This window comes from Nuphar pumila, chromosome 1, assembly GCF_984573655.1.
Source record: "Nuphar pumila chromosome 1, dmNupPumi1.hap1.1, whole genome shotgun sequence".
NCBI classification, from domain to species: domain Eukaryota; kingdom Viridiplantae; phylum Streptophyta; class Magnoliopsida; order Nymphaeales; family Nymphaeaceae; genus Nuphar; species Nuphar pumila.
Genome location: NC_143249.1, coordinates 10071045 through 10130606, shown reverse-complemented (window position 1 = coordinate 10130606; position 59562 = coordinate 10071045). Strand labels below are relative to the sequence as shown.

General features: G+C 37.8%; 2 protein-coding genes across 2 annotated transcripts; one reads left to right on the top strand and one right to left on the bottom strand.

The window, feature by feature from the left end:
• The first annotated feature begins 19362 nt into the window (after positions 1–19362).
• On the top strand, positions 19363–25030 carry LOC149847929 (protein DETOXIFICATION 33-like). Its single transcript, XM_090002773.1, has 9 exons — positions 19363–19524; positions 19634–19829; positions 22911–23253; positions 23337–23423; positions 23749–23805; positions 23945–24183; positions 24294–24412; positions 24703–24789; positions 24920–25030. Exons 2-9 carry the CDS (start codon positions 19640–19642, stop codon positions 25028–25030), a joined length of 1233 nt encoding a protein of 410 aa, XP_089858899.1. The 5' UTR covers positions 19363–19524; positions 19634–19639.
• A 1763-nt stretch (positions 25031–26793) lies between these two features.
• LOC149847928 (large ribosomal subunit protein uL3c-like) lies at positions 26794–59160 on the bottom strand. The gene is made up of 2 exons (XM_090009229.1): positions 58531–59160; positions 26794–27203 (listed from the first exon to the last, which is right to left on the bottom strand). Exons 1-2 carry the CDS (start codon positions 59087–59089, stop codon positions 26914–26916), a joined length of 849 nt encoding a protein of 282 aa, XP_089865355.1. The 5' UTR covers positions 59090–59160; the 3' UTR covers positions 26794–26913.
• Between the last annotated feature and the right edge of the window lie 402 nt (positions 59161–59562).

Genomic DNA, 59562 nt, shown 5'->3' with positions numbered 1-59562 from the left:
ATTTTAATTTTGGATTGAATTTTGTTATTTTGGATTCTGTTTTATTTGGATCTTATTTCAAGATCCATATTAGGGATTAAGGTTTTGCTTATATATAGAGTTGTTATAGGGTTTTATGAGATAGCTTGCTACATTGAGACCTTGCTTATTTTTTTAATTTAATCATACGAGTTGTCTCTCTTTTTTAGGTGCATTTTAGAAAATATGATGTTAATGGTAAAATGGTAATTCTATATCACATTTAACAGCAAACTTGACATAGTAAACTCTTGAGACTTTTTAGTTAACCACAATATTTTTAGGTGTGTTTTTCAAACCCTTTTTTATAAATACCCAAACTTTAAGTGCCTTTTGAATTTTTTTTTTTATTTTTTTTTATATTTATCAAAAGGAAACCCTCATTCAGGTAGTGGGGCCTATTAAAAATTGATGTTCTACCGAATAGCCCACCCCCAAGTGGTTCAAATATCTCGTTGTTGCCATACTAATCTTAATCCTGTTAACCATCTAACTTGAATAGTTTTATGCATGGAGGAGAGGAGGAGAGGTTCAATCTTATTTTCATGAGAAAAACATTGTTTCTTTTGTAAAAACCATGAGCTCCATTTTTTATATGTTTGTCACCATGTGAAAATGTCATTTTCTGTACATCTTGGGTGAAAGAAAGGGTGTTTATTTTAAGAGGTAAAGGCAATGCGCACCACCATAGCCATGGATGTTCCATATCCTTCACATTCATAATCACAAATCTCATTTTTAGGAAAAATATCAGCCAGAAAATTTTTTGAATATTTTTTAAAAAAAATGAGTTTTTTTGGTAAATTCTCAAAAAATAACAACAAAGCCTAAATAATAGAAGCCAAGGCTTGTGTGGATGAGATGTGGCAAAACCATGTCTATAAGGAACCTTGCTTTGCCTCAACACTAAGTTTTTTTTCTTCTTTACCAACGGGGGGGGGAGGGGCTCCACTTGTCTGAAAGGTGCACACGTCATCTTGTGTTGGGAAGTTGCAGTAGGAATCCCATGGTATGATTGTATAACTGGTAGGGGTCAGTGTAACCCTTTTTTTGTGAAAGAAAAAAAGTTTTTTTTTAAATCTGGGTTTTTAGATGTTTTGGTGACAAAAAATAAAACTGAATTTTAGGTTTTTTATTTGAAAAATAAAAAAATAAAGAAAAAATATAACAATCCATTTTCAGGCCACCCACTTGGGTGGGATGGCACTTGCCCATGCCAGATAGTGTCACCGGATAGAAAATGGGTACAAATAGCATTTTTATTTAAGAAAAAAGATAAAAGTTAATCTAACCATTTTTTAGTCACCCACCTAATAGAAATAGTCAGTCACCATCGTTCATCATCTTTTTTGGCAAGCTGGGGTTAGGCAGACTCCTACTGGTTACTGTTCAACATGCTACTGGGGTTTGAACCTGCAACGTCCCATCACAAGGAGACGAAGCCAAATCCCAACTACAAACTACATGGGTTCTGCTAGAAAATAATTTGTCACCATTGATATTTAAAAAAACAAGAAGAAAAATAGAGGCCTGAATCCAATATGAACAACCCGAGGATCGATGGTCAGGATGGCACCACCTGGCAAGTGGCGCACTAGTTCAACCATCTTCCAGTCAATCTGAAACCGAAAATTAGGGCTAATTAATGTGTGGGGCTCATATAGGAGGTGTTGAGATGATGGTGGTAGGGGTTGATAACACGTGCTTCCCCTCTATAAACTTGATTAAAAAAAGAGGGGGAGAGTACTTTTGGGAAACTGGGTTGACAATCCAGTTTTGCTCCACACGATATTTACCTAAAACCTAGTTTGATGATACCTAATGATCCAAGTAGGTCTAAAAGTAATCCAGATTAATGGAATCATCATCTGAGTCCATAAATAAAGCAAATTGACACACGCAACTTGAAAAGGTCATAATTTTGTCATCTGACATCAGAATTGAACGATTCTTGAGTCGTTGGAAAGCTTATTTTTAAGGATACATCTAGCAAACTATTATAGATTGTTTGCAACCATTTTCAGGTCCATCCCAACTGTTTTAGTGGGTTAAACTGGCCAGTCAAAGTTTTGCATACTATATAGCAAAGTTTCACCGGGGTTTATCTCCTTAGTCGAGAAGAGTTTAAGGGTAATTTAAAAAGAGAAGTAGATGTAGTCAACGAGTTCGGTAATTTGAATATGTAACTTACCTAATTGGATAAGAATTCTCCTTTATAATTAATAGCAGGATCTCAACCTAATTAGAAAAGAGAAGTATAACCTAATTGTTTTGGAAGTTTTGCATACTATATAGCAAAGATTTAAATGAAGTTGATATGTGCTCATTTGATGCACGATCATCATTGAACGGGTCGTTTTTGGTGGATGAGATTAAGCAAACCATATTTGGAGCTTCCGAATTACAAGGCACCGCGGGTGGACAGGTTCCCCCATTGAGTTTCTTCAAGGCAGCTTGGCCAGCCATGATGGCTGATTTTCATAAGTATGCGAACTTACCTGGCAGGTGGGGAGAGTCCTATTTGGTTCTTGTTCCTAAAGAACCGGGCGCGCAAGAGATCGAGAAATATATACCCATTTCGCTTGTAATCATGAGAGTGTTGGCCTCTTAATTGGGTGATTCACCAAGTTGTTGGACCATCGTAATGTGCCTTTGTTCCAAGGCACAAAATTCATGATGGGTGCCTCCTTGCACATGAGGCGGTGCATTTCGTGCATAGCTCGAAAAAGAGAATTTTTTGCTAAAAATTGGACCTATGTAAGGCATTTGATTCTTTGAGTTGGGACTACCTATTTCATGTCTTAGGAAGAATGAAAGTTGGGGCAAGGTGGACAAGGTGGATTAAAGCAATTCTAGAGTTCCCTTCCATTTCAGTCACCATAAATGGTGCACAAAGGTCCTTTTTTTAAGCCAAGGAAGGGACTTCTTCAGGGGGATCCAATATAACTATTACTTTTAATACTAGCTATGGAGGGGTTAAGCTATATGCTCAATCATGCTAGTAAATCTGGGATGTATACTGGTGTGAAAATGCCGGGATTGGATAACTCCACTTATATTCTCTTTGCAGAGCATCTTCGGTGAAGCAAGTTTGGAAAATATGAAGAACCTCAACATTATTCTCAAAAAAAAATTTGACAATCTATGGGTTGGCAATCAACAAGGGTAAGCGTGGTGTGCCCAAAGGAGTAGTAGTGAAGAAGAAAAAATGATGAGAGATTTCTTGTAAACGGCCTGCTTCTGGGGGGATTTTCTCGATGTAATCATCGAGTTCTCTCTACCTGCAGACGCAAGGGCTGTGATACTTATCCTCCCATGGGTAATCGTTATCCAACTATAATCATCTCATTGGATTCACAAACATTGTGAGAATCTAATGTGTAGTAGGGCCTACTACTATCATAATGGTTCATATCTCAATGGCCCACCACGCAAGTGGGATATTGGATTTCTAGTCCACTACTCTAGATCATTGGATCTAATTACCTAGATCCATGTTTTAAATCCATTACCTAGATCCAACTCTGGATTCAATATATGGGTTTCATGTGTGAGACTCATTGGCCACACTAGATCCGCACCAGGATCCAATATCTCCCACTTAGTCATATGGGGTGAACACCCACATTGTATCATAGCTGGTGCATTATGTATTGCACTCATAACTATATGACATCATGAGGTTTTACATATGCTAATTGAATTTCTCCTTCATGATATATCCCTATCATAAGGCTATTCACAAACTAGGTTATTTTTTCATCATGTCATAAATTTTATTATAACCTTTAATGTGTAACAGTTTATTTCAAGTATTCACCATTCATTGCATACTGAGTCATGCAGTCCATAGTTATGAAAAATAAGTGACTACTTCATAATGTGGGTCTCATATAGTCATGGGGTTCTTGTGGCTCTTCTATAACCATACCATAGTCATGCATATTAGTGGAATAATATAAAATTTATTAATTCATAAATCCATGATTTGCCAAACATATCAAATACTTTCATTTTTCAAACTTTCACCATAGTTTATACTCCCACTATCCATGTTCACGATCACATGTTGATCATCACCTGATCATTTTAGATCAGTATATCCAAATCCAAATAGTCATAAATGTGACTGACTAACACCATATTGCATTTTATGCACAAACTTTTAAAGCAAGAAAAATATTCTTTCATACATTCATACAAGCATACCATAGAAAGCATTATTTATAATGATTATTTATCATCATATACAAATAAATATCCATGTGTAAAATTATAATTTAGCTCCCATTATTTCAATGTATTGCATTTAAATAATATTGCATTAAACCATGACATCATGAGATTTTACATACACTACCTGGACTTTCTCTTCATGATATCACTATCATGAGGATATTCACAGACTAGATTATTTTTTCATCATGAAGTAAAGCATAAATCTTCATATTCAAATCTAATTTAGATATCCACCAGATCCATATCCAATGAAAGTTATCCTATTACCATTTGGATATGTCAAACATGATGAGTCAATCAAATCACAAGCTTGTGAACATATAAGTTCATATCCATTACCGAATCTACTCAAGATCTAAATCCAAATCTATTAGATTTGTATAAGACCATATCAAAATGCGTCTTGAAGATGTTCTCATCAAGTCCAACACGATCTATATTAGAATTCAAATGGATCTCATGCAAAATAAAACCACAGATCATAAAGGATTTGACCATAATCCAAATCCATATCTTTATGGATCCAGACCACATATTCAGTATTATACCTATCGGGATCTAACCGTGTCAAACCAGGATCCATACAAAATATGTCATTATTAAGTCCAAATATCTAGCCTAATATTATCCAGATCTAACATAAAACCTTGATTAAATCTAGATCAATATAATATATCTGACACTATATATATTTTAGATTTATTTTTTCATCAAATCTAGATCCATATCTCATATCCAGGCATTATACTATATGAACCCATCATTAGATTCGTTTAATAAGAGTATATCCATACATCAAATCATAACTGGGTACATATCATGTTATTAGATTTGAATCAATACCTATTCTAAACTAGATCTCAATAGTTGATTCATGTTGAGTTATTTGCTCAACGTCTAAATAACCTTAAAACATTCATAAAATGTCTCATTCAAGTATGCTTAATAATGTTTCTTGGATCTATAACTTATTAACTGGATATATTTAGATCCATTGAAGTTCAACAAGATCCAATAGCATTGTTTGGATCTAAACTCATTCAGTTGGATCTATACTCAATTAATTTGTTCTTATTCTTATCCAGATCCATACAAATTCAACCAGATCCAAAATATTAATTGGATCAAACCAAGGTTTGTGTCACCTTACTGAATTCAAACATCTGATCTAATATCGATAAGATCCAATCTTGACCCAAATATTAGATCTAATGGATCTTAATCCAATTACACTTGATCCATATGAAACTGGATAAAAAAAAAACATACTGGATCAAAATATAATATGATCCAAAATATAAACACAATATTAAAGCATATCAAAATAATATGCAAACATAATATTTCATGATCTAAAAAATTATATATGCATGCTAAAAATTCCTCTCCCATACCAGGGTAGGGATCCAAAATAAATCATAATTTTGTTTAAAAAGTTTTACTGAATCCAACAAAGTTTGTAAGAAACTACCTGAACCACTTAACCCAATTCAGATAAAAAAAACTATCTGGATAAAGCTCTAGGAGGTATTCCGCAAACCAGAAGCATTTTTCTGCAAAATCAGAAAAGTCTAAATAGTTCTAGGTAAAATCAACAAACCAGAACATTAAAAATGAATATTTAGAACTTTATGAGTTAAACAGAAAATTTGAGATGGTTTTCTGTAACTTAAAAATAAGTTTAAGAGCAATTCTGAGAAAAACCTCAAAGTGCACCCCTGTCTCTGATATTTTTAAAGAACATGTCTATTTCTGAAATTTTCATAAAACAACCTTTGTTCTAAAAATAATAGAGGTCTCATAATATAATATTATAAAAAAATAAGGTCTAAATGTGAAAAAATCAATAAAAAACAAAATAATAAAAAAGGATAAAGGCATTCTCGAGTTTTCAAGAAACCCTAACCCTTTTAGTTTTTACCCTTTTTTTGTAGGTTTCTTTCGCAATCGTCGTTGCGGTTATGGCACCACTGGCGGGCTCGACACAATGTCTCCTTTTCACATCGACATCACCGCCACCGCTTGTGTTGCGGGTTTTGGTACCCACCCGTCCAATGGGGGCAGGGATGCCCTTCCAGTGGAGTCGGCTCCACCACCTCGGAGTGACAGCGACCACCCGATAAAAAAAAAAACAGACACTGGTGGCGTCTCCAACACTACCAGTCGACAAAGGGGGTGTCTCCTTTGCCCCTTTGGCCGCCTCTGTGTCCCAACCTCATACAATCATCACAGGTGAGCCAAACAAAAAAAAACTTTGCTTGAATCCTTACATTGAGGAGGAGATCGAAGGATCTTAGGTGGACGACTTCCAAGGTGAGGTCACCGGTAGGGGCCCCTTCCAACCGACGATGCACAACACCGACAGGATCCCTTTCCATCCAATGATGAAGAAGCACCAATTGTGACTCTTTTTTAGTTGTCGACAGAGAGCACCACGGTGACTGTCACAACCGTCAAACCTGAACTAGTGGATGAATTCCCTTCCCCGATCGACGTCACTAGGAAATCACAGTGCCTGCCACCTATGTGCACCGAGAAGAGGAAGCACTATAGGGGGCTAGGGGAATCTGACAACATCCATGGGTAAAAAACCACAGCTGTGATTCATGACCTGACGAAGAATGGTGCACACGTCTGGTTTCAGCACCTATGGCACGACGGAGGCTGTCGAGCTTGCCTATGACCGGGCTGCCTACCAGATGTGGCTTCTTGCACTGTTGAATTTCCCACTGGAGGTTGGGTTGCTAGCAGAGCAGTCAAAGCCATTTTCGCTAGCGAAGAGATCGACTTCTTCATCGTCGACATTCTTATCATCCTCTTCATCTTCACTAAAGAGGTGCCAATAGCAAGACCAAGCTTCATCTGTGTCCAACACAGTTTCGACCATCATTTGAAGGCATGAATCATTTCTTCCTCTTTACCCTTTTTTCTTACCCACATTTTAGACCTTTCTTTATCCACCCGAGTGAACGCCTTCTCCTCTAAATCGAACGTGGAGAAAGTGCTCTCTCTCTCTCAATTTTTTTTTTATTTCACCGCCTCACATCAGATTTTCTTAGACAGCATTGTCGATCTTGCCTGTTAGTTCTTAGCTTTTCTAAAGAGGGTTGTACCTGCACCGATTGCCAATGAGTATTTGTGTACACCAAAACCATGGCTCTGATACCACTGAAAGATTTAGGATCATGGTGTGCCCAAAGGAGGAGAAGCAGCAAAGAAAGAAGGATGAGAGATTTCTTGTAAATGGCTTGCTTCAAGAAAAAAAATTTGATGTAATTATCGAGTTCTCTCTACCTGCAGAGGCAGGGGCAAGGATACTTATCCTCTCCTAGGTAGTCGTTACCTAGCCATAATCATCTCATTGGATTTCCAAACATGCTGAGAATCCAATATGAAGTGAGCCCCACCACTATTATAGTGGTTCATATCTCAATGGCCCACTACGCAAGTGGGTCATTGGATTCTTGGCCCACTACTCTGGATCATTGGATCTAATTACTTAAATCCATATTTCAGATCCATTACCTGAATCCAACTTTGAATCCAATATATGGGTTCCATGTGTGAGATCCATTGGCCACACTGGATCCGTACCAAGATCTAACAATTCCAACCTATCAATGATGAAAGGCATACCATGCTAAACACCGTGAAGATGGCATTCTAATGTGAGAAGAAAGATCTACCATTGAGATACTTGGGTATATATGATACATATCAAGATAGGCTCGTGAAAAAAAAGGTACTATCACAAGCCAGAAGAGTGATTTTGGTAAAACATGACTTTCCACAATAACGCAACATTTTATGAGTCTCTTTGTTATCCCTACAGCAGTTCTAAATAAAATAAATCAAGTCATCAAAAATTTTATAGGGGAGGCCAGTCAGAAAAGTCTATTAAATTGTTGATTAGTTGGGAGGTGGCCATATTGCCTCTCTCGATGGAAGATCTAGGCATCAAAGAGATGTGAAAGTTCAATAATGCCTTGTTGGCAAAATGGTGGTGGAGAATTGCTAGTGAGGAGGTGATAGTAACCAAAGTTCTTCACTGCAAATACGACCTCCAAGGTTGGCCTTTAAATTGGGTAGAAAACACAAAATGGAGGTTAAGGTCTGGATGGAAGGAATTGATCAAAATCTTTGAAGTCTTCTTGAAAAGCATTAAAGTTCAAGTGGAGAATGGAAGGGACACCAAGTTTTGCAGGGATTCATGGATCTTGGAATGCCCACTTAAATACATCTTTCTGAATCTATTCCAGATTTGCAGGGGCATTGGAGGTAAGGTTTGTGACTATTAGTTGGAAGATCATGGTTCATGCCTCAATATTTGGGGCAAATACACTCAAACAACAATCAAGCGGATGCAGAAACTAATGGGCTTGTTAGAGAGGGTTCAACTCAAGGATGAAGAAGACAGGATCAGATGAGTGCACGACAAGGGAGGAGATTTCTCAGTGGCTTCTTGCTATAGGATGTTTTGTATGCCATCAATGACATGGCTACCAGATAACAATTTATGAGGGTATGGTTTGCCACCACGCTCTTCACTATTTGGCTGGTTAGTGTTACATGGAAGAGTTAAAACATATAACATTTTTTAGTGAATGGGTATTCAACTTGCTAGCATGTGCAGTCTTTGTGAGGCAACATAGGAAAATGTGGAACACCTATTTGTCCAATGTAGATGGTTGCATGATCTGCATATATTGTTCTAGAAATAGCCCCCCACTGGGTCACTGAAAGGGAGGACATGATCTATTTCTTGCTCGTACATAGGGTGTTGTGGGCAGCAAAGGTAATTTCATATGGCAATGTTGGGTGCTATCCATATGGCGCCATTTGTTAATATTAAAAGATACGTGATGAAGGAAGACATGATGATAAGAGAGGAATTTGATTTAATTGATGATTCCAAGTAGGCGTGTTCTATATATAATACAATACTAAGCTAACTCCTATAAAGAAAGAAAAAAGTTACAAAAGTTACAATGAAGTTACAAGTTACAAAAGTAAAAGCTACAACAGTAAAGCAGACATGATAAGGTTATCCGATAATGAGAGGGTTATGGCAGTTGCTACAACACCAATGTAGCAACTGCCCAGCGTGCACAATAATAGGGATCAAACGATAACGGGTAGCACAAATATAGCAACCGCACAATAAAGCAAATCTCATCAACACGATAATGAGGATAGCTATCCATGATAATAGGGAATGAATCGCATGGTTGACCATCCACGATAAGCATAATATGTGGGATAATGTCCACGATAATAGAAATGTAACTCCAACAACAATTAACACTCCCCCTCAAGTTGGTGTGTGAGGATCAATCATGTCCAACTTGCCAAGTAAATAGCGAAGTTGATCTCGGCCAAATGCCTTGGTGAAGACATCGACATGTTGATCTTTGCTAGGGATGAACTGAGTAGTAAGGATGTGTTGCTGAAGTTTTTCTCTGATAAAATGATAATCAAGCTCAATGTGCTTGGTACACTCATGAAAAATTGGATTCGCTGCAATGTGTAAAGAATATTGATTATTGTAATATAGAGTGATAGGTGCATCAGAGGAAAAACCAAGATCGCGTAGTAAATATCTCAACCAAATGATTTCACTGGTGCCCATGAGTCTGTATTCGGCCTCAGCAGATGAATGGGACACAATGTTTTATTTCTTGGTTTTTCAAGATATAGGATTGTCACCCAAGAAAGTGCAATATCTGGTGGTGGAGCTTCTTGTAATAGGACAACCGGCCCAATCTGAATCTGTATAGCAAGAGAGGTGCATAGAGCTGTTAGCACACAATAAAATTCCTTTTTCGGAGTTTTCCTTCAAATATTTGAGCAGTTTCATGGCTGCATCCCAATGAGGTTGGCGAGGTTCCTGCATAAACTGGCTAAGAATATGCACATAATATGTGATGGCAGGCCGTGTAATAGTTAAATATATGAGCCTTCTCATAAGCCATTGGTATGAAGTTGGATCTTTAAGTATTTTGCCACTATGATCCAACTTCAAGTGTTGCTCCATCGGAATGTCACTGGGTTTGGATCCAAGATACCCAACATCTTTCAATAGATCCAAAACATATTTTCTTTGATTTAAGAAAATCCCTTGTCGGGAGCGAGCAACCTCAATGCCGAGGAAATGTTTTAATTTTCCTAGATCTTTAATGTGAAATTGCTCATAAAGTAGGGCCTTTACGTTGGATATGAGAAAATCATCATTCTCAGTAATGATGATGCCATCCATGTAAACAAGAAAAAATACCTTTTTGGTTTTCATGATCAAGGAAAATAAAAAATAGTCTGCCAAAGATTGCTTGAAATAGGCGTGCTTGAGGGCTTGAGATAATTTGGTGAACCATTGACGGGACGCATGTTTAAGTCCATAAAGAGACTTGTTGAGACGACAAACCAATTTTTCCCCCTTTATAGTATATTCGGGTGGTAGCTTCATGTATATTTCTTCCTCCAGGTCCCCATGTAAGAAGGTAGTGTTGACGTCTACTTGGTATAAGGGCCAATTTAAAATAATTGTGACTGATAACAAGCACCTCATTGTGACAAGTTTGGCAACTGTTGTGAAGATATCATGGTAGCCCAGACCTTCTTGTTGTGTGTACCCCTTACCACCAAACGTAACTTGTACCTTTCAGTGAAGCCATCAAAATTATACTTGATCTTGAAAACCCACTTATTTCCAATTGCCTTCTTTCCTGGGGGCAAGGTAGTAAGAGTCCAAGTATTATTGTCTTCCAATGCCTTGACCTCAGCTCTCGTAGCTTCACAGCATTTCTTATCTTTCATGGAAGCATGGTAATTCGTTGGTTCATCATGATAGGATATAGAAACCAAGAGTTCTTTAGAAAAATGAGAAAAAGACAAATAGTGTGAAAGTGGAAAAGAGGACTTCTTTACCTTATAGTCAAATGTGTGTGTGTAAAGTGCAACATGTGAACATTGGTAGTTATTGAGGTACATGGGTCTGCTTTTGGTTTTGGTAGATCTCCTGCATTGATTTGGTGGGTCCATAGGAACAGTGAGAGGGACGATTTTAGGCAGTTGTGTAGGATCAAGTGGATTGAACGAGATGGTTTTTGAATCTTGGTTTTGGTCATCTAAAATAGGAAGGGTTAAGACATGATCACTAAGGGTTTTCTCAATGTGTGAATGAAAGGAAAATACCTTCTCATGAAAGATGACATCACAACTCACAAAGATTTCTTGTTTATTAAGATAAAAAACTTTGTATCCCTTTTGCCAATGAGGATATCCAATGAAGATACACTTGTGCACACGAGCATCAAATTTGTGTTTATAATTGGTATTGTGTGCAAAACACAAACAACCAAAAACTTTTAAATGTTGATATTTTGGTCTAGATTTATATAATATCTCATACGGCGTTTTACAAAATTCTTTATCCAATCCCGAAGTGAGTAATTTGTTTATCAAATAAGCTGTCGTGAGAATGCATTCACCCCAAAATTTGATAGGTAAGTTTGCTTGAAATCTGAAGGCTCTTGCAACTTCTAGAAGGTGTCTATATTTATGTTCAACTACTCCATTTTGTTAGGGTGTTGACACACAAGAATGTTGTTGCAAAATGCCATTGGTGGAAAGAAAATTTTGTATATCATGAGAAAAAAATTCAGAACCATTATCGGACCTAATGCATTTAACTTGTAAATTAAATTGCACTTTAATCATACTGTTGAATGTCTGAAGTAATTCCTTAGTTTGAGATTTGAAACACATAAAAATAGCCAAGTGGCACATGAAAAATCATTCACAATAGTGAGAAAATAATGTGCACCAGTAATGGAATGAATGTGATATCCTCCCTAAATATCAATATGAATTAAATCAAACACAGAAGAAGAACGTGAGTCACTATCAGAGAAAGGTAAACAAGTCTATTTTGATAACAGGCATATAGTGCATTGGCAATTGTTAGAGGGAATCATCTCATTGTATTGAGATAAATGCTTCTGGCGCTGGGATGATGGATGACCTAATCAACAATGCCATAGGTTGAATGATTCTATTTGGTCGATAGAGGTTGTAGCAATATGATGTGGCTCCATCTCAAGGTAGTATAGTCTTGCACGCACTTTACCCATACAAATCATCATCTTTGATCGATGGTCTTGGATTTCACAATAAGTAGGAAAGAAATGAACCTCACAATTTAAAGACTCAGTAAGCTTCCTGACGGATATTAAATTGAATTTAAAAGATGGTATGTGGAGGACATAATCTAATGCAATGTCTAGAAAAATGATAGTTTTTCCAATATGGGTCACATAAGAAAGTGTGTCATTTGAAAGTCTAACAGGTTGTGAGCAATGGGGTTGGATTGAAGATAGTGTGTTTAGTGAGCAACACGTATGATTGCTAGCTCCAGAATCAAGAATAGTGAATCCACACACTAGAAAGGGAATGAGTAAAGTTGGAAAAGTGATTACCTGTCATGTTCACCATTGGTTCTTTACCTTCTGATATGAGAGATAAAAATTTGTTGTATTGGTCCATAGTGAGTTGAGGAGTAGGGCTATTGGTTGAATGTGTTGGTTCAGATTGGACTTGTGTTGCAACACATTGATTATTAAAGCTGACAGGTTTTGTTGGAAACCCGTGAATGTGATAGCAGCGATCCTTAGTGTGCCACAACTTTTCACAATGATCACATTTTGGTTATTCTCTTTGCCCTTTACTCTTGAAGCAAAGATTGTTTGGTGGGAATCGATTTTGCCGCCCACCATGATCAATAGCAGCAGCCACATTGTTTTCAACTATTGGCATTATTCTAAGTTTGTTTTGTCTTTCTTCTTGCAACAACAAATTGTAGGCTTTATTGACATTTGGTAGTGGATCCATGATTAAAATTTGACTCCTTATGGGAGCATAAGATTCATTGAGACCAATTAAAAAATCTATAAGTCTCTTTTGTTGAAGCAAATCCGAGAGAGATTTGGAAGCTCCACAAACACATGTAGGGATGGCCAGTTGTGTTGACAACTTGTCCCATAGAATTTTCATATTTGTGTAATAATTAGAGATAGATAGATTTTCTTGATGGAGGGTCATAATGGAGTGACGAATCTGAAAAATTTGTGGTCCATTGGTTTGAGAAAAACGTTCATGGAGCTCTTTCCATACCTCGGCTGCCGTTTCTCCATGGATCGCACTCTTTGTCAAATCCTTTGATAATGAATTTAATACCCATGAGAGAACCATGTTGTTGCATTTGGTCCATTGGGTAAATGTGGGTGAAGATATGTCTGGTTTCACAACTGAGCCATCAACGAAGCTCATTTTATTTTTTGCTGATAGAGTTACGGTTATGGCTCTACTCCATGGCGCATAGTTGTCACCTGTGAGAGGAGACCAATATTTAACTCGGGTTATCAGAATGATGTAAAAGATATGGGTTATCATTCGACTCATCGATGGTTGATTCTGGTTCATGCCTGCTAGATCCACCACTCTGAATTGATTGAGCGCCTCCATCTGCCATGATGGACAGGTTACTGGAAAAGTCGTTATCTCACTGGCTTTGATATCATATTAAAAGATACATGATAAAGGAAGACACAATGATAAGAGAGGAATTCGATTTAATTGATGATTTCAAGTAGGTGTGTTCTATATATAATACAATGCTAAGCTAACTCCTATAAATAAGGGAAAAAGTTACAAGTTACAAAAGTAAAATCTACAACAATAAAGCAGACGTGATAAGGTTATTCGATAATGAGAGGGTTATGGCATTGTAGCAACTGCCTAGCATGTATGATAATAGGGATCCAACGATAATGGCTAGCACAAATGTAGCAACTGCATGATAAAGCAAATCTCATCAACACGATAATGAGGATTAGGGATGGCAATGGACCGGGGCGGGGGCGGGGGACAAAGTCTCCACCCCCGCCCCGTCTCAAGATTAGAACCTCCATCCCTGCCTCCATCTCCGCGCGGGGATGGATTTTAATCTCCACCCCCGCCTTAATCTTCGTTTCATGTCCTCCATCCCTGGTTCAAATGGGGATGAGGCAGGGTGGGGGCCCATTTCCCTGTAGTCTATTGCCATCCTTTAGAAGGATTGGGGATGGGACTAGGCAGGGACGGAGCAGGGCGGGGAAAAGTGTAAGTCCGTCCCCGAACGGGGATGGATTTTAACCTTTGTCCCCGCCTCTATCCCCGTTTCATACCCTTCATTCCCGGTCCAAACGGGGCGAAGCGGGGTGGGCCCCCGCTTTCCCCCGGTCCACTGCCATCCCTAATGAGGATAGCTATCCACAATAATAGGGAATGAATCACATGGATGACCATCCACGATAAGCACAATACGTGGGATAACATCCACGATAATAGGAATGTAACTCCAGCAATGATTAACAGTTAAGGAGTCGAAATGAGATAATGGCTGCCCCAAACTTACTAAGAACCCGCTGCACAATACACAACGAAGTCATACAAACCATAAATATGAAAAACAGGGTGCTACAACAATTTCAACTAGGTCGTGTGGTTGCTGTAAAAGATGGACAAAACAGAATATGTTGTTTTGCTCTGTCATGAAAGCTGTAAATATATGATGTGTAATGGATATATTACATGAATACAAACTTGCCTTTTCTTTCAAAAAATCCATGCCGAGTGTTGAACTTCTGCAATACTATGACACGACCTTTTTTTGTCAAAATTTGTTATACATGTAAGACAAGCCTTCTAAGGAACCTTATGCAGGGGTTTGATGGGGCACTTGTACATATGCAAGGTTTACAGCCTTGAAAAACCTTAGTACCTCACAGCATATTAAAAACAAAAAAGGATAGATAGCGAGTTTGGTGGGGGGTCTGTCTAAGCACTTGCAGGTGGGCAAAGTGAAGGGACCTAAAACGTGCCCACTTTAAAGAATGCTCACATGCAAGTAGGGTAGGAACCATCTTTATATTCCAAAAAAATGAAAAAGCAGTACCATGGAGAGAAGGGGGGCCACGCTTGTCACCTAACATGCTTGTAATGAGAGAGAGAGAGAGAGAGCCGAAAGAATATCAACATTACCACTCATGAAGATCAACAAAATGTTGACCCATGAACCGAACAATATAGAAAACAAAACTAAAATATAGAGAAATAAAAAGCTAAAAAAAGAAACTACAGACAGAAGCTTGACCAGGATCCGCTGGATTATAAGAAACCACCGATGAGTGAACGTTGTTCAGAGGGAAGGAGAGGTCTCTAAGATGCACACGCAGAATCACATATACATCAACCAGGATTTTATAGACAAGACCGGAATTTGTAGCATCATTGTGGGCCATCCAAACAAACCACCAGAGAGAGAGAGAGAAAGAGAGAGAGAGAGAGGTGTTTTTTTTAAGGCAAGCTGGGGTTAGGCAGACCACTACCAGTTATACAACTATACCATTGGGTTTTGAACCTGCAACGTCCCAACACAAGGTGATGTGCACTAGTTGTTAACAACCAAGTTTGAGTGACCAACCAAATAATCTTACATCTGCCATATTCTCCTTTTATCCCGCTCGGAGTTCAATTAAAACTGCCGAACGCCAACTTAAAATCCTATGTTCAGAATCAAAAGTATATTATTTCATCTAACTATTTTGGTGGGAAGGCAAGACATGAGATTTCACAACCATTTCAGTGTTGATAATACAAAAAAAAAAAAGAGAGGAGATTTCTCATGAGCCTCAAAAAGTAAGATTCTATATGCATGAATGTAATATGGATAATGGTTTCATTCTCTATGGCTGTGGCGTATATTAAGTTATTAACTACTATAGCAATTTATTAAGGTATTGAGTTTGGACAATTATGAACCATAACGGTGGCTGGCATTTTGAATGTTTGACAGTCTAGGTTTTGATTTGGACGAGTAGGTACCACAGAACGAAAGTTTAGGTCCCAACTGGATATAATGCAGAGTTGCTGACCATGAAACCTGAGCAAGGTCCAGTTTAATATTTCTCAATTAAATTAAAAACACAATCTACAGCACTTTCTTTGGTCGCCTTGACTCCTTCAGTTTGTTATTCAACACTGCAATTGTTCCATAAGGTTCAAAACTTAAGTCATGTTTGGCAAACTTTTGTTTGAAGCATCCTCTATGGCATCTTGCGATTGCAATCAGGTTCTATTATTTGTTACAAACAAAAACCACCGACTTATTAGTTATTTACAAAAGCACTTAATTTTTTTGATAATTACATTTATATAATTTATGTTTCAATCTGTCGTAGGGACACGCCATTTTGTATGTATGTCCCTGGTGACGAGCCACCGACACGTACAACCATTATTAATTTCTATATTTTCAAATAATGTTTTCATACTCTTTAATATTGTTCAATAAAAATACATTTTTACTATTAAAACATCATAGTTTTTATTGATTAAAAAAATTTGTATCCTTCTGTCCTATATTTAAAAAAAAAATCAAACTTATGAGTCGAACTCGCGTCGTGTCCATCAATCTTTTTGACAGAGGTTTCAATGACAAGCTTAAACTTAACATCAATTTTGTTTTATACCCAAGGGGCCTATTTGAAATGCATTCAGATGAAAGAATTAAAAACGGAAACATTGGGCATCTTTTTTAAAATAGCTGACGAATTAAGTGGTTTTCTGTACATTATTGTTTTTTTTATTCTTGTGGGCTTTGGCATTGAATAGCCCCTGAATTTGGAGGCGTCCTCGCATCGTGAAACGGGAAGGTAAGCAAAACAGGAAGGAGGCAACTAAAAATTTAAGTCTATCTAATATCCATCGAGGACTCTACCTACGGGTCAACACTAGAGTTGTCAACCGGTTAGGTTGGGTTCAAACGCAGGTGGAACCAGACCCAAACCTAATTTCAGACGATAGTACCAGATTTGGACCCGGCTCTAATCAAACTCATCATATGAGAAACTACCGGATCCTATAAAGATTACATGAACTAGACCCAGACCATACAGGGTAAAATGATATTTTTTTATTATTTTTTACATTGAAAAATTATGGATCTTAATCGGAACTCAGGTCGGGCGTGGGTTTGGTATGAAATTTCACAAACCATACCTAGCTCCATATATTAATCAGACCCTTCAGGACCGGCCCAAATTTTAATCAAACCTTATTTATCACCAAACCCTGACCCTATAAGGTTTGGTACAGGTCCGATCGGAGTCAAACCCAACCCATTGACATCCCTAATCAACACCAACTTGGTTGGTACAGGCCAGACAAGCAAAGGCCCCAACGTTATCAAGTATAACTGAAGTACCACTACCCGGATAAAGTTTCAAGCCTTTCTAGTGATTCAGCTACCCTTCGTATTTGTAACTTGTCGCTTTGCCTTTTCGCCAGTCATTCTGACGTTCAGGTATTGACTAAATCTGAGCAACACCAACAGCTTTTGGCTTTACCTTTTCACCAGTCATTCTGACATCCAAGCATTGATTAAATTCTACTATTCCTTCAAAGCCGGAATTCATAGCTTCAAGCTTTATCTACTAAATCTGAGCGCACAGATGTGTTGGCATGATTCCTTTGATAAGGATCGAATCTTAGACCGAGATATTTTGATTCTTGAGTCATGAAATTTTAGTGCATTGTAGAGATTGATTTTTGAAGCCCGGTCTGCCAAAAAAAAATCTATAAATATGAAAAGAAGGCGATTTATATTCAATAGCTTTGTGGTTTTAATAGCACTAAATATTAACCTATATATATATATATATATATATATATATATATATATATATATTGGCTACTAATGAAGGCATGAAATTAATAGAAATCACTCTATTCTTAAAAGAAAGTCAATTTTTTTGTAGATCAAATGTTACGGATGTGTTCTACATGATTTGTTTTGAAGGAAACTTGTTTTGATTCATGTGAGTATGACATGTAATTAGGTTTTTAAAAGAGGCCAAAAATCAATAGCTCATAATGTATCAAAATTTCATAACTTAAAAAGATCATATTTTTACATAAAAAAAAACACAATCCAAGGCTTGATCCTTAGCAAACAAACCATGTTGAACACATCTATGCGGCTAGATTGAGTCGCACTTATGATTTCTAGCTCATTAGTTCCTTATCTTCATTAATAGCAAATATTTTTCATATATACCTGTGTGTTTATGTGTGTGCTTCTACGATGGTACCTTACCACCCTAACTTAGTGATACATACTTGATTTATATAGATTTAAGATTCAAATGCAAAATCTAGCCTTTAGATCATGTTTAACATGCCCTGTTTATTATTTTCATGTGTTAAAAGTTGACTCAAATATGATATTTTATATCATTTTTAGACTACCCTTACTTTTATGAATTGTGAGCCAATGATTTTTCACTATCTTAAAAATCAGATATTATAATGATAATAAAATGAACCATGCTAAACACATCTACCATTTGGTGGCTAGATCCATACAAACAAGAGTGTGTGTACCACTACCGAGGTGGCCGTATCCCATGTGGTAAGAGGGGTCCTGTGTCAAGATGAAGGCCCAGGATCGAATCCCTCTACCACATGAGGCGGCGGCTGTTCTTGTAGGTGCCCACCTAACCCCAGCTTGCCTTTAAAAAAAATTCTTGTGTACCACCGTATCGTTGTATTTTCGCCCTATGTATAAAAGAGAGAGGGGGGGAGGGTCGAATTATTCACAAATAATTAAATATAAGAGAGATGAGGGGAAGGGTCAAACTGTTAGCAAAATTTTGGGAAAGAAAAGGGTCTGTAACAAACCCAACTAAAATTTGGAGTGCAAAAGATGGTTGAAAGTTGCTGAAAGCTCGAACGTTAGGGGTGGGTGTAGGTGGGAAGATTATTGTTGGCTAGAGAAACTTAAATGTCTTTCTACAAAAGAAGAATATTTTGTCAGGGCAATGACCTTTTGGTAAATTAGTTGAATAGGTAGCTGCGCTTGCGCCCTCTTTATATATTGCACATTTATTTAAGCCATAGAGAGCTGAACTGAGGTGAGGTGGTAGCATCATCCAATCAGCAAGGATGGAGACTCCCCTCTTAGGTGACCCAGAAAGCTATGGTCTCGGCAGGAAAAGTTTGGTAGAGAGCAAGAAGCTATGGCACCTTGCAGGCCCAGCCATCTTCACCGCAATATGCAACTACTCACTTGGTGCACTCACACAGACCTTCTGTGGTCAGCTGGGGGAGCTCGATCTGGCTGCAGTGTCTATAGAGAACTCTGTGATTGCAGGATTGGGATTTGGCTTCCTGGTAAGATCATGACATGAATATAGTTTCTACTAAATCATCTTGTATGATATGTTCTATATTGACATAATTTTTTTTTTGTTGTTGATGGCGGTGATGGTGGTGGTGGCAGTTGGGGATGGGTAGTGCCTTGGAGACGCTATGTGGGCAAGCTTTTGGTGCAGGGAAGTTGAGGATGTTGGGAATTTACATGCAGAGATCCTGGGTTATCCTGTTCACCACAGCCTTGATCTTGACTCCTGTTTATATCTTCTCAAACTATATACTAAAGCTTGTTGGGGTCGTGGACGAAATGGCTGATCTAGCAGGTAAATTTTTTCTTATGCAGACATGATCATCACCATTCTTTTGGACTACCCATTACAGTAATCATTTTCATCATACAAACGTTTGTGCATATGGTGAAATCTTTTATGTGGATGTATAGTGAAGTGAGTACCCTGTTTTTTATGTGGGCCTTACCAATAGCCCAAACCAAGCCAAGAAGGACCGGAGCAGATCCAGTGACCGGGCTCAAGTACTTTACAAAGTACCCAGGCCATCCAAAAGACAGAAAATAGTTGTGTGGCGATTTTGTGTGTTTTGGGTAAGGGTGTCAACCGGTCGGGTTTGGTTCGGATCCAGGTAGAACTAGACTTGGACCAGATTTTCGGGTTTGGTATCAGGTCCAGACCCTGGTCTAATCAAGTCTACGTACTATAAGAGAAACCATACCTGGGCCTGATAAGAACCCCGACCATACCCAATAAAATAATAATTTTTTTATCATTTTTACATTGAAAATCTGTGGTTCTTAATTGGAACTCAGGTCAGGCCTGGGTCTTGTGGCAAGCTAAATGAACCAAATGGAGGGTGTTTAAGTTCTGCTCGTTCTTGTGGTAAGCTGAGTTGAGGTCGAGCTCATGGTCAGCTTGAGTTAAACAAGTTCGCCTTGAGCTGGCTCGTCTACAAAAAATTACATTTTTTAAATTAAAAAATAATAAATTTTGGATTATAAACCTACGCGGCCAAGCTCATACTAACTCATTTGCAAAACTACGTTTTAAAGTTGTAAGCTATTGGATTTGAACTCTAAACTTATTGCCTGAAAACCTAACACTTCAACCATCCCATGTTCGGTTCCGAACATGAGATTTGAATAGTGAACTGAGAATCGAAATCACTCCGCCCGTGAGATTTTGAATCTCGTGTTGGGGTGTGAATGATTTGAAATCACTTCTCACAGGCTCACTCTGCAAAAAGGTGAACGTTGGGGCGTTCTTCTTCTTCTTTGCCTCATACAAACCATGGGTTTGGGGCAAAGCAGCAGCCCACCACTCCACCTGCATCCGTTCAACCCAGAGGTGCGCCGGAGGCAACCTCATACAAACAAACGGCAGGGCTCCAGCATCCATTCAACATCATACAAACATGGATTGAAGCAGGTGGAGTGCACGCCCAAGGCAAGCTCCACTACCCTCCGTTCAACCCAGACAGGGGAGCATGCTGCATGCTGGATTCTTGATTCTGGATAGGTCGAGATTCAGGCAAGGAAGGTTGTGCCCTCCTTGTGACGGAAGAGGGGCTCATACCAGAGATCCCCTTATTTTAGTTTTTTTTTTTTTCTGTTTTGTTTCTTTATTTTTTGTTGTTTTGCAGCCATCCGGCTGAATGGCAGAATGGGTGGAGCTCACCGGAGTACTGTCTCCGGCGAGCCACCATACATCTTCAGTGACCGAAACAGGGCCTCAGGAGAGTAGTTTTTATTTTTTATTTTTTTTCTATTTTTTTATCACGTTTTTATGTTTTTTTGAGGTTTCATTCCTCACGTTAAACAAACATAACATTTTGAATCACATGAGATTCCAAATCACGTAATTCATTTTCACCGTACCCTTAAAGTTGTAGTGTACTTTTTTCTGTTCTTTTCACCGTACATAAATTTGGCAATAATTTGGGCAAACTTATTGCTAATTGTAACACATATATATGCACAAACACATACGTGCACATAATGGAGGGAGAAGGATGCTGGCATAGGGGGCTTTGTTATCTCTCAACACGCCTAGGCACACTTTGCTTAAATTAGTTTTTTACTCGCTTAAATTTACAATTGGTTCAAGCCGATAAAATAACATGTTAGTGCATGGAAACTTAAGTATGAAAAATGTATCGAAGTTAGAAAGGCTCGTATCTCATGAGAGTTCTATATTAGAAAAAAGTGTCACGAGCAGCTCATCTTGTTTCAGCCCTATTTCATGTAAACTTTCTATCAGTCAAGTGCTGCACCTAACTGACTTCAATAACACTGCACATTTCCCTGAAAAAGTATCTTAAGCGTCCAAATAAAATAAGGTCACAGAGATTTTTATGTAAAGCCAACAAAAGAGGTGGGGTTGTATGGGCTTTGACCGGTAGGTATATGCTTTGATTTGGAGCAGAGATCGGACAAGTGACACTAAAAATATACGTTGGAAGTACTGGTAGATTGACAGGACTGTTTTTTAAAGAGCCCTATCAGGTGAGACGCCTATGAAAATTTTTGTGATACCAACGGGGGCTCCACTTGTCTGGTAGGAGCAGCTAGTGCACGTCACCTTGTATTGGGATGTTGCAGGTTCAAAACCCAATGGTATAGCTGTATAACTGGTAGAGTCTGCCTAAGAAAATTTTTGTGAAACTCATCTGGTAAACTATCCAATCATGATGTTTGGGGATGAATGGCATCCAAGGCATCTTTGTTAATCCGTCAGAGATGCCTCCAACCTGAGGGTGTCTCCTTTTTTTAAAGAAATCAAAAAGGAAAATATCATTGTTTTAGTCGCCAACAAGTACTATCGTTTAACGAGCCACATATCATATATGTATGATTGCAAACAGTTCGGATTTCGAATCAGAAAATACACTGAAGAGTCAGTTGGGTTCGGATCCGGAACAGCCAAAATTTGCACACAAACACACTCATCGCGCTTGCACGTGCACACACACACACACAAGGTGTGTTTAAATAATGGAGGGGTAAGGGTGCTCACATAGGTGGCTTTGTTATCTCTCAACATGCCTAGGCATACCTTGTTTAAATTACTCTTTTTATCCCTTAAATTTACAATTGGTGCAAGCCGATAAAATGAGTTCTTAACGCGTGGAAACTTGAGTAAAGTATGAAAAATGTATCCAAGTTAGGAAGACTGCTACATGTTTACTATCACCATACATGTACTTGTTTTATTAAGTACCTCTTCTAGAGCTAAAATAAGGCGCATGACCCATATTATGTTCGACATTTACCTCATAACTCGAATTGTTTTAGAACACTAGCTGAATCAACTAAAGATTCAAGATTGATAATGCCAACATAATCTTTCTATTATACTAAGAATTGTTTGGTCATTTTGTCAATGTTGATGCAGGTGAATTCGCGATATGGATGCTTCCTCAGTTGTACGCCTACGCCGCTAATTTCCCGATCCAGAAGTTCCTCCAGTCTCAGAGGAAGGTCATGGCCATGGCTTGGGTTGCCGCCATCGTTCTCGTCATCCATGCATTCCTGAGCTGGCTAATGATTCTCAAGCTAGGCTGGGGCTTGGTTGGTGCGGCTATAACCCTCAACTTGTCTTGGTGGCTGGTTGTCCTCGGTGAGTTAGGCTACATATTGGTCTGCTGCCAAGATGCATGGACTGGGTTGTCATGGTTGGCTTTCAAGGACCTATGGGGATTTGTCAAACTCTCCCTGGCTTCAGCAGTCATGCTATGGTAAAGAAATAAGCCAAGAATGTTCTTAAACTCGTCTTTATTTACATGGAAAATGTATCACTAACATATTTCTTTGTTGGCAGCTTGGAGTTTTGGTATCTAATGGTGCTCATTGTGATTGTTAGTCACTTATCAAACCCAATTATTCCTGTTGATGCGGTCTCCATATGGTAATAAGAAACATCACCTTCTCATTTTACCTATCATGATCCATTGGGGAATTGCCTATTGAACCTAGCATAATTGAGCCTCTAAATGACCTTGTGTTATCCAAAAACTACTAATTGAGTGGCAACTATGGGCCAGCTGGTGCCTGCATATTGTAAGCGGTGACACTCAAGGTTGGGAAAGTTACAGAGGCATATGAAAGAACAAATAAGCAAAATTATACTGGATTGTTCATTCATTATTTGCTAACTGTTATTATATCCAAGATTTTCCAATCATGATTACAAGTGCAATATTTGTTTTGATGATTTTTTCCTCCTCTGGCAGCATGAATATCAATGGTTGGGATGCCATGATCGCACTCGGATTTAATGCAGCAATCAGGTGATGCTTATGTTCCCCTGCTTGAAAACATAATTTTTGCATTGATGCAAATAACTATAAACAGAAGGCACTCTAAAAGCTTTTAGCAACACCTTTTAGAGGAGAATCAATTATCATATTACCTGTTTTGAATGAACAGTGTGAGAGTGTCAAATGAACTGGGAGCAGGAAATGCAAAGGGAGCAAAATTTGCAGTGTGGGTGGTTTCTGTGACTTCAGTATCGATCGGGATTGTGGTCATGATCCTTGTTTTGAGCACCAGGGATTTCTTCCCTGCCTTATTCACCAGCAGCACTGCTGTTCAGAAGGAAGTAACAAAGCTTGCCAGCTTGCTTGGGATCACTGTGGCCCTAAACAGTCTACAACCAGTTTTATCGGGTATCCACCTAACTCTTTGCCCATGTTGTCCTTTCATTTGTTCACCAATAAATCTTTGGACAATACGCTATCCTGTCCTACTTGGTCGATGAATTTCTTGTACATTTCAGGGGTTGCTGTTGGAGCTGGATGGCAAGCTGTGATTGCTTATATAAACATTGGATGCTACTATATTGTTGGACTACCTGCAGGCATACTTCTAGGATTCAAGTTTAACTTTGGTGTGGCGGTAAGCTCTGTTGCACCATTAATGTGCTAATGGTTTTGCACGCTTGAGAGAGATAGAGAGAGACCAAACAACAGAAAAGGTTGGGTCATCATAATGCCCCCCTTAACAGACTGATCCAATATCCAACCTGTTTAAACTAACCATTGAACGAGTTAAGCAGCCGTTCTATGATAGGAACACACGAGCACACACACACATACACACATGCCAAGAAAGCACCACTGCCGGATGCATTACCAAAAGTAAGTATATCACACCCTCTTTCCTAACTCCTGAGTTTCGGATTGCAGGGTATATGGGGAGGGATGATTGGAGGCATAGCTCTGCAGACACTAATTTTGATTGGTCTCACTGCCTCCACTGATTGGAACAAAGAGGTAAGTCTATATATCCATTGGACAAATGCTTAGAACTTTTTACAGTTGCCATGATCAACTTACATTAAATAGCAAAATCTGCTAATTAACAGTCAACACATGTTTTAACTCCTTTAATGAACATATGCAGGCATCACAAGCCGAGGGCCGTGTTAAAAAGTGGGGAGGATCGATCGAGGAGGGAAATGGATCATTGGAAAGCAATGGATTATTGGGAAATAACCACATCACGCAAGCATGAGATCAAGCTAGACAGCTGACTTGCACTACAGGAGGTTAACTGGGATTCATCATCTGCATTAAGTTTTGGAACCTTCTCTTTGCTCTTATGAGGCCCAAGTTACCAAGTAGTAATGAGTTCTCTTCTCCATTTTCTCTATGTCCCTACAGGATAGATGTTAAAAAGCCAGCTCCAAACTGGCCAATTGTTTCCTAGATTAAGCCAGAATGCTTGAAAATCTTTTATAATACTCTGGTTTCTTTGACAGGAGCATAGAAATGAAAAGACACCACCCCTTCGTTCAGCTTTTTCAGATACAAAAGTACACAGCCTTTCCACGAACATGAATTATTCACAGATTAGGAGGTTTTCCTCGTAACAAATATCAAGTTGAAATCCAAACAGTACATATCAGAAAAACTATTACCAAAATCAAGGAAAATCCCCCAGATTGTACAATTTGCTAAATGACGATAAAAACCAGTTAAAGGAGTCATGTGAATCCACACGAGTTCACTGCAAAAAAATATGCTTGTAAAGATACATTATTAACTAAATCTCATTGCAATTTGATGAAACTAGAAAAAATCTCATAAAGATTCGCATGACATCCAAAGGAACAAATACCCGGTTCTTCAGGTTTTCCTTCTCTTCTTTCAAACCCATCTCTTTTCTAGCATGCAAAGACAATGTCATATCACTTCAAATAGTTGCACATCTTGGTCTCATTTGCACAAGCAAAGTATACACTATCAAGTTCATATTTTTTCAGCCGCACAAGAGCACTAACAAGTTTCAATAAACAAAATAACACCAACTTCTTAGATATGAATCTCCTTTCTATGCAAGTACACGGGTACACCAAGGGACTAATGAGCTAAAACTGGTTAGAGATACTGTTATTTAAAGATTATGACATGTAGACACTTGCCAGATGAACAACAACCTATTAAGTGGTTATATCACCAAAACCTAGCAATAACATTAAATTCATGTGATCGTGCTGCTTTAAATATACTCCCAGACGCAATCAGATGCCAAGTTCAGCTCAGAGTTGCAATACTCTTGCAATCATTCGTATCAAGCAATCATTTTTCCAGGAGATAAACCTAGGGGATAGCACTCCATGGGACTCAAAAATCAGACTCTTATCGTTAAGAGAATGCAATATAAATCCAGCAGTCAACACATTCTTTCCGTACCATGTCAAGCAACCATATATTTATGTGGTGTCCTTGATTATCAAGGACAGGAGCCAAGAAGATTTGAATGATGGATGCACTCATCTAAATCTCTTTCCTTTCACAAAACGGTCTAAGATAAATGGCACTAAAACACAGGTTATTGGAACAATTGTAAGGAGATAATGAAGAGTTATTGTACGTTCTACATTCTGCAACAAATTTTATCCTGTATATTCAAAATAAATTATCACAATAAACAGTAGGCAGTCAAAAGGTTAACTGCACGTGCAATATCAAGCATCAAAATTTCATAACCACCACCACATCAATTCTACCGCCTGCAGAATATTGTGGTGGAGAATAAATGGTAATTTTCTATATTTTATGGATTTTAAACTACAAACGCTTTACCTGAATTTCTCCAACCACCGAATTTAGGATAGTTCTCAAAGTTCATGAAACGGGAATTCCTAATGATTGCAGATCCCTACCACATGTATGCCTCAAAGAATATCAAGCTCATCTCTTTGTTGAACTTGAGATGCACATCATACTCAAACAATTTTCTCGTTTAAGAGAAAAATTGTTTCTCCAAATAAAAAAATCAACAATTTCACTTCCATAACTTGTAAAACAGATGAATTTAGTACAAGGATCATGTTAAAAAGATGGTCTTAGTATTGAATGAAGGTGGAAATGAAAGAGCTCTACATATGCCTGCTAATTTTTTGGTATGTTTTTACCAACAATCTTTGCAGGAGTTATGCGCAGGAGATTTCCTGACTTACCAGGAACAGCACCTTTAATCATCATTACTCGAAGCTCGTTATCTATTTTAACAACCTGCAATTTTCTGATTTTTGTCTTTGTCCCTCCCATCCTACCAGGCATCTTTTTCCCTTTATATACATGTCCAGGTGTTGTTCCCGCACCAATCGAACCCAAGGCTCTGTGGCTTTTTGAACCATGAGTCATTGGACCACGTCGAAAATTGTGTCTTTTAATCCCACCTGCATAAATCAAAGAAAACACATACAATTAAGCTCTACAAAAATGGAAAATATGTTTTTTCCCTGTCTGAATGTGAATTTAACACAATTGAAGTCTGACAACAGAAAAAATCCAATTGAAAATTCAACCTTTAAAAATTAAGCAATAACGATAGGTGTAAACAAGCTGAGACCAGCACAGTACTATGCTGCTCAGGCTCAAAAACATGGAGCTGTGGACTCAAGCTGGAGCCAAGCTCATGAAAGTGTTATCAAGCTTGGAACATCAGTAAAAATAATTTTTCTTAAGTTAATTTACTATAGTGGTGATTGGATTTCAATCATCATCAGACAAGAACCTGAGATGAAAGTGGTAACTGAATTTCAATTATCATCATACAAGAACCTGGCATGCAAACTGAAAGCTCTGGAAACTTTGCAATGAAAGAAAGAAAAACCAGATTTTGGAATGTGAAAGTTGTGCAGAAAGCATATGAAACATTTTCAAAGGAAAGAATGGATGAAATTGTTGACAGAAAGTATAAACGTCATATGCACCTTGCACAGACACATCTTCTGAGAGAAAAAAATAAAGATTAGGAAAAAGACAAGAAACTGTAGCAGAATTAACATAATTTCCTTCCAACACTCAGGGAAATGTGTGCAATCGACATCAGTCACAAGACTTCTCCTGATGTCAGCAATAAACAGAACAAGATCTGACCAGCTTTAGCTTTATGCCTAGGTATAAGTGAGAGCTACCATTTTGCAAACTCTGTTCAGAAAATAAACATAAGAACATAATCTTGAAACAAGTTATCAGTAAAGCACAAAGTGTGTCACTTGGAAAGTTGTAGAAAAAGGATCACTCTGAAAACCAGGTAAAACATTACTGTTGAAGAAAGCATCCTCTGCAGATTTTCCTGAGATTGGGAAGTACAAAGAATGGGCACTGCATCAAATGACTGCCCTACTTGGAAGTCAAGCTAAAACCAGATGATCAAGAATCTAGACGTGGCCTGCTTGACTAGTTGTTGAAGTATCAACCAACCAAGATGGACAGCTATTAACAAACCAATCTTAATATTCAGCTCAATTAGCACCACAAAGTATTGACTAGCAAAATTGGCTCATGGAGATATAATTGACTAGTATTTTTCGAAGTATTGATCAATCAACAAGATCAGATGCAGACAAGGCGAATTAACTGTAACTAGGCTTGATAAACAAATGGTTGTACTTATCTTGAGATATTGCAGAACAATGAAGAGGGAGTTGATAAAAGATAATGACTTGTAACACCACATTCATTGCTTAGGTAAACCAATATGATTGCTTATATAACCATTATATCCTATAGAATCTAAGAAACAATAAGCACTGCATATATCAGATCAAGACTTAATATTTTATACTAACTCTTGTCAAGTTATCTGTTGGAGCGTGGAACATGTTTCCTACCTGGATATAAATCCTTAATTTCCGTGCATCCAACTTCACGGTAAGTTGGTGGGGATTGCAGGGGGGTCAGCACCCCTTCCCGTAAGGTAGGGATTCGAGGGCATTGGCCCCGAGGCGAATGGTAGTTCCGTAATTTTACTCCAGACTCCTTGTTATGTTCAACAACACTAGTAGACTCATTGTAAAACTCGTACACTCCTTCTATTTAAAGGAGGCAATCCAGCTCTTGTACTGGATCTCAATCAATAAAGAAGAAGGCTCAGTGTGGTCGTGGACTTAGGCAGTTCTCGCTGAACCACATAAAAGCTTTGTTTTCGTGTGTGGATGTTTTTTCTCCTTTTGCTTTTTCATGCTTGTTTCTTCGATCCATCGGTAGGTCGAAGCATTGTTCCTTGACACTATCACGATTGCAAGCTAGGCATGCTAGCATGATCCTCATTAAATGATCATATCTCCAGTTCACATCTATGGTTTCTGTGCATCAACCTGAGTTTGACGAACTCAAAATTTTATGTCCCTTCAAATCATTAATGGCTAGAAACCTCAATGGCCAAGACTCTGACTCACTCGAAACCAATTCGGACATCTTCATGGTAATCCAAATAACTGTAAAACCTGCACCGAAGTGCAGTAAATTGTAAACGGTAAACAAAAAGAATAGATAAAAAAAGGGAAAAACCGCCCCCCCATAAGAGGAGTGGTTTCCTCACATGGTTGAGGATAGGATCGTGGGGAGTTGCTCCCCACGTATGTAGGGGGAACTCCCACGATCATCGAGAGAGACGGGGGGCTTTCTCTATTTAAGAGAAACCCCACTGCTCTCTTTTGTTCACCAAGTTTTCAGAGAGTAGGAGAGGTGAGAGAGAGAGAAGCCGGAGGGATGCCGACCAGAGGAGGAACCGCCTGAAGGTAAATTCCCTTCCCCCTGCGTTTGTTGTTTTTACGAAAAAAAAAACACAGAGAGAGAGAGAGGGTGGCGCCTCTGTCTCAGCCACCAACAGCCACCCGGTTGCCTGTGATGCCGCCGCTGAAGAGGATGGGATAGTGGGTGGGCATCCCTGTCCCAGCTGCTGGCAACCACCATGGTTGTAGATGCCCTCAACTCTGGGAGAAAGAGAGAGAATGGGCGCGAGACAGAGGTGTGCCTCTATCTCAACCGGCAACCATCAGGTGCCACCGTGGTGGAGGAGCAGGATAGGGGAGGGGGCATCCCTGTCTCAATTGCTGGTTGCCGATGTTGCTCAGCTAAGTGAGAGAGAGAGAGAGGCCATGGACAGAGGGCGTGGCCCTCTGTCTCGGTGGTTAGTAAGACCCCAGACCAACTCGGTCTGGGTTTGAACCAAACCAAGTTGGCCAGCCAAACCGGTTGGTATGAACCAGACCAACTCGATCTGGGGGCAACCCAGACCGAGTCGGGTCAATTGAAAAAAAAAAAAAAAAGAACGGTCGTATGCCAACCGACTCAGTCTGAGCTGAACCGAACCGATTCGGCCCGACCTGAGGACCAAATCGAACCAGGTACAGCCCAAACTGAGTCTGGTCAGGGACTAAAAAAAAAAGAGATAGGAATCGAGCCCTATCTCGGTTTTATATGCTGAACCGGACCCAAACCAAACTAGGACTGGGTTCAATTTTTGTGATCCTGTGAGACAGAAACTGGACCCTCTGTCTCAGGTCCAGACCCAGACTGAACTGAGTCTGGTCCAGTTTGTACCAACAAAGACTGGATCTCTGTTTTGGATCCAGTTGATACAAACCCAAGTTAAACTGGGTCTGGATCTCAGTTCAGTTTAGACCAAAACCAAATTGAGACCGGATCTGGTCCAGTTTGCATCAATTGGGTCTGGTCCAGTTGTACCAACTGGATCTGGATCCAGTTTGCTACCTTGAGAGAGAGGTCTCTGTCTCTAATCCAGTTTGAACACAAATCAGACCGAACTGGGTTTGATTCAGTTTATACCAAACTGGAATTGGGTCCAATTTGCTGAACTAAAGAGAGAGAGGCATAAACTGAACTTTTCAGGTTCAGTTTAGACTGAAACCAGATCGAGCTCAGTCCGGACTAAGACTGAGTCAGGTCAGACCCATAGGGCAGTAAAAATACCAAAATACCCTTATGACATGGGATTAGTAAAACGATCATAACTTCTCACCCCGAACTCATAATCGGGTGAGGTTTGGTTGGTTGAAACCAAAACACAAAGAGGAATCTACCCGTCCTAATCTCATGACCAAATACGCAGCACGAAAATCAAGGTCTGACATACTATGAGTGGGACTCTAAGAAAAGCACGAGAAAATGAACTTCAAGTTTCATATGAACCTTGGAGCAGGTATAGCTCTATTGAGACCGACTCTTGGCTAGCTACCAGTGAGTCCTTTTGCATTGCAGTGCCCCGTGATCCGTAGATCATACCTAAGAGTGGCTATGCTCATAGTAAGCTATTACTGGTATAGTCAATCTAATATAGTGGTTAGCATTGAGTGAATGCAAAGTTTTGAGTTTGAGAAAGTTAATGGGAGAATTTAAAAGGGACAAACTTGTGTGTTCTTTAATGAAAACTAAACTAAGACCAGGGCTTAGAGCCTATTACAGTTGTATGTCAGAATCTTAAATTGTTTATAATTGTTCCTCACTGAGTTGTAGACTCACCCCCTTAATAATTATAATTGTAGGTTCCAGGAGATCTACCAGAGGCAGGTCGACATAGCTGTTTATATCAACAGGTTTTCACAGACGACCATAGAGCCGAGTAGAGACTTTACTTTATTGTTTTTATTTATTTAACCTTATGTAAATTTGTGCTTTTGAGTTGAATGATGTAGGTGATATGACCTTGGATATGATATGCAAATGTTTTAATTTTGAAAAAAAAAATTGTCATGTTTTCTCTGCACCCACTTTGCTCATTTTTCTCACGGAAGTAATACCCACGAACCCGGACTCGAGAGGTCCTGGATCGGAGTGTTATAACAACCCACCAAAAAACCTTCAATCTTGGGAACTAGAACTGCTTAAAGCATTTTTTTCACTTCTAAAGTTTTTGTTACCTGCAGTGGCAACCATGCTCATGACAGTAAAACTTTGATCATTTTACCAAAAACCATCACCCCTGTATTAAACGATCCTCATCCACAACTGAAGCAGTTAGGAAAGATCACATCTAATCCTCATCCACAGCTGAAGCAATTAGCAAAGATCATGTTGATCTTCTACGTGATCGTCAAGAGCAGTTAGTGTCTCACCCTTATCCACCAAATACGCCAGTTAGCAAGATACCAGAAAATCCACAAAAGAAGGAAATTATTTCTGATAAGCATGAATGTAAAACTTCTGATAAACATGAATGTAAAACAGGATTCAATCCTGATCGTGACTCCAGAAGGAGCATAAAGTCTGTAATGAGGCCATTTTGATGTGATAAGGAAAAATAGACTTATACCACTCATGGACGTAGGCATTCTAGCCAAACCACGTATATCATCGTGTTCTATTTTTTTACATTCTTTTTTGGTTTCTTTTAAACAAGTCAAGAACTCGTTTATGGTATCAAAGCCTTGTCGTGCAATTTGTTTGGTTTCACATCCATGGCTTTTTGAGAGGGATAGTTTGATAATTTTACAAAATGTAAGAAATGTTGGTTTAGTAATTAAATGAGTCTTTGTGTAATGTCCAGACTCGACTACTACTATGAGAGACTTGACCGCAGGTTAGAGTTAAGCTCTTACGCTCGAGGTAAGAGATATTATAAGCATGTCTAGTTAATAATAAACAACGTTTTTATTGGCATATATGAGATAGTGGTATGAAATTATATGTACTTGAGAATATAGCTCTGACATTACATGTTATCGTAGTTGTATTCCTAGAAATTATGCATCCTTGAGATATAGAATGAATGCATATGAGTTAGCAAACATGTAGAAAATGATTTCATGTATTCCTGAGCTTTAATATGATATGCACGATTTGAAAAATGTAGTATTTTAGACAAAAATACATATATTGAGCTTGAGAACATAGAACTACACGCATGAGAATAGAACTGAGTATTTGAGTAATTTTCTTGAGTCACTTTTTTTTAGTTATGGTTATTGCAAGATTTGAGTTATGTTAGCATACTAGACTTAACCCCATAAATCCTGGATGAGGCGACTGATGAGAATAGTTACCTAATGGTCGTCAGAGTGAGAGTTTCCATAAGCGTGGGCCACCGACGATTTATTGATGTAGAGACACTACATATTCTGCATGCTTAGATATTTGTAAATATCAGAATCCTAGGAATATCCTCAGAAACTTACACTCTACCAAGTTCCCATACCCCACAACATTAAACGTTGCAAACTTTGTGTCTCTCAAGCTGACACACTCCAATTACCTCCTTTGACAAACTCAACTTTTGGGTTTGATTGAAAGTCAAGACCTTCAAAGGTTCATAACCAGCGACGTGAATGTTCTAAAGCAATATATGGTCGAAGCTAATAGAGTGCGATCGGAAAATCCAGATTTTACTACATGGAGGAAATCAGATCGGTTGTTGAGAGGGTGGATAACCGGTACTCTTTATGAAGTATTTGGTTTCATTGTCGGCCTTGACACTACAGCTCAAGTGTGGTCAATGTTGGAAGAGGTGTTTGCTCACGACTCACAAGAGTGTGAGTGTTATCTCCTTCAAAAGTTGCAAACTTTTTGGAAAGGTAATTTATCTTTATTGGAATATATCGCCACCTTCAAAAATACTTGTGACGAGCTTGCAGCCATTGACAAGCCTGTTGATGATAGGTCCAAAGTATTCTCTCTTTTGAATGGCCTCAGACAAGGCTATAAAGCTTTTGTTATCTCCATGATGAAATTGTCAATCACCACTTACAGGAAACTTGTCTCCTTGCTGCAATCTCATGAGACTTTTAAGTCTCTTCAGACTCCTGATCAAGAGAATCGACCTAATCAAAACATGGCCTTCATGAGCCAACGCCAGGACCGAAATCAAAATAATAGAAGAGGGGGTTTTCAAGGTCGATTCTCGTCCCGAGGTCGAGGGTTCTTACAAATGGGAAACCAATCATCACGTCAGATGAATCAAAATTCAAACCAACAACCTCAAAATAACCAAAATCGTCAAAATAAGCAAAGCAACCAACAGAAAGATAAGAACGTGATATGTCAAATTTGTTTGAAGCCAAATCACACTGCAATAAGTGCTATCACAGGTTCAACCAGATGTACCAAGCTGGAGATGTCCCTCAAGCCCTAGCAGCCATGACAATTTCAGATAACCAGGACCATGCTTGGTTTCTTGACACGGGTGCAAGCTCTTATATCGCGGCCCAAGGGTCTCTCCAAGCCCTATATAAAGGGATCTCCTCCATTGTATTTTTTAAGGCTTTGGGATTATAGCCCAAGCTTGTGTTAGTGGAACTTATGACTCGGGTTCGTATTTGTGCATTTGTGAGTTTGTGTTGTGCATTGTGTTTGAAGTGTTCTTGTTGGGCGTTTGTATACGCATTTATTTCCAAGAATATTGTAATATTGTTTGTAGTATCTTGTTGGAGATACTTTCACATGGTATCAGAGCCTCGTTTGAAGGAGGATAGTGCATTTTTTCTCCTTTGAAGTGCCTCAAAAAACGTACCTTCAAGCTATTTGAGTATTGGAGTAGATCATCTCCTTTGGGCAATATTTTAGAAGCCTCTTTTGTCAAGAAAGAGTTGAAAAGCCTTTGAGGTACGTATTGTTTTTCATAATCTCTCCTCTTATGGGTGAAAAAGACTCTCATTTCTCTCTTGGGTTCAAACTCAATGGGTCCAACTATCATGTTTAGGTCGGTAACATGGAAGCTCACATCAAAGGAAAAGGGTTTTGGGGCTATGTCCAAGGCTCGATTCCCGAACCGAAACCCAAGATAACTTCAATAGAAGGAGGAGAGATAAAAATTCTTGAAGGAGATGAAAGAACCAAGGCCCTTGAAGAGTATACGAAAAAGCATGAAGAATGGGAAATGAGGAATTTTAAAATCCTCTCTTGGATATTTTCATCCGTAGAAACGAGAATCAATGCAAATATCATAAAGTTCAAGAAGGCTTCTCAAGCAAGGGGATATCTTGAGAAGATGTATACCTCTAGGGATTTATCCCATAAATACTATCTCCAAAAGAGGGCGCTAACGCTTCAACAAGGAGAAATGTCTATTAGAGAGTACTTTGTCGAGCTCTCTTGTATTTGGGATGAGCTTGCTATGCTCGAACCCAAATGGAGTGGTGAAGCCATAGAGCTTCGTCACAAACAATTGGAAGAAAATAGATTTTTTAATTTTTTTAATGGGCTTAAGCCCGAATTCGAACAAATTTGATCTTCTCTTTTATCCGCTTTTTCTTCTCCCCCTCTTAAAGATGTATTAACTAAGTTAAGTGGGGAAGAAACTCGGATGTGTATAAGCAAGAATACCCCAAGCGTATTAGCCACACCTTTAAATAATGAAGATAATGAAGGTGTAAATGTTGTTTCAAGACCGGGAAACAACTTAAAGGCATACAAGCCTCCTCATTTCAAAAACCAAAATCCAAGTGGACAAGGAGGAAAAAGGGACTATAGCAAGCTTACTTGCTACTTTTGTAAGGAACCGGGGCACATCAAACCCATGTGTCCAAAGCTAAAAAAGCTTCTTGCCATGGCCACTACATCTCAAGAAGGTCCATCATCTTCAAATGAAGCCCTCTCTCTTCAACAAATCGTAGATGCTCTTCAACCCCTTCTAAAAGGGGCCACTTTCGATGCGGCCATGTCAACCTCCTCTCCCCCCGGTAAGACTTCTTGGCTTTTGGATTCGGGTGCTTCCTTTCATATGACTCCAAGTTTTAATTCTTTTTCTGAGTATACAAAAAATCCCCTTCCATCCTTTGTTTCAACCGCAAATGGAACGTCACTTGAAGTAAAAAAAATATGTAACTTTGAAAAACAAGGATTCTTTATTCCAAAAATTAGATTTATACAACAACAACAACAACTACGCCTTCATCCCAAAATAATTGGGGTCGGCGATATGAACCAAAAAAGAAAATCATTATGAGTCTTCCACATGAATCCTTCTCCTCCAATCATTTCTATCCGATGCCATGTCCTTGGTGAGGTTCAAAGCATTCATATCCTTTCCTATCACCTCCATCCATGTCTTCCTAGACCTACTCGGACCTCTTTTAACTAATATATTTTCCCATTTCTCCATCCTTCTAACTGGAGCATCATTAGGCCTTCGACGAATATGTCCAAACCACCGTAAACGATTCTCTCTCATCTTGTTTTCAATGGGTGCAACGCCTACTTTCTTACGTATCTCCTCGTTCCGAATCTTATCTTTTATTGTATTTCCACACATCCATCTCAGCATACGCATCTCAGCTACACTCATTTTTTGAATATGATATCTCTTGGCAGCCCAACATTCCGTACCATATAGTAAAGCAGGCCTAATAGTCGTCCTATAAAACTTTCCCTTCAACCGCAATGGCATTCTACGATCACACAACACTCCAGTTGCACTTTTCCATTTCATCCACCCAACCTTTATCCTATGATTTACATCTCCATCAATTTCTCCATACTTTTGAATGATAGATCCCAAATATTTGAAACAATCATCCACCGGTATTTCTTGCTCACCAAGCTTCACTACACTCTCATCATTACTTCGTTGCTTACTAAACCGACATCCTATGTATTCTGTCTTACTCTTACTCAACTTAAAACCTCTTGCTTCCAATGTCTGTCTCCATAATTCTAACTTAGCATTAACCCCAACTCTAGACTCATTAATCAAAACAATATCATCAGCAAACAACATACACCACAGCACATTTTCTTGAATTGATCTCGTAAGCTCATCCATCACTATAGCAAATAGGAAAGGGCTTAAAGCAGATCCTTGATGTAACCCAACCGTTATAGGAAAATTGGTTGTCACCCCTCCACAAGTGCGGACATTGGTTACTACTCCTTCATACATATCTTTAATTATTTTAATGTACTTGAGAGAAACACCTTTCTTCATCATTGTCCACCAGAGAACTGTAATGAAATGGTGGTCTTCAACAAATGCACAAATAACTCACAAACAAGTGTCTATTGGAGACACTACAAGCATGACCCTTGAAAGGGTATAAAGGGAAGAACACTTGAAAAATAAATAATACTTTATTCATGAACAAAATGCTTAAGAAGCATGGTTATATACATTGAAGGGGTTCACCCCTATATATACAAAACAATGGGAGAGAGAGGAGAGCTCATTTTGAGCTCTCCAAAAAGAGACGTTGGATTCCAACGGTTGGACTACAGTCCAACAGCATTTATTATTATAGCTGTTGGACTATAGTCCAACAGCATTTATTATAGCTGTTGGACTACAGTCCAACAGCTACTTGCACAGTCAAGTTCCAACAGGAACTTGACTGGATCAAAATATCTAGTTTCTATTGAACTAGATGCTAAAAAAGAAAATAAAAAAATAGAAAAAGAAAATAATAAAAGAAAATATAATAATATTAAATAATATATATATATATATATATATATTGCAGTTTACATTTTAACACTCCCCTTCAAACTTACGGTACAATGAGCGAAAGTTTGTCTAAGAGGAAGTGAAATCTGGGAGCAGCGAGAGGCTTGGTGAAGAAGTCTGCTAATTGATATTCTGATGTAACATATGGCAGATCAATGGTTCCATGTAAGTATTCCTCTCTGACATAGTGACAGTCCATCTCAATGTGTTTAGTGCGCTCATGGAATGTCCGGTTGCTTGCAATGTAGATCGCACTTTTGTTGTCACAGCACATCTTTGAAGCTTGCGTTGCTTTAGCTCCCATATCTGCTAGCAATCGTCTGAGTCAAACAACCTCCATAGTGGTGGTTGCCATGGCTCTGTATTCAGCTTCGGTGGAGGAAAGAGAGACTTTCTGTTGCTTCTTGCACCTCCACGAAATTAAGGTTTCACCTAGGAACACACAAAAACCAGTAGTTGAGTGTCTATTATTGGGATCACCTCCCCAGTCAGCATCAGTATATGCAATTAAATTTAATGAAGATGAAGCAGACAAGAAGAGTCCTCGTGAAAGAGAGGATTTTAAGTATCTAATAATACGCAAAATCGCTCTCATGTGCACGGAGGTGGGAGCATGCTGAAACTGACTAACTGTATGAACCGCATGAGTTATATCTGGCCTAGTAATGGAAAGATAAGAAAGAGCTCCAACAAGTTGTCTATAAGGAGTAGGATCATCAAGAAGTTCTCCATCATCAATTTTCATTTTAACATTGACAACTTCTGGAGTGTCTACTTTCTTATCATCTGTAATTCCAGACCTGGAAACGATATCAAGAGCAAATTTAGATTGAGATATCAAATACCCCCGAGGGGAATAAGCAACTTCAATGCCTAAAAAATATCTTAATAAACCTAAGTCAGTCATTTCAAAGTGAGTTTTAAGAAGAGATTTGATATTTGCAACTCCCTGTTTGTCGCCTCCGGTGATGATCATATCGTCCACATAGAGAACAAGAATAATGATGCCTGCTTCAGATTTCTTAACAAACAAAGCAGTGTCAGTTAAACAAGGTTGAAAACCAATATCAAGCATAACATGACTAAATCGGTCATACCAGGCTTTTGGAGCCTGTTTAAGACCATAAAGAGCTTTTTCTAGACGAAAGAGCTTTACCCTTAGGGATACTAATACCAGGTGGGGCTTCCATGTATACTTCTTCAACGAGATTCCCATTCAGGAAAGCATTTTTGACATCTAATTGAAAGATAGGCCATGTTCTAATGGAGACCAAGGCTATTAAAGTTCTAACAGTGGTCATACGGGCCACAGGAGCAAATGTTTCTGAATAATCAATGCCATACTCTTGGGCATATCCTTTTGCTACTAAACGGGCCTTATATCTTTCCAGGGTCCCATCACTTTTGGTTTTGACTTTGTATACCCACATACAACCTATAGGTTTCTTACCCGGAGGAATATCTTGTATCGTCCAAGTATTGGCCTTTTCTAGTGCATCCAATTCTATTTTCATGGCTTCTATCCATTCTATATGATTTTTTGCTTGAGAATAGGATGATGGTTCTAACATATGATTGTATTAATGTAATGGCGGCCCTATACGTGGGTGAAAAAGATTCATAAGACACAAATTTTTCTGGAGGTTTAGAGATTCTAGACGTTCTTCTAGGTGGGACTTCAGAGTATTTCTGTAATGCACATGGAAGATTTTGCTCTCTACGTCTTAATATTGTAGACTAACATCCCTATGGATTTGCTCTTCATTATCATCATTTTCAACAACAATAGGACTTTGATCATTGTCAAGGTCATATCCAACATCACATTCATTGGATTTTGAAGTTAGATCAATTAAAAACGAGTATTCAGTGACATCCTTGGATTTTTCAAATTCAAAGAAGCTTTCTTTTTCCAAAAAAGATACATTTCTTGACACATATAATTTGTCATTTTGAAAATCGAAACACCTGTAGCCTTTTTTATTATCAGCATATCCTAAAAAGGCACATGGGATTGCACGAGGAGAGAGTTTATCATTTCTGTTGGTGAAAACAAAACATTTGCATCCAAAGACTCTTAATTTAGAATAATCTGGAGTTAAATTAACAAGCTTTTCTATTGGAGTTGTATTCTTTAATGAGGAAGATGGCATCCTATTAATGAGGTAGGTGGCAGTTAGGACCGCTTCAGCCCAAAAACTTTTTGGAACTTGATTTGCAATTAGCAATGTCCTAGTAGTTTCCATAATGTGCCGATGTTTGCGTTCGGCTAGGCCATTCTGTTCTGGAGTGTGTGGACATGATCTTTGATGTGTAATACCATGTAAATTGAGATAGTCTTTGAATTCGTTGGACATAAATTCTCTCCCTGAATCAGTACGAAAAACAGAAATATCATTTTGAAACTTATTTTTAACCATTTTATGAAATATTTGGAAGTTAGCAAAGACATCAGATTTATGTTTAAGAAAATAAATCCAAGTATGTCTAGAAAAGTCATCAACAAAAATGACATAATATGTATAACCACCTTTGGAAATAACTGGTGCGGGGCCCCAAACATCCGAATGTATTAACTCAAGTGGTCGTGAGGAAACAAAAGTTCTACTAAGAAATGGTAACCTTTTCATTTTGCCAAGAATGCAGTCTTTACAAGAAAAATTTTCAGAATTACAAAATTTTTCCAAACTTGGAAAATATTGAATTTTAGACATATAAGGATGGCCAAGCCTTTTGTGCCATAAATCCAATTCTAATTTCTGAATATTATAACAAAATGCATTCTTGGGTAATTCCAAAAAGTCCATGTAATAAAGTCCTCCTTCTCTATGGCCTTCCCCAATCAGCTTCCCTGACTGGCGATCTTGTACCCAACAACCATGAGAAGAGAAGGAGATATTACATCCATAATCAGATATTTGCGAGACAGATAAGAGATTCAAATTAAGTTTAGGGATATATCTAACTTCTGGGATAAAAAATCTTTTGGATTTTTGAAGATTTTCAAAACATCCTATTCCTTTTACTTCGAGAGATGTGCCATCGGCTGTAAAAACCTTTGACACACTTGAGTCATTTTTAAGACATTCGGATAGACTATTAACATTTGGGGTCATATGAAAAGAAGCACCAGAATCTAAAAGCCAAGGAAAGTTACCTGGACCGGAGAAAGATGCAACTGCCGCTCCAGTTGAGGCTTCGGTTGAGGAGGATACCCCTTTGAGAAGAGGTTGAAGGATTTCCATCAGTTGAGCCATAGACACAGGTGCATCTTGATCTTTTGACTCAGATTCAACAGATGCAACTCTTTTTTCTTCTCTTCTTTTTAACTTTGGACATTGAGGCCTATAGTGCCCCGGTTCATGACAATGATGACAAATAACTTTTCTTTTATCAAAGTCACCGTTTTGCCTTCCAAAATGAGGCGGCTTGTAAGTACGAGTATGATTCCCCGGTCTAGATACAACTAAAACGGAGTCATCATCAACTTTTGGAGTACTTTTTCTAAGTCTATTTTCTTCCATAGTGAGCTCTTCTATAGTATCAACAATAGAAGGAATTTTTCCACGATGTAAAAGGGCCGATTTGGTGGATTCAAACTCCGGCCTTAGACCATTCACAAATTGATAGAAATGTTCCATATCGAGTTGCTTTTGGCGAAGCTCGATGTCTTCGGCACAATGCCATTTGGGCTCAAGAAGAGCCAACTCTTCCCAAAGTTCGGACAACTCATTATAATATTCTCGAATAGTTTTATCTTTTTGAGTCATTGTCCGAACTTTATCTTGTAAATTGCATACATGTGCAATATCTTTAAGGGAATACATGTTTTTAAGGTATTCCCAAGCCTTATCGGCATGCTCAAACTTAGCTAGACTAGAGCATTTTTTAATGTCTATGCTATTGATGAGCCATGACATAATTTTTGCATGCCCTATCCTCCATTCTTTCCATTTCTTTTCATAAGTGGCTAACGCCTTACTCTTCTCTTCTTCCGTTAGAGGAACCTCTTTATCACCCTCTTTCTTGGTAAGAGATAGTTTAGGTTCCAAATCGGAACCATCCACTATACCCCATAAACCTTTTCCCCAAATGTGGTGCTTCATAATCGAAGCCCACATTACATAGTTAGTATCATTTAGCTTCATAGGAATGATGGTGATCTTATCATTGTCATCCATCTTTTACAAGGGTAAGAGAGGAATAAATAGGAGGAGAGAGAGAGAAAAATAAAAAGAAAAGAAAAAGAGTAGACAAAGGAATAAGAGAGGATACAAAACCAATTTTTTTTGTAGCACAAGTTCGCCTTTCTTCAAACAAATCTTCTTGAGCCAAGAACAAGGTGATGAAACACCTTTTGTAAATGTGGCACGGAAATCGAGGCGGAAGCACTTCAAGATCTAAGGATTTCGTAGCTTTGATACCATGTAATGAAATGGTGGTCTTCAACAAATGCACAAATAACTCACAAACAAGTGTCTATTGGAGACACTACAAGCATGACCCTTGAAAGGGTATAAAGGGAAGAACACTTGAAAAATAAATAATACTTTATTCATGAACAAAATGCTTAAGAAGCATGGTTATATACATTGAAGGGGTTCACCCCTATATATACAAAACAATGGGAGAGAGAGGAGAGCTCATTTTGAGCTCTCCAAAAAGAGACGTTGGATTCCAACGTCTCTTAATATAGCTGTTGGACTACAGTCCAACAGCATTTATTATTATAGCTGCTGGACTATAGTCCAACAGCATTTATTATAGTTGTTGGACTACAGTCCAACAGCTACTTGCACAGTCAAGTTCCAACAGGAACTTGACTGGATCAAAATATCTAGTTTCTATTGAACTAGATGCTAAAAAAGAAAATAAAAAAATAGAAAAAGAAAATAATAAAAGAAAATATAATAATATTAAATAATATATATATATATATATTGCAGTTTACATTTTAACAAGAACGTCCCTAGATACTCTATCGTATGTCTTCTCTAAATCAATAAAAACCATATGCAAATCTTTATTCCTCTCTCTATTTCTCTCGATAAGTTGTCTAAGAAGATGTATAGCTTCCATAGTTGATCTTCCAGGCATAAAACTAAATTGATTCTCCGATATCATGACAACCTTCCTCAACCTAGACTCAATCACCCTCTCCCAAAGTTTCATAGTATGACTCATGAGTTTTATACCACAATAGTTTGTGCAATCTTGTATATCACTCTTATTTTTATATAGAGGCACCAAAGTACTTTTCCTCCACTCATTAGGTATCTTATTTGTCCGCCAAATCTTGTTAAAAAGATTTGTCAACCATTCTAAACCTTGCTCTGCCAAGCATTTTCAAGCCTCGATAGGAATACCATCTGGGCCAACTGCCCTTGATTTCATTTTCTTCAAAGCCTCTGCAATTTCTTTCTTTTGAATCTTGCGCATGAAGTCATGATTCATCTCATGAAAAGGAATAGAGAAGTCTCCAAGATCCTGAGCATGACTTTCATTAAATAGCTTATCAAAATAATTTTTCCATCTCTCCTTAATCACCTCATCTTTGACTAAAATCCTTTGTGTTTCATCTTTGATACATCTAACCATACCCAGATCCCTCGATTTCCTATCTCTCATCTTTGCAAGCCTATAAATATCCTTCTCGCCTTCTTTGGTATCCAACTTGTCATAAACCTCCTTATATACCTTATCCCTCGCGTTCCAAACTACTTTTTTAGCTTCCTTCTTCGCTATCATATACTTCTCCAAATTCTCCTTATCACGACTCTTACTTAGATTTCTATAACACTCTCTTTTAACCTTAATAGCTAATTTGACATCCTCGTTCCACCACGATGTATCCTTACCTAGCGGTGCACCGCCTTTAGACTCACCCAATACGTCCTTAGCCACCTTTCTCATGCCACCCGCTATCTTATTCCACATTGATTTTGAATCCTCCTCGAGACACCAATCAACTTAAATTTAGATTTATACCCAAATTAAACTTAAATTTACTTTCCGTTTCTCAACTCTCGGATCATGGGTGGGATATAAAATTCTCATCTAACAAATGTTGGATACAGGATCGCCAGTCCGAGAGATTGATTGGAGAAGGCTCTAGGAAGGGTGATCTTTACTATGTCGATTCCCTTCAAGTTCCAAAGAATCCTTTTTGTAATGTTGTCCAAAAAGATATTAATATATGGCACAAAAGACTTGGACATCCAAATATTGTAAAAAATTCTCATTTGCCTTTTGTCAAAAGTTTATGCAAAAGTGATTTCACTTGTAATGATTGTATACTTGGGAAAATGAAAAAATTACCTTTCTTTCAAATATTTATGTTTACAACTAGACCGTTTGAAATTATCCATTCTGATTCTGATGTATGGGGTCCGACACCAGTTTTATCAAAAGGTGGATTTGCTTATTATGTTATTTTTGTTGACGATTATACGAGATATTGTTGAATTTATTTTCTTAAAAACAAATATGAAGTTTTTTCAACTTTTAAAACCTATCATATGATGATTAAGAATCAGTTTAATGGGAATCTCAAAATTTTTAGAACTGACTCAGGTAGAGAATACCTTTCAAATGATTTCAAAAACTACCTTGAAAAATATGGTATTTTACACCAAAGATCTTGTCCAAAAACCCCTCAACAAAACGGGTTAGCCGAAAGAAAGCATAGACATATAATAGAGACAACCCGAACTTTGTTGGTCTCTCAAAACATCCCAAAAGGTTTTTGGGCTGAAGCTGCTCTTGCATCTGTTTATCTGATAAATTGGCTACCCTCTAAAAACTTGAACAATATCTCGCGTTTTGAAAAACTCTATACTAAAGAGCTTGACTATAGTGGATTAAGAATATTTGGTTGTAAATGCTTTGTTCTTACTGATAAGAACGATAAGCTCTCACCTAAAGCGATTCCCTGTGCTTTTCTTGGATATTCTGAAACCCATAAGGGGTTTCGTTGTTATGATATCAAGAATGATAAGTTGTATGTCTCCAGAAATGTGAGTTTTCTGGAAAACGTTAATGGTTTTGAAAAAGGTGAATCCTGTGAAGATAACATAGATTATTCTTTCCTATTTGAAATGTTAGCTCATGATGATGACAATGAGGATAGTGATGATGGTTTTACTCCTAATGACATCAACGACAATGAAGATAGTTCCCCTCCTCTTCCCTTGGTACCTCAACATAGTAAGTTAGAAGATTTAAGAGAGCCTATAACATATATCCATAGAAATAGAAGTAATTTTAGGAGTGCTATTGAAAAATACAGTGAACCTAGTAGTTCTAGTTCAACAAATGATGATCTACGAAGAACTGAGAGAAGTAGAAGAGTACCCTCTAGGTTTGTCTCATTTGATTCTTTTTCACCCAGATATAGGGTTTGTCTTAGCGCTATTCACTCTTACTTTGAACCAAGGAATTTTGAGGAAGCTAAAAAATGTATAGAATGGCAAGAAACTATGCAAAATGAACTCACTACTCTTAAGAAAGCAGAGACATGGGAATTCCAAACTTTACCTATTGGAAAGAAAACCATAGGCTCTCGTTGGGTATTTAAGATTAAAACTAAGAGCGATGAATCTTTGAAGAGATACAAAGCTCGATTAGTTGCTAAAAGGTATAGTCAAGAGTATGGGATTGACTATGAAGAAACTTTTGCGCCCATTGCTCGAATGGTAATTGTCTGATGTCTCATCTCTGTTGCTTCTATCAACAAATGGAACATCTATCAAATGGATGTTAAGAATGCTTTTCTGAATGGTAATTTAAATGAAGAGGTTTACATGGATGTTCCACCTGGAATGGAGACTCCCAAAGGGAAGGTGCTTAGCCTTAGGAAAGCCCTTTATGGCTTAAAACAAGCCCCTAAGGCTTGGTATGATAGGTTTAACTCTGTAATGATAGAAAATGGTTTTTCATCTTGCTTTACTGATACTGCTTTATTTGTTAAGAAATCTAATGCAAGGATTGTTATTTTACTTCTATATGTGGATAATATGCTTATAATCGAAAGTGATTCTAAAGGGGTTAAAAGAATAAAATCAATTTTAAAGGATAAGTTTGAAATGTCTGACTTGGGTTTTCTGACTTATTTTTTTGGTATTGAACTAGCTTACTCTCATAGAGGGTATTTTTTGTCTCAAACTAAGCTTGCGTCTGAGATTATTGACAGGTCAGGTATTACTGATGATAAGGTTTGTGAAACTCTTACTATAGTAGGAGCTAAAATGAAGATTAATGATGGTGTTCTTCTCTCTGATCCTACTCCCTACAGACAGCTTGTAGGATCGTTGATGTATCTGAGTATTACACGACCAGATATCTCACATGCAGTTCATACGGCAAGCCAGTTTCAGCATGCACCAACCTCTGTTCACATGAGTGCTATCTTACGAGTCGTAAGATACATAAAGGGCACTCTAAATAAGAGAGTTTTCTTGTCCTCTTCCTCTAATTTAAAATTAATTGCATATACTAACTCTGATTGGGGAGGTGACCCAAATAACCGTCACTCCACCACTGGTTTTTGTGTGTTTTTAGGAGATTCGCTGATTTCATGGAGATGTAAGAAGCAGCAAAATGTGTCTCTATCATCAACCGAAGCCAAATATCGTGTCATGGCGACTACTACTATGAAAATTGTATGGATCCATCAGTTGCTGAAAGATATGGGGATCACAATAGAAGGGCGCACCAAGCTATGCTGTGACAACAAAAGTGCGATTTATAATGCTAAGAATCACACTTTCCATGAGCAGACCAAACACATAGAAATGGATTGTCATTATGTTCGTGAGGCGTATCTCAAAGGAGTCATTGACCTTCCATATGTCACATCAGAATATCAGTTGGCAGATTTCTTCACTAAAGCTTTGTGTGCTCCGCGCTTCAACTTCCTTAGCAAACTTTCGGTCATCCTGCCCTAAGTTTGAGGGGGGTGTTAAATTATGTAATCAAATCATGTAATGATATATATATATATATATATATATTTTATATATATATATATAAGGTAATACATATACATATATTAATATATATGTATATGTATCTACTTATTATATATATATAATATATATTTCTATTATTTAGCCATAGGGGTAGTTTAGTCTTTTTCTCATTTTTGCACATATTCATTTCTTGAATATGTATTGTATTTTTTCCCTTTTTGTTTTTCTCTTTTTTCTCTTTTTTCTTTTCTTGTACCCTTTGTACTTTGTACCTTGGGGAGCCCACCACTAGTCGTTGGGCCCCTCCAACGGTCACATTTGTGACTGTTGGAGGGGCTCCAACGACTATGTAGGAGCCCCTCCAAGGGTCTCTCCAAGCCCTATATAAAGGGCTCTCCTCCATTGTATTTTTTAAGGCTTTGGGATTATAGCCCAAGCTTGTGTTAGTGGAACTTATGACTCAGGATTGTATTTGTGCATTTGTGAGTTTGTGTTGTGCATTGTGTGCACAAGTGTTTCAAATGTTCTTGTTGGGCGTTTGTATACGCATTTATTTCCAAGAATATTGTAATATTATTCGTAGTATCATGTTGAAGATACTTTCACAATTATATGTAGACAAGAGGTGTTTTTACACACCTTCGTGTGTGTCTTTGGCCCTTTAGTGGTATGTTGTTTATGCTCTTGGTCTAGTCGCTGATACACTTAATATTTGAGGTTTGGAGGATTATGAGGTGATGGTTAAACCGATGTTGTAATTTGAAAAATTGTCTAAACCCATCTTCTCTTCTATGAGAAATGATTATTAAAATAATTTCATGCATCTTGCATTGTATTATTGAAGTTTTCTCTTGATATCTGTGAGAATGTAATTTTTCGCAAATTGGGGTTGATCTGCAAATATCAATTTTTCTTTATTATATAAGATTAAAGATATATATGAAGGAGTAGTAACCAATGTCCGCACTTGTGGAGGGGTGACAACCAATTTTCCGATAACGGTTGGGTTACATCAAGGATCTGCTTTAAGCCCTTTCCTATTTGCGATAGTGATGGATGAGCTTACGAGATCAATTCAAGAAAATGTACCGTGGTGTATGTTGTTTGCTGATGATATTGTTTTGATTGATGAGTCTAGAGCTGGGGTTAATGCTAAGTTAGAATTATGGAGACAGACATTGGAAGCTAGAGGTTTTAAGTTGAGTAAGAGTAAGACTGAATATATGGAATGTCGGTTTAGTAAGCAACGAAGTAGTGATGGGAGTGTAGTGAAGCTTGGTGAGCAAGATATACCGGTGAATGATTATTTCAAATATTTGGGATCCATCATTCAAAAGTATGGAGAAATTGATGGAGATGTAAATCATAGGATAAAGGTTGGGTGGATGAAATGGAAAAGTGCTACTGGAGTGCTGTGCGATCGTAGAATGCCATTGCGGTTGAAGGGAAAGTTTTATAGGACGACTATTAGACCCGCTTTACTATATGGTACGGAATGTTGGGCTGCCAAGAGACATCATATTCAAAAAATGAGTGTAGCTGAGATGCGGATGCTTAGATGGATGTGTGGAAATACAATAAAAGATAAGATTCGGAACGAAGAGATACGTAAGAAGGTAGGTGTTGCACCCATTGAAAATAAGATGCGAGAGAATCGTTTACGGTGGTTTGGACATATTCGGCGAAGGCCTAATGATGCTCCAGTTAGAAGGTTGGAGAAATGGGAAAATATATTAGTTAAAAGAGGTCGGGGTAGGCCTAGGAAGACTTGGATGGAGATGATAGGAAAGGATATGAATGCTTTGAACCTCACCGAGGACATGGCGTTGGATAGAAATGATTGGAGGAAAAGGATTCATGTGGAAGACCCAAAATGAATTTCTTTTTTGGTTCATATCGCTGACCCCAATTGTTTTGGGATGAAGGCGTAGTTGTTGTTGTTGTTGTTGTATATAAGATTTTTAAAATCTCTCTTTGAAATTTCTAAACTTTTACTACTTGTTTCTATGAAAGATGTTTATAGATAAAAGACTTTTGCATACTCATAATAATATTATTTTTTATATTATGAGTCTTTTGTGTATCCCCTTAAGGGTTTTGTAAGTATGTCCCTTACATAAACACTTGTGTATTGTAATGATAGAGACAATTGGTTCATAATTAAAGGAACTTGATGCATTATATTAAATTCGTGCTTTTTATATGCATTTTTATTAATACAAATAGTTATCCTTTTATGTACATTAAGAATGTTTTAATTGTATAATGCATATATGGTTTCACATAATTGTATGCATGAAGTTAATTAGCTATTTTTAAATCTTTTATGATGCTTACTCTCTTTCAATAAAGAACTTATTTTTATGCCTTTGTTCATGTTCGCTCCTTTGTGAGCAATCTCTTGTACCTTTTTGCACATATCTTTCTTTAAAGACTATAGTAGGTTTATCAAGTTGTCTTTGAGCTTGATCCTCTTGACAACATTTTTACATGATGCTTGATTGAAATGCATAGAATATTTTTTATGTATCATTGTTTTATCTCTTTTTGATGAATCATATACTCTTTAAATAATCAAATTTTCTCGTAATCAATGCTTCTTAAGCATTTTAGTTATAAATAAAGATTTATTATTTCATTTGGTGTTCTTTCATTTATACCCTTTTATGGGTTTTGTTTAAAGTATCTTTAATAGACACTCTTTTGAGAGATTCAAGTGCTTTTGTGGAAGACCATCATTTCTCATAATCAATGTTATGGTTTCTTGAAAAATAGGTTAATTCAATATATCTTGTTTGAAAACTTCTATTCTTGTTTTTAAATTATAATCTACAAAGATATTTTTCTTGTATACTTTGAGCTCTTTGGTTTGTTCCACAGGTTTTTAAAAATGAGATGGAAAAGTACAGTTGATACATCATGGAGATAGTCAATGAAGGTGCTTGAAAATGATCACCATTAAAGACAATTGAATGGTGATAGTTGCAAAATTCTCTGATATGTTATAAATATGGTGATTTTCATTGAAGACTCTTAAAGACTTGGAATCCTTCCCTTCGAATTTTCAAACTTTTTGTTCTCCCCACGTAATGTTTGAGGGGGCATGTTAATATATATATATATATATATATATATGTGTGTGTGTGTGTGTGCACGCGCGCGCGCGCGCGTGTATATGTGTATTTTCTATTTTATCCAAAATACCTGATAGGGGTATTTTGGTCTTTTCACAATATAATATAAGTTATGTACAACTTATTTAGGATTTTTTTATTTTCTTAATTTTTAATTTCCCTTGTTTGGGACCATTGGGGGGCCCACTTGTATAGATGTTGGGGCTCCCCAACGTCTATCTAGTGGGAGCCCCGATGGCTCCCTCTCTCTCTCTTTTTCATCTTGTATATAAAGGGGTATTACCCCTCATTCTTGTTGTAGTTCTTACACTCTCTTAATAAAATTATTTTTTGTTGCCCTTTGGCATTACCCCTTTGTGGGTTTATGTATTTGCACTTAAAGTGATTGTGATTTTTCCTTAGTAGGTTTGTGTATTTGCACTTTATGTGCTTGTGATTTCTTGTCCATTATTGGATCTTCAAGTGTTATCACTTGTTATTTGTATTTTCGCTTATTTCCTTACAACAACAAGGAGATAAAAGTGTAAGAGACTTATGGTATCTTGTCTCCTATTTGTGATGAACTAGCTATGTTAGAACCAAAATGGGAAGGTTCGGCTATTGAGATGAAAAGATTACAAGTTGAAAGAGAACCTTTTCTCTTTTCCATATGGTATCCGACCGGAATTTGAACAGGTTAGGTCCTCCTTGCTTTATAGGACTTCAGCTCATTCTATAATTGAGGCTCTTGCTCAAATTTGTCAAGAATAAACAAGACTTGGAATGCACAAGTCTAATGACGAGGTTTTTGCCGTATCAATACCCAAAAATTTTATAAAAACTTATAAACCGCCTCATTTTGAAAAAAAAAAAATCGATGGAGGACATAATGGAAGAGGATACAAAGGATGATACAAGGATAAAATTACTTGTCATCATTGTAAAGAACCGGGGCATATAAGACTGGATTGTCCCAAGCTCAAAAAAGTGGTTGCCGTAAGTAAAGAACCTCAAGAATCAAAGAAAGGGGACAACTTCAATAATTTAACAATTGCCCAAATAGCGGAGACCGTCTCACAAATTCTAAAAGTCATTCCTACATCCGGTGCCGTCATCTCCTCTTCTTCTCCTCCGGATAAGTCTTCTTGGGCTTTGGATTCGGGTGCCTCTTTTTACATAACTCATAATGAATCTCTTTTATCTGATTGCACTAATTCATATTTTTCATGTCAACTGCCGATGGTACTTCTTTAAAAGTTAAAAGTATAAGAAACCTCAACAATATTTCAAAAAAAAAAATTGTTCTAAATGTGAGGGTTATTACAAAATTAAATTTAAACCGTTTTTCGGTATCTCAAATTTTTTATTATGGGTGTAAAGTATTCTTTTCATCTAAGACTTGTTGGGTGCAAGATCTCCAGTCAGGGAAGCCGATTGGGCAAGGTCATAGAAGAGGAGATCTTTACTATATGGATTCCTTATGTTTACCTAAACGCTCTTTTTGTAATCATATCAAAGAAATTAGTTTAGATCTTTGGCATAAAAGATTAAGACACCCAAGTATATCCAAATTATCTCATTTTTTATTTTTGAAAAAATTTTATAAGGATAAAGAATTTGTATGTAAAGATTGTATACTTGGAAAAATGTAAATGATGCATTTTCGATCTAAAACTTCCTTGACTAATGAAATCTTTGAATTAGTGTATTTGAATGTATGGGGTCTCGCTCTCGTTATGTCAAAAGGTGGTTATTCATATTATGTTATATTCATAGATGATTTTAGTAGACATACTTGGATCTACTTTCTTAAACTCAAATCCGAAGTTTTTTCATGCTTTACAAATTTTCATAATCTTGTTAAAAATTAATTTAAAATAAATATTAAAATCCTCCGCTCCGACTCAGGGGGAGAGTTTCTTTCAAATGAATTTCAATCCTATCTAAAAACTCATGGTATTTTACACCAAAGATCTTGTTCTAAGACCCCCCAATAAAATGGTATTTCTGAAAGAAAGCATCATCATATTATTGAAACTACTAGGACCCTACTCATTTCAAAAGAAATTCCAAAAAAAAATTGGGCCGAAACCGCTCTCACCGTGGTATATCTAATAAATAGAATGTCTTTTTAAATTTTGGAAAACAAATCTCCGATTGAAAAACTCCTTAAAGTTTCTCCCGATTTGAAAAGACTAAGGGTCTTCGGATGTAAATGCTCTGTGCTTTTTAAAAAATATAACAAACTCTCTCCTAAATCTATAAAATGTGTTTTTTTTAGATATGTCGAAAATCAAAAATGCTCTCAATGCTATACAACAACAACAACAACAACTACGCCTTCATCCCAAAACAATTGGGGTCAGCGATATGAACCAAAAAAGAAATTCATTTTGGGTCTTCCACATGAATCCTTTTCCTCCAATCATTTCTATCCAACGCCATGTCCTCGGTGAGGTTCAAAGCATTCATATCCTTTCCTATCATCTCCATCCAAGTCTTCCTAGGCCTACCCCGACCTCTTTTAACTAATATATTTTCCCATTTCTCCAACCTTCTAACTGGAGCATCATTAGGCCTTCGCCGAATATGTCCAAACCACCGTAAACGATTCTCTCGCATCTTATTTTCAATGGGTGCAACACCTACCTTCTTACGTATCTCTTCGTTCTGAATCTTATCTTTTATTGTATTTCCACACATCCATCTAAGCATCCGCATCTCAGCTACACTCATTTTTTGAATATGATGTCTCTTGACAGCCCAACATTCCGTACCATATAGTAAAGCGGGTCTAATAGTCGTCCTATAAAACTTTCCCTTCAACCGCAATGGCATTCTACGATCGCACAGCACTCCAGTAGCACTTTTCCATTTCATCCACCCAACCTTTATCCTATGATTTACATCTCCATCAATTTCTCCATACTTTTGAATGATGGATCCCAAATATTTGAAATAATCATTCACCGGTATATCTTGCTCACCAAGCTTCACTACACTCCCATCACTACTTCGTTGCTTACTAAACCGACATTCCATATATTCAGTCTTACTCTTACTCAACTTAAAACCTCTAGCTTCCAATGTCTGTCTCCATAATTCTAACTTAGCATTAACCCCAGCTCTAGACTCATCAATCAAAACAATATCATCAGCAAACAACATACACCACGGTACATTTTCTTGAATTGATCTCGTAAGCTCATCCATCACTATGATGCGAGAGAATCGTAACATGCTCTCAATGCTATGATCCAAAAAAATGATAAACGTTATGTCTCTAGAAATGTAACATTTGTTGAAAATGAAAATGGATTTGATCTTGAAAAACCTAAGGAAGAATCCGAGTATGCCTTATTTGATTTGTTACCTAAATCAAATAATGAAATTATTGATAATAATGATATTGATCATTTTGAGTCAAATAATGGACCAAGTGAAGAAAGAGAACCAACTTATAACCTCTTGCAATACTCTATATGAGATAATGGGGAGCATCCATGTGCTTTTGAAAAATATAGTCAACCAACAAATGTTAAAGAGTCTAGTGTTAGGAGATTTGAACGGATACATAGGCCTCCAAATAGGTTTGTCTCCTATGAATCCTTCTCTCCAAAATATAGGGCATGCCTTCTAGCAATTCATTCATATCATGAACCATCTAACTATAAAGAAGCTAAAAAAATAAAAGAATGGGTAGAAGCTATGAAAATAAAATTAGATGCATTACACAAGGCTCATACTTGGGAAGTCTAACATATTCTTAAGGAAAATCAGATAATAGGATGTAGATGGGTAATTAAAGTCAAAACAAAGAGTGACGAGTCCCTAGAAAGATATAAAGCAAGATTAGTTGCAAAAGGATATTCCCAAGAATATGGAATAGATTATGAGGAAACATCTGCTACAGTAGCTTGCATGACCACAATTAAAACTCTAGTTGCAGTAGCATTCATTAGAAAATAACCTATATATCAATTAGATGTTAAAAATGTCTTTTTTGAATGAAAATTTAAATGAAGAAGTTTACATGGATCCTCCTCCTGGTCTGACTATTGAAAATGGAATGGTTTTTCATCTTCAAAAAACTTTATATGGGCTTAAACAAGCTCTTAAAGCATGGTATGATCGGTTTAGTGAAAATGTGTTGAATCTTGGATTTAAATCCTGTTATACTGACATTTCTCTTTTTGTAAGATCTACAGGTACCTCCCTTATCATTCTGCTTTTATATGTTGATGATATGATCATCACTGTTAATGATCATAAGGAAATTGAAACAATTAAAATTATGCTTAAGAAATCTTTTGATATGACTGACCTTGGTTTTTTGAGATATTTTTTAAGAATTGAAATAGCATACTCGCCAAGAGGGTACATTTTGTCTCAGATAAAGTTTGCAGTTGATATTGTTGAGCATTTGGGAATCACAGAGACAAAATATGTTGATACTCCTGAAGTGATAAATGCTAAAATGAGAGTTGAAGACAGAGTTTTATTAGATGATCCAACAGCTTATAGGCAACTCATCAAATCATTAATGTACTTATCTATTACCAGGCCAGACATTGCGCATGTAGTATATACTGTAAGTTGGTTTCAACATGCACCTACATCAGTTCCCATGAGTGTCGTGTTAAGAATAGTTTGATACATAAAAAAAAACTATATTTAAAGGGTTATTCTTATCATCTTCATCATCTATAAATCTTATTGCTTATACTGATTCTGATTGGGGAGGAGATCTCAATAATCGTCACTCAACTACAGGTTTTTGTGTATTTGTAGGTGATTCTCTCATTTCTTGGATATGCAAAAAACAACAAAAAGTGTCTTTATCTTCCACGGAAGTTGAATATAAGGTGATGGCTACAAATAACAACCGAGGTCGTGTGGATGAGATCATTACTTTCAGATATGGGTGTTGATGTTTCAGAACCTTCAAAATTATGTTGTGATAATAAAAGTATTATATATATAGCCAGCAATCACACATTTCATGAATGCACGAAACATATTGAGATATATTGCCACTATTTTCGAGAAGAATACTTGAAGGGGATGATTACTTTACCATATGTTCAGTCTGAGTTTCGGATTGCGGACTTCTTCACCAAAGCTCTTCCTCTACCAAGGTTTTTGTATTTTTTTAGCAAACTTTCGGTGATCTCACCGTAAGTTTGAGGGGGAGTTAAAATACTGTGTATATATTTGTATACCTAATTGATATACGTATATTTATACAATATATGTATATCAAAGGTATTTTTGTCATTTAAATGGCATGTAATATAGTACAGCCCAATAGGGACTGTTGAGTCTTTTTACTTTTGATTTTTGATTTTTGTTTTTTTATTTTTTTTTTTGTTTTTTTGTTTTCTGTTTTTATTATCAGTCAAATATGATTGTTGGGACCCTCAACAGTCATAATTATGACTGTTGGAGGCGACTGTTGGACTGCCTCCCTCTCACTATATGTGAGGTTCTATAAATAGAGTCTCACTACTCTATGTATCTTAAGCTTTTCTAAGCTTATTAGCCCATATATAAATTTTAGTTTTTTATATTGTGATTGTGTGAAAGTTGTGCTCTTGTGGAACTAGTGTTTTTTATCACTTTTTTATAAGATTGTTATCGGTCCATTAGAGACCATATTGTATTTGTGCACTTGAGTAGCCCTTTGTTGGCATTGTGATTGTAAACATCTTGTTTCATTACAAAATCATGTCGCCTACCTTTTCAAAGCTCTGAAAAAACTTGTAGTGAGTTATTTGAGCAAGTCCATTGTGACATCTGGCCCCCGAAACCTCTCATCAAGGATTTAAGTACTATGCCATTATGATCGATGATTTTTTCAGATACATTTGGATGTACCTATTAAAACTCAAGTCTGATTTCCTTAATCGATTTTGTGAGTTTCACAAATTGGTGTCAAATAGATTCAAAGGCTCCATTAGAACCTTACAATCTGATGGTGGCAGTGAGTTTATGAGTAATGATTTTCAAACATATTTGAGAAACAATGGAATTCATCACAATATATCTTGCCCGCACACGCCCGAGCAAAACGGGTGTGTGGAGAGGAAACATCGTAGTATTGTTGAGCTCGGCCTTGCTATGATTCTTTATGTTGGCTTACCTGCAAAATTTTGGGTTGAAGCATTTTTTACAGCAGTTTGAATTTTAAATCGTCTTCTCAGCACAGTTTTGCATATGATTTCTCTATATGAAAGACTTTCATAAGAAACCAGCCTATGATTATTTACGTATCTTTGGCTCAAGGTGTTTTCCTCACATGCGTGATTATGCCAAAAATAAATTATCTCCCAGGTCAATGCCATGCATCTTTTGGGACTATAGTGACAACTATAAGAGATATCGTTGTCTTCATGTTCAAACTGGATGTATACATATTAGCCGCCATGTTTTTTATGAAAGTTGTTTTCCATTCAAAGATCATCGGTTACATTATGCAGATCCAACTAAATGGTGACATGATGAGGAGATCTCAAGGACTTATGATCATCAAAATCTCACCAGCACACTCGACCCATTACCCGCACTTATGGAACCAACCCAAGCCAAGTGAATAGAGAAACCCATGTTGAACCCACCAATCTTGGTGCGTCACATTCAAATCAGCCGACCACCATTCCAATAAACCACACCATTGAATCCAGCAGCCCGCCATCCCCACTCCCTCATTCCTCCACTCCAAGCCCGTCCAATACCCATGTCATGGTCACTCGCGCTAAGGTAGGCATCGTTAAATCCAACCCCAAATACTTTTTTGCGGAGTTGGATATTCCCTATGAGCTAAAAAATATCAAAACCGCTCTCGATCATCTAGGTTGGTTACAAACCATGCAAGATGAGATGAAAGCTCTTTCCCAAACACAAACTTGGACCCTTGTCCTTAGACAACCCAACATGAATATCATTGGTTGTAAACGGGTGTTCAAAACCAAGCTTCATGCCGATGGAACCTTAGACAGACTTAAAGCATGTCTTGTCGCAAAGGGATTTACCCAGTTACCTGGTATCGATTTTCTTGAAACTTTCTCCCCCATTATCAAGCCTATCACTATTTGTATCGTCTTGTCCGTTGCTCTTGCCTCCTCTTGGCCGATCCGCCAACTTGACATCAAAAACACCTTCGTTCATGGCTCTCTTGAAGAACCTGTTTACATGGACCAGCCACTTGGGTTTCATGACCCATCTAAACCTCATGATGTTTGTAAATTTCAGTGGGCTTTATATGGCCTTCGACAATCTTCTCACAGATGGTTTGATCGTTTTAGCACCTTCCTCTTAGCCATGGGATTTTTTTGCAGCATTGCAGACTCTTCACTTTTTATCTGTTGACACTCTCGAGGTTACATATATTTGTTATTATACGTTGATAACATTATCATCACCGGAAGCAACCAACACTTCTTGGCCTACACCATTCAACAATTAAGTAAAGAGTTGGCTATGAAAGATCTTGGTTATTTCCACCATTTCTTGGGTATTCAAGTCAAATGGTTTGAGGGTGGTATTTTCTTGGATCAAACCTATTATGTGTTTGATATCCTCAAAAAAGCTCAAATGAAAGACTGTAAATCAATCTCCACCCCCATGGTCGACCGGCCACATGTGCCCCCTAATTCTGTTCTATTTGAAGACATTCGTTATTACCAAAGCCTCGTTGGTAGTCTGTAGTATCTCACCATCACCGGACCGGATTTATCGTATAGCATGAACTTCGTTTGTCAGTACATGCACACTCCCACGGTATTTCACTTTCAGTTGATCAAGCGTATTTTGAGATATATCAAAGGTACTTTACACTATGGCATCCGGTTACTTGCTCGCAACCCTATGGTTCTATACGGCTTCTTCGATGCAGATTGGGTTGGCTGCCCCCTCACACGGCGTTCTACATCTGGTTATTGTATTTACCTTGGTGGCAACTACATTTCTTGGAGCGCAAAAAAGAAACCTATGACCGCTCATTCTAGCACTAAGGCTGAATATCGCTCCTTAGCTTCTGCCGCGGCCGAGTTAACATGGGTTACATTTATTCTTCACGATCTCAGGATCTTCATCTCTCAGCCTCCCACGCTCTTTTGTGACAATCCTTCAGCCTTATATATGCTAGTAAATCCAGTTTTTCATAATAAGTTGAAACACATTGAGATCGACTATCATTTCATTCGTGAAAAAGTAGTTCATCAACAACTTGTTACAGCTTTTGTTCCGTCTCAGCTCCAAGTCGCATATATCTTCACAAAATCTCTCACCAAAGAGTCTTTTTATGCCTTAAGACCCAAACTAGGCTTGTGGATGACTCCACAGCTTAGTTTGCGGGAGGGTATTAACCGATCCTCATCAACAGCTGAAGCAGTTAGCAAAGATCACGTCCGATCCTCATTCACAGCTGAAGCAATTAGCAAAGATCACGTTGATCTTCATCGTGATCTCCAAGAGCAGTTGGAGTCTCACCCTTATCCACCAAATACGCCAATTAGCAAGATACTAGAAAACCCACAAAAGAAGGAAATGCTTTCTGATAAGCATGAATGTAAAACAGGATTCAATCTTGATCATGACTCCAGAAGGAGCAAAAAGTCTGCAATGAGGCCATTTTGGCCTGATAAGGAAAAATAGGCTCATACCACTCGTGGACGTAGGCATTCTAGCCGAACCACGTATATCATAGTGTTCTACTTTTTTTACATTCTTGTTGGGTTTCTTCTAAACGAGTCAAGAACTCGTTTACCGTGAATACAAACTGCATTTCTCAATCAAATTCCAGTGTAAACACCCTTCAACCCATAATCTTACCAGGGTATCATCACTCAGCTACCAACAGTTGGATTACCAAATCCATTAACCGTTTCAAATACTTCAATCGTGTAAAGATTTCACCTCATAAATTACTTATTTTTCAAGTATAAATCCAAAATAAAGGAAAGCATCAAAACACAGATGAGTCATAATCAGAATCGAACATATCGTTTAATTAGAAACAAACCAACACAAAACTAGTGAATAGAATCAAACTAACTAATTCATTCAACACCAGACCATAAATTATCTAAGATTGTGCATTCGGAGACCAACAACTTTGACTACTTTTTAAATTCATCAATGCTCACCAAATTTAATAATCTAGAGAACCCATTGTTTCTCCACCATGAAATCATAGTAGAAACACATTTACCAAATTCCTCAAGGATGGCGGATGAATTAGTACCTTGGAACCCTTTTCCGATCGACTTCCCGGAGACGTCGACGAGGTCGCCTTCCTTGAAGACGTCTTCGATGACCAACCTCTGGTTGGGCTCGAACCCTTCGACGGAAACCAGCCGAAACTCCTGCAGATGCCTCATGGGGATCGCACCCACCTTGTTGAGATGGCCCAGTTCGGGCTTGGTGAGCTTCCTATCCCTGACCCTCCGGTAGCCCACCTGGACGGCATTGTAGCCTTCGGTGGCCTCGGCCTTCACCTGGGTGACGATGTTCCCCTCGCGAAAGCCGACCACCGTTACAGGGACGACCTTACCGCCTGGCTCGAAGTATGTCATCATCCCCAATTTGGTTCCCATCACCCCAATTCCGGCCTCCATGCTCATTGCCACAACCGGATTCCTCTGTATGGGGGTCAGGGTTTTGTTGGTGGGGAGGGATATGGAGATGGTGGGGAGGTGGTGGTAGGGTTTAAGGCCATTGTAGGGCTTCGGAAAGGGAGTTTGGGAAGGGGAACAAGAGGAGATTGGGGTACATGGGGAGCGGATAGAGATGGCAATGGCCATCTTCTCAGCTTCTCAGGAGAGAGAGAGAGAGAGAGAGCTAGCTCTCCATGAAGGGAGATTCTGGTTGCCTTATCCGTTGAACTTTTTACTGACGAAAATACCCTTAAGTTGTGGGCGGTATATGAGACTTTGGCCGTGATGGGTGACTCAAACGTTTTAGGGTAGTTTAGTCATTTGAACTTGATTCTTCAAGTGTTCCCTGGAATTCAAGAACTCAGTTTGTGGTTATGAATCCACTGTTTGTCAAAGATTGCTATTTGTACTAATTTTTTTTGTTTTAACAGGGATGCAATATGTCAACAAAATTTCATTCCCATGAACTGGGCTTCATGAACCAAAAACGCACTGCAAGAAATGGCTTTGCCGTTGTTTCAGTTTAAAAGAAATTATAATTTGAATGTTCAGCTAGAAAAGAAATCAAATCTTAAAATGGTGACACGCTTGTGAAAATTTTTCATTCCTTCCTTTTTCTT

Coding starts and splice junctions, on each gene's coding strand:
- LOC149847929 (XM_090002773.1), top strand. CDS start 19,640: ATGGGTAGTGCCTTGGAGACGCTATGTGGGCAAGCTTTTGGTGCAGGG. Junction 19,830..22,910: donor CGAAATGGCTGATCTAGCAG/GTAAATTTTTTC, acceptor ATGTTGATGCAG/GTGAATTCGCGATATGGATG. Junction 23,254..23,336: donor GCTTCAGCAGTCATGCTATG/GTAAAGAAATAA, acceptor CTTTGTTGGCAG/CTTGGAGTTTTGGTATCTAA.
- LOC149847928 (XM_090009229.1), bottom strand. CDS start 59,089: ATGGCCATTGCCATCTCTATCCGCTCCCCATGTACCCCAATCTCCTCT. Junction 27,204..58,530: donor GATCGGAAAAGGGTTCCAAG/GTACTAATTCAT, acceptor TGATTTATGCAG/GTGGGATTAAAAGACACAAT.